Source organism: Cariama cristata, unplaced genomic scaffold (assembly GCF_000690535.1).
Source record: "Cariama cristata isolate BGI_N322 unplaced genomic scaffold, ASM69053v1 scaffold4396, whole genome shotgun sequence".
NCBI lineage: Eukaryota > Metazoa > Chordata > Aves > Cariamiformes > Cariamidae > Cariama > Cariama cristata.
In genome coordinates, this window is record NW_009623656.1 from 1 (window position 1) to 70,448 (window position 70,448).

The 70,448-nt window shown below is 44.1% G+C and overlaps 1 protein-coding gene across 1 annotated transcript; it reads right to left on the minus strand.

The window, feature by feature from the left end:
* Positions 1–334: 334 nt before the first annotated feature.
* Positions 335–56,197, minus strand: LRIG1 (leucine-rich repeats and immunoglobulin-like domains 1; the record flags this gene model as incomplete). The annotated part of the gene is made up of 18 exons (XM_009702823.1): positions 335–567; positions 766–1,074; positions 2,191–2,355; positions 2,947–3,069; positions 4,386–4,805; positions 5,370–5,651; positions 6,303–6,623; positions 8,443–8,606; positions 10,866–10,937; positions 12,243–12,314; positions 17,762–17,842; positions 21,774–21,917; positions 26,951–27,094; positions 27,943–28,086; positions 30,386–30,529; positions 31,563–31,700; positions 50,799–50,873; positions 56,126–56,197. Coding segments are annotated over 18 exons (3,103 nt in total), but the record flags the coding sequence as incomplete, so codon positions are not given.
* Between the last annotated feature and the right edge of the window lie 14,251 nt (positions 56,198–70,448).

The window sequence follows — 70,448 nt, forward strand, 5'->3', positions numbered from 1 at the left end:
TATTTATATATGAAAACTCTTATGTACAATTGTATCAAATACTTTTCTCTTTACACAATAATCCCTTGCATTTATGTGCTTCATATGCAAGTCAACTTTTGAACGCTTCATACTTCTCAGGGAAGTTTTAAACTATGTACAAACAGATGACGCTCGAACAGGAGTTTGTTCCCCATACAAGCTTGTTTCTCATACCTCAGTCGTTTGCCTTTGACAGGTCATCAGTTCAAGATTTGAGGTAGAAGTAAGTAGCCTATATACTCTGTGCAAAAAAAAATTTTAAAAAAAAAAATAATAGTGTGTTTTGTTAATTTGCACATGGCAGTCTGTCCTCTCAGTCCAGCGATCTGTTCGGTGGCTTCAGCTCATGAACGGAGTCGCACGGCTTGGGCGCGTAACCGTTGGACAGGAGCGCCTGCTTCACTTCTGCTTCGCTCTGCAAATCCAGTAGTGTTGGGGAAATTTCAGGAAGCACGTTCAGTTGCTTTAAGGACCCTCCTGCTGGTGAAGCTCTCACCAAATTAAGGTTGTTAAGCTCTGAAGGTTTTGCTACTGCTGGTGAAGAGCCTGCAAAAAACCCAAAGAACCAGCGTGGTTAGTTGATGCTCAGCCTGCCAGCGCTCCTCATAAAACCAACCCTGCCCCTATCATTCATGCCCCTGGGCCAGTTAAAAAAGCTGATGGGAGAAAACAGGGCTGTGATAGAACCCAGATGGTATTATATTGCATCTCGGGAGAAAAAGATATCCCCAAGGAGACGTGTACCGTGTTTGTCTGCAAGCAGCGGGCTGGTCGTGCTCTCAGGTCTTATTCTGTCGTGGTTGCTGGGGTAGAGGGTCCCGTCTGTTTCCATCCTCTTGCTGCTGGCAATCCCGTTGCACAGCTGAGGATGAAGAAGGCTGGTGCCTGCACCCCTCTTCCTATTTCGTTCCTTGTTGCTCAGTGCGTTTGGGTAGGTATTATCCATAGTCTTCAGGCTCTCCGAGTAGTACTCCGACTCCTTGGGGTAAATGTGGACGTTCATGCTGTCCGTGCTGCCACTGCAGTCCGTGCACACAACTGGCAGGCCGTAGCCTGTAAGGGAGGAAGGGAAAACGGCAACAAAGGAAGATTAACCAGCTGGAAATTGTCAGCACTGAAGCACACAACTTGCGGAAGGAAAAGGCGGCTCTGCTTAGTTCATCTGTCCCTTGGCAGTGTGGGAATCTCTCGCTAAATAACATGAACGTTTCTTGGTTTTATACAGAGCTAGTAAACACCTGCGTTTTTCAGAACTCTGTGTAGTTCCAAGTAATAGGTTTAGTTGGTTGGGGTCTTTTTTACTTCAAAGAAGTTGTGACTTTCTTTTAAATAAACTGTGCGTTTATTTCCTCTTCCAGACTTTCTAGTCAGGGTAGAAATAGAAAGTGGAACTTTCTTTCCTGTACCTGCTTTAAAATACCAAGTTACGTGTCTTATTTTTGTACTGCTGCTTTACAGGGATCGCTGTGAACTCATATTGTTATCTCAAGATACTTTATTACTGTTAGTGGTAATAACAGATGAGCAGAATTCAAAGAAGCAAGCAGGAAGGAGTTTCTAAATGTTGAAAGTTAATTTCCTTAGTGTACTCGACAACTTTCCATCATTAAACTTTACAGCTTCTCCTGGAGAGAAAATTTGTTTCACTGGCTGTTTCTCTGTGGATGTTACAATACAGCATGAGAACAGAAAACACATCCTAAAAACAGAAAAGTATGAGAATAACACCCAAGAAACTGGCAAAGAGCAGAGGCAGGTGTAGTGCCCAAAACAACCTTTAAATTTTGAAAATTAAAAAAATAAAAAAGCTGATCTTTGAAGTTGACAGCCCCTTTAAAGAGCATGAAAAATTTTAACACCTTCAGTTTGAAAGTGCTTTCGCATTTTAGGAATAGCTCAAATCAAAATACCTATCAGCCAGCTGCAAGGAATGGCGAACACAAGCTTTAGTCTGCCTCTTTCTGATGGTTCCTTGAATTCAAACTACCCAAGCCTGATGGAGGATCAAAGCAAGCGGAAGAAATGAAATTTACTGTGCTCACACCTGAGAATCATTCTCGGCTTTTTTTTTCTGAAGGTAACAATTTCTTGTCTTAATGCTGTCTGACTTGGAGGGCTTTCTGATCTGTACAAACACAAAATACCTTTCCAGATTAATGGGTTTTGTACCTGTCTTATCTGGAACAAGCATTCCATCAGCCATGTCTTCAGTTTTCCAAGTATCTTTATTACAGCCGATACACAGCTTTGGCTGTCTACAACCTATACTGGGAGCTTCAACATCTGGACACCTTCCAGCATCAGTCTGACACATACCTGTAAGAAACGAACCATCTGGCTAAAGATTACAACCATCTGCTCTCAGGTAAATGACTTGTTAGTCTTATTTCTATTGTAAAAGCTGCAAAAGGGAGAAAAAAAAAATACAGCAACGGAGGTAACAGATAATTTTAAGCTAACGTTTAATAGAATAAATGCTGTACAATCTCAAGAGAATCTTTGTTCAGAACGCTTATCTTTTCCTTCCTAACGTGCTGTGTTTAAATACTGTAAAATCCCAACATTTAATTTCTAAGCCTGAAGGCAGGGACAGGCAATGCTAATGTATTTTCTAGTAGAGCTTAACTATGGGTAACTCTGGTGCCAAAAAACTAATCCAAAATTAGAAAAAAAATAGTCCTTAGGGCCTGGCTGAGCAGTTTCTGAAGCAGTCTGCTTGTATGAACACTTACTACCAGGAGAGGATAGCTTTGTGAAGTGAAAGACGGATCCTTCTTCTGCCTAAACGCAGTAGCTAGAGAATTGCCTTATAGAGATCTTTCAGATACCTCATAACAAGCACAGAAGTACTTTGTACTCATTTCTACCTCCTCATATCGAGTTCAGATACAGCATTACAGAAAAAATAATTAAACCAGTCCTCACCATTGCTGTCTATGTGTCCGTTCGGCTGTGGGTTATCTACTCTGACAACTGCTTCCTGCCGGTCAGAAAGAGTCCCTTGTGAAGACAAGTAGCTTGGCACGTCAGGAGGCACAATAGTCTCATCTAGAGCAATGGGAGCAGAGAAACGTCAGTTCCTACTAAGATATAAAGGCTTCTGTTTTCAAAGGCATGTAAAATCACATTTTCAAGAGGGATTTGGGACCAGATCTGTAACTGGTATTTTCTGTAGATGCAATGGAAACTGAACTGCCTAAATACTCCATTCCCCTCGGAAGCCCTAGTCTTGAATTTTCGAAGCTTCAAGCTGTGACATACAGTGCCGGTAAAGCCGTTTCGAGTGTTTGCATTTGGCACGGTCAGTACAAGGTACGTGGAGGTGGAACTGTCACTTCAAAACAAGTAAATCCTTCCTTTTCCCCTGAAATTCAGAGTACCTCATTTGACTCAAAGTCCTCTGTCTCCCAAAGTCATGAGTAAAAGAATTCTGGAGAACGGGGTCTTTGATTCAGTTAAGCTGGCAAGTAAATCTAAGCCCCTTAGCTATCCTTGGCTTTCTCCATTTTATATCAGGTAATTTCAGTTTCTCTTGTCACACAAAAACAAGTGAAACTCAATCATGCTAGGCATGAAGCCCGAGATTTTCAGGACTGAAAAAAAAGAGGAGGGGGGGCAGAATCCCACTGACACATCACACTGGTCATATGGTATCCAAAACTTCCTACCTAGCCTGTGTCTTTAAAATCCTACGTCGCATTACATCTAAAGCTAAGCATAATATAGGAAGGCTGCAAATCCCAGCAGGGTGGGGAAGCCTTAGGCTGGTTCTTCCAGAGACTTCTGTTCAAAGACTGCATAACATTGAAGGCAGGACAGTTTATTATCACTGCAACACTTCAGCACCAAAGTACCCCTTTTGGATACCAAGAGGAGGCAATAAACACTACTTCTTCCTCTAAAAAGAGAGGGATACCCCTCATCAGCAGGGCTACAACAGCTCTCACAGGCAACTTGAAAAAGGGATTCCAGCATGAATTTTTCAAGTTTTGAATACAAAGTCTTTGCAAGTACAGATTCCCAAGAAGTAAGACAGGTTCCCAGCATCATGGACATAATCCAGGCTGTCTCAAGAGTTATCATTTATGGTCATGGAAAATCAAAGTAGCAAAGCAACCTCTGAAACTACTGCCAAGTGGAAAAGACCTTTCTGAAGAGCAAGCCAAGAGGGGAAATGCAGCTCTGAACATGCTTCAACAGCACATGAAAGCTGGTTCCAGCTTTGTGAGCCAAAAGAACCACTGAGATAAGCCAACTGCTTTTCCAGTGTGATTGTGTGGCTACCTGACATGCGGATGCAGCCTCAGTGGGAAGTCCAACAGCACAAAAGGTTAGAGGAAGCCTTAGCAGGAGTTCAGAGCTACCTGTGTTAGTGACGCTGTATTCTTCACTCTTTTTCCTGGTTTGGTAGATGATGCAGACCCAGACCAGAGACGTCAGCACGATGCTACACACCACGGCAATGGTGATGATCCCCACAGTGGTACGGTCCTTCCTACAGCTGAGAGACTGTAAGATGCTCACATGGCTGTGGGCGCGCTCCGTCCCCAGAGTGTTGGACATCTCACAAGTATATTTCCCAGCATCCTCCAAGACAACGTTCCTAACGATCAGCAGCTGGTTGCCAGAGGTAAAGTGATGCCTTTCTGTCACAATGAGGGGCTGGTCACCTTTCAGCCAGGTAATGCGGGGAGATGGGCTCCCTGTGGCTTTGCACTGAAGAGCCACAGTCTCACCTACAGACACTACGTGGTCTTCCAGTGGATGAATCAAAGACGGTGTCTCTGCAGAAGAATAAACACAGAAATTAATTCCTGGGGACAATGTAACAACAGATTTCTTTTAACAGTATTGAATGTAACTGATGTTCCTGCAAACAAATACACAGCAACGCACTACACAGCCATGTGCCCAGGAGCATATGGCAGCTGCGAACCACAACAGATCTACCAATCACAACCAAGGCCTTCACATAACCAGTTGGCTTTAGTCTTCCCAACAAAGAAACCCCCGAGGACAAGGGGCAACGGCTGACACTCATGAATTATTTTGTAGGGCAAGAGAGATGGAGTCCAATTCCCTTTTGAAGTAATTTTCCCAGACAGCAAACAGGTGGTTGGAGGGGCTTCCTTGGCACAAGAGGAAGTGAGACTTACAGCGCCTTCTCTCAATTAGCAGGGTATTTGTCATTAGTTAACTACAGTGTAAAAGAATGAAACAAGACTAATGCAGAGCACTGCCTCTTTGTCCGTTTTCTGTATCTGCAACTGCTGAACAGCCTGAACAGCAATCCCTTCCAGTTCCCACTTCCAGACCACTTGGTCTCTTGAGGCACTAACGCATCTTACCCAGGACAGTCAGTGTGGCATTTGCAAGCACAGACCCTGCAGAGTTCTGTGCCGTGCAGCTGTAGACACCCATGTCTTCTATCTTCACGTCCGTAATGAAGAAGACATCATCGTCAGGCATGACATGCATGCGGCGTTCTCGGGCCGCAGGGAAGTCCGTGCCCCCATCCTTCTGCCAGGCAATTTGTGGGGTGGGGTGTCCTTCAGCTGCACAGTCCAGCCGTGCCGTTGTCCCTGTCCGGCTGGTGACGTTGTGGGGAGTTTTGATAAATGAGGGCAACACTGATAAAGAAAAACAAGAAAAAACGATGAGCAATTCCATGGGGAAAACACCATCTTCTGGGCAGTTCTGTTTTCCTTCCTAGGCAGGAGATTAATATGGTAATTACCCATAGGCAAAAGGATGGCAATCCGCTTTCGTAGGACGTATCTAAACTGCTGTGGACTCACCCTGTGTTTCTACGGCACATACCTGTCTGCAGTATCCAAGACCCCCCTCCACTCAGCATCATTAGAGCTGGGATTAAAGCTAATTTTCTTCTGCAATTAACCTGGAAAGAAACCCCATTATCTCTCCTACAGAGAACTTTCAATCACTACAGTCCCTCTTCTTTGTATCCTTTTGTATTTTCATTGTCATTTGCCCATTTCATTGGGCAAAGAATCTACCGGAACAGCCAAAGAGAGGCAGCTAAAGCCGTTAAGAACATGCTGACGTGCTTGGCTGGACGGCAGCCAGCACAAGCCTGGCTTGTGCTCCTCACAAGGCACTTCTCAGCATCCACTGAGATGCAAGCAGCTGGCGTGAAGAGATTAAGAGCTCCTCCCTATCAGGAATGGACACTCAGGAGTCACTGCCTGCCAAAAGTGGGTTCCAGAGAATAGTACCAGCTAAGGCTGAGGAAAGGAATGAGAAAGCAGCTTCCTACTCACCATTAACAGTGAGCCGGGCCTTGTTGGAGTAGGTAGAGCCAAAGTGGTTGGTGATGATACACTGGTAACGCCCTTCGTGGGCAAAGGTGACATGCCGGAGGTGCAGAATGGTGGTGTACTCCATCACCTCACCATCCTTTGCCCGCACATGGGCAAAGTTCTTGATCTCGGCATTGTGCAGCATCTCGTTGTCTTTCTTCCATGCAAACATCATGGGGGAGCTGCTACTGCTAGCGGCCGAGCAAGTGAAACGGATATCCTTCCCAAGGACAGCCACTGTTGTCTCGGGCTGGATGATGATCTGCGGCTTGGGGAAATCATCTAAGAGAAAACAGCAGGCATAGTTAGTTCTGGACTATGAGGAAAGACTGGAGCAAGCAAAGAGATGCAATGAGAAATGAGTAGTGAAAGATTATTGCATCCACCGTTGTCTACACCAGGAAAGCAACTTGCTCTTGCAAAGAACTCCACCATCGAGACTGGCTCTGCAGTGCAGACGTGCCATACCCAACTCCACTGAGTGGGTGCTCTACACTAGGACTCTCATTCCTCTGGTTCCTTCTGTTATCAGTGGACTGAGGTGGTCGCTTAGTGACCTCAAACACCTACAAGATGCCTAGCTCTCTTCACCAATGTAGCTGAACCTCAGAAAGATACTATGGTCCAAAGAAAATGTCCTTCCTTGTACAACCCATGCATGAAGAGCAGTACTGTACTTAAAACTTCACCTCCAGGTCTGCATTAGCATGAAGCAAGAGGACACTTAAAAGGGCTGCAAATGCCACCTCTAGGGATAAATGCTCACGGTCAAGGTGACTGCAGCACGCACTGTCAAAGCAGCAGCAGCTGGATTTCTGTATTTGCCTGTCACCTGTCTGGGGTGGAAAGCCTTGCACGCTCTCTCTCTCTGCCCTAAAGATTGTTGGTTTTAGCAAGGTTCCAAGCAGATTCATTTATTAGATTTCTGCAAATGGTGTAATTTAATATTTGACTACACTTTAATTAAACAACCAGGCCTCTGGAACCAGGAGTATTAGTGCCTGGAGGACTTGGCAGGCACCAGAGAAGCAAAGCTGTCTTCGCTTCGTGATGTTGCTGTGGGGATGGAGTCTTCATGATCTCTCCTTCCAGATGAACGCAGCAAGCCTCCCAGACTCGCTCAGAGGCCACCTACGCAGAGCCCTACCACTCTGGGATGAAGAGGGACATGGGACAGCAGCTGGACGGAAGCTTTTGCTCCGTGTTGAATGCAAGTCATGCATTCAACTTAGTTAAATAGTGTTTTCAAAAGCTCATTTTTCCTTCATCAAACAGCCATGTGCAGCTCCACCCAGGACCCACACTGGCTGGCTCCACAGCACAGGGTTTGGCTCACCAAGCCAGGCCTTTATTTTGCTCAAAGGCTGGATGCACGAGCAGCATCACTTTGGCCTCCTCCGATCATTTACATTTCTCTTCTTTACGAGAGAGGTAGTAGATGTTTGTGTATGCTGGGTATTAAGTAAAGCTGCTTTGCAACCACAGCTCGGGTGCAGTCAACTGCAGTGTTTGGGTGGAAGAACAGCAGTAGATGCTGTTTAGCAGAAAAAACAACCGTAAGAGAAAAAAAGATGATAATGCAACTGTTAGCTGTCGAATGGTTCATGTGTAATGCCTTACTGGCCCAAAAAGAGGAGCTGTGATGGAGAGATTCTCCTCTGCTTTTTTTTTTTAACCCTTTGTTATCTCCAAGAGAGAGAAAAGATGAGTGAAGAACACAAAGCCACAGAAGAAGCTCAGAACACTGCAGTGTGAAAAAAATTATAGCTGCAGTCTTGGTAGTATCAAACCGCGAGGACTAGGGAAGTCTCTGTGCAGCCCCATCTGGAACTGGAACGAGCCTTAGTCCCGTTTGATTTAATACTTGGGGAGCCCTGTAAGGAATACACTAGATGCAAGCAATGCGCTATGTGGTTTTGGTGGGAAATAAATTGTAGCCAATGACAAATTTTTAAAATGCAGGCTTGGGCTGCCTTTGATCCCATTGAATAACAAAACAAAACAGAAACCCTCTCATAATAACATGCTAGTAGTCAAAGAAAATGTTTCCCAAGTGAGTCCTCCCCTTCATACAACCTCAAAACACACAGGCAAGACTTACCACACACAAAACTTTCTGGCAGGATGGCAAAAATGCTCTTGCTTTTTAGTGACTCAGGATGGGCGCAGGTGGCCACCACAAAGGATTGCAGCTCTTTCTCAACTAACCACTGGGGCAACCATTTCAGCTGGCAATCGCAGAGGAAGCTGTCGCTGTTTATGTGGCTGCAGGGAAACAAAACCAACACGAGCCTGCTGTGAGTCCTGCACAGAGAGAAGGCTGGAAAGCTCACAGCCCTTTCATGTTAGACACATTCCTACCTCCCGCCCAGCATGGGTGGAAGGAAAAAACAGGACTGCAGGGTTGTCTTCGAGGCACTAATGATGTTAAATACGTAACACATTTGAAGAGCATTTCATCTCCACATAGAGCAACCCACTGCTGTACTCCAATGACACTTCCTAGTGCCTTATATTTATTAACCAGCTTCCAGAGCGATCCCCAGGAACAGATGAGCAATGCCATCCCTGGCTTAAGTGAGAGAAACTGAGGCAGATCATCTACAAAGGAGACACACAGTGGAGGCACAAGTCAAGAGGACAGCCCATCCTGCTCCCATTTCTCGTATCTAATTACCGCACATGCTCCTTCTCTGCCTCTGTGGTCTGAGCATCTTTGGTGCGGACTGAATTCAGGACTTAATTACTGAACAGTGAGAGGATGCCAAGTTCCCACTGTAAGACCTTTAGTCCCCTCAGTGGCCAACACCAGAGGAGTAAGTGGAGGAGTAAGGTACATGTTCACACACCAGCATCACCAGGGATAAGAGGTGTAGCTGATGTTGTGTTTACTGATTAACAGAAGCAGTGGAAAAGAAATTACTGAAGATGTTTGTGTAAACCCAATACAAACAGTGACTAGTTTGGAAAGCAAAACACAGAATCATTTCTCAGCATCCTTAACAGGAACTTAGCACCTTCTGTTAAGAAAAGAGCTGTGAAAAAGGGGCAAATAAAAGGGAAGCCTCAGGATTATTTTTTTAAAATATTCTGGGCCAAACTGCAGCTCAGCATATCTCTGAGACCAGTGAAGAACTGCAAGTTTACACCAGGGAATTCAGACTTTGGTCTGGTTTGGTCCAAGATCCTAGGAAAACCCAGTCTGAGCCCTCAAATCGAATGTGAGGATGCCTCAGAGACTGGGAAAACGGCCCCAGACAGGGGTGTCCTGTCCTGCAATATTGCAAGTTCTCCAAGAGCAGGATATCAAGCGCACAGCAGAATCCCAACTGCAGCACTGTGTGGTAGGAAGATGTGAAACTCCTCCACTTTTTCTACCTGATAACCTCGGGAAATCCTGAAGTCTGAAACTAGCCAGGAAAGGGGAAAAGAGAGAAATGGACTGGAGGGGGAGGGAATGAGGGAACATAGGGATCTGATTTTCCAAAGTTGTCCACTTTGCTGTACTAGAAAGATGCGTAGCCCCTGATACACACGATGGCATAAACACTGCTGGCTAGCTGGGCCAGGTCACAGACACCCTTAGTATTTAAGACTTCAGTACAATGCATTCTGCAGGTCTATGTCCCCTATCTGAAAGCCACTTTCTCTATGGTATAAAGGTTCCTTCACAATATCTGGGATCCCACAAGCTCTTCTCTAATAAGATCAATCTTTTGTCTTGATTTTGTTTCAAGAACAAGTGCAAAACATAAGGTGGTTAAATGAACAATGGACATGCAATGTCTATCTTATTCATTCCCCAGTCACTGGTATTAAATGTCATTGCTAACAGTGACCATCTGATTCCCATTTCCAACATCAGGAAGAAGAATCTAAACATGCCCAAATACCAACTAAGTGATTTCTTGTTCCATAGACATTGCACTACTCCAGAAAGTAGCAATGCACTGACAGTAGATTAAATATTTATGGAGGAGAGAAAAGGAAACCAGGCAAGACTGGAAACAGTGTCTGATAACAGTACAGAGCCCCAGCCTGGAGCACAGGCAGCAGCTCTGATAACACATCTGTATTTTTACACCAGAAGGCTGGATGATGACAAGTGGATCCAGTTCAAATGGTGCTTATCACTGAAATGTCAGTACTGTATGCAAACCCTAAACATAGGTACAGCAAAGGAGCAGATGGGCCATGGGGAATTAAATCAGTGGCAGTGTGAGAAGGAGAGACGGCTAACAGGACCAAGGCTGGACTTCCTGAGCGGAGATGAATAATTGCACAGATGCGAACCTGCTGGAAGAACCTGTTCCGATGATCTAATTTCACTCACTATTAAATGCAAGATGTTCCCGTGACATCTACTCGTGTGTAAAAATACCCTACAGAGGAGGACAGAGGGTAGGAGGAAATAAATGAGTGGTAATGCAGATAACACCCCGTTGGAAACAACGTGCTAATTCTCACGTCCAAGGCAAGAAGGATCCCTGCCTCCATAATGGTGTGTACAGTCCAATTACTTACAGCTGCCGCAGGCTCTTCATCTTAGCAAAAGCATCTGCTTGAATCGAGCGGATGGCGTTATCCCCAAGGTTCCTGCAGAACACAACCAAAGGCAATGTGAACAAAAGAGATGCTATGGCTGTGACAAAGTCTCGCCCACATTTAAGCAATAACTCCAGTTGCAGCTGATTTGGTAACTCCTTGTTAAGGCCATAGGCACTTGCAGCTCATAGAAATGGTTTTCCACAAAATGCTTTAATATTGAATAAGTATTGCCAAATAATAGTCAACCAACAAAAATTATGGGACCAAATCACTAAGTCATTCCATATGGCATCTTCTCACTGCACTTCCACAATCTCGGCTACCTCCATCATCCATAGCTTAGAAATTCCTCAGCCCCCTCAATAACCAAAGATAGTCAGGAATGTCGTATCCCAGGCCAGACCTTCAGCAAACATAAAGAAAGCAAATACTTGCACTAAACGGCATCTGAGAAGTTATTTGAAAGTCACTTTGAGAGGATACATTGTTTGAAAAACAATGCAATGTTTCCAAAAGAAGGTATTCTTAAAAGCTTCCCTCACAACTATTGCCAAATAAAAAATTCACTTGTCCTCTGAAAAAGGATAGTGTCAGATTTAGGGCTTAAGTTTACTAAGTGAAGTGTGGACTGAGAAGCACTGCTTGCAGAGGAAAAATCTCAGCAGAGCATTAATAAGGGAATCTTTATCTGGGAAAGTACCCCCCGAGTCAGGCAGCCCTAACCCTTCAGTATGCTCTCAATGGTCGTAACACTTCGTACAATCAACAGTCAATAAAACATCTAGAGCAAAATCACATATACTTAATTCAGAAAGGAAGTTATTCATGAATCACTGCTGGAGTCATCAGCCTTGGGACACAAAAAAAAAAAAAATAATTACATAGCGGCAGCCAAAACTTCCTTCTTGCAAATCGCTCTAAGGCAGTTGTGCTGAATGGGGATGTTTGGTGCCTGCATCGTAAGCAGTCGTCTGCAACGTGTGTCACTGCCAGAGCTGAGATTTAGGAGGAAGTTGGGGCAAGGGAGGAGGAGAGAGCGCTACATCTGAAATAGCATATTTTCATTGCTAACAGCTTACAAAGAAGCAATATGCAAGTCAAGGCGATATTTATCCAAGAACAAATAAAAAAATTAAGAGCATGCAGATTTGCCATATGTTCTATAACTTTGTTCCTGGCACAAAAAAAGGCCAAAGTTGAGGCGGACTTATAATGAGAAGGAAGCAGGTGGCCCCCACAAATGGACTGGCTTCTCAGTTTACAAAGACACTATTAAATTGCTAGCAGATCTCTCAAGCAGCTACTTTTGGCAGACCCCCCTTCCCAAACTCTGAGGCATGGTGGGTTACTCACAGGTGCTCCAGGGCCTCCAACCCTGAGAACGCTTTCTTGGCCACCGACTTGATCTTGTTTCCAAATAGAGTTCTGCAGTTTCCAAACATCCAGTGCCAGATAAACAGAAAGAAAATGGGGAGAGGGGAGCAGAAAAAGAAGGAACAATTAGCGTGGCTTTATCTGATATACCCGCTCAGTGTAAGTCCCAGGAAATCTGAACTACACAGAGAGTAAGAGGGCTGAAGTATACTTGCTTTCCTGCCCCGAAATTAAATCCTTTTATCTGTATTCAAATTTAACAGTGCTGACAGCACAAAAGGGAATGTACCATATCACATAAAAAGGCAGGTTTGCTCCAGTGCTTAGAAACCAGCTTGCTGAGTAATAGAAGGTCCCCTCTATTCTTTGCAGGCTGGCTGTGGACAGGAGTAAGTGCAATGACAGTTTAACAAGATTTTGGTCTCTCCCTGCAGCACTTTTCATTTCTGACTTCTTCCCAGATAGTAAAAGAGAGGTAATTTGTTCACTGCTGCTTGGCCTGAACGGACATCCAAACACAAGGGCTGAGGGCTGTCTCTTGGCTGCACGTTTACACAGCCACTAACTGAAGTGACTGCTCACTTCCTTCCTTGGCTTATTATAAATACAACAGCAAAGAATATAATGCAATAAATAATAGCTGAGTGGTAATTTCAAGGGGCGAAAGGAGGAAGAAAAAAGGTAATGTGCAGAGCTGAGGAGCATGCTTGCTTGCATCTGTGACCAGAGAGCACTCCTCCGAAGCAGCAGACAGTACTACACAGTGGCAAGAAGGGGACTATCAGCAGGCAACAGCCAGCTGGAGCGATCACAGCCCAGCTGCTATCTGCAAAGTAACAGTTCTCTATAAATATTGACCAGTGGTGATCAGTCAGGGGCAGGGTTCAGGCAAAATGGATAGTCTCCTCACCTGTCTTAATAAAACATCAAACAATGTCATTAATTAGGAAATGCTTTCCTTCCCCAGGTTCTCTCTGTCTAAGGTTTATCTTCCAGGTGCATCTTTCATCACCACCTGCTTCACATGGTGTCCAATGCGAGTCGTCACTAACACCTCAGGTAAACTGGCACATCTGGTGCTGCATTTGATTGAGTTTTCCTTCAAGATTTTTCCTTCAATATAGGGCGCAATCTATACCTGCACCCTAAAAGGCTCTAAAACTATGATGGTCCCACTGCTTGCTACTGGCTCGGGAAAGGAGGCTGGAGTAGAAGATGAAGTATGTGCAGCCATTACATGAGCAAATACATTTGCAGGAGCTTGTTAGGGCTTTCCGCAAAGCACCCTTCAAATGTCAGGATAATTTGGTGTCTCAACACTGGCACCCAGAGAGCCCAGTTTCTGTGTGGATGAAGCAGTGGATGCCACAACAGGTGGAAAGGAAAATTGTGGCTCATCACGCTGTTATGACAGTGAGGACTGAGACTGTATCACAGTCTGTCCTTGCAGCCTGTTGTCTTTGGAGGAAAACTGGGTGCTGGCCACTGGGCAACACTATGACCCCGAGTAGGTCCTCACAAAATCAATCACCCTGATGGTGGTATTGCCGGATAAGCCACCACTCTAAGCCTTGAGTAGATAGGAAAGGCCATTTACTCCTAGCTCCATACAAAAGGTCTGTGGCCTCAGAATCACAAATCTTACCATTCTAGAGCAAAACACAACCAAAAGCTTCAGTTTCAGGCAAAGCCACCTCTCATCCTCCACAGTGAGACACAAGCTTGAAGCCCTTTCTTATGCACAGAGTTAACTTGGTACAAAACCATAGCTGAATCTTCAGAGCAGTGTCCCTTTGTTAATTATTTGAAGCGAGAATAAAGAGAGCTATCATAGGCATGCTGGTAGCAGATTAAAAGCTCCAGATAGCTGCAACCTGCTTTATCAACATTATCATTCTAAATATCTACAGCCAGCTTTAGTGGCTTGTTACAGCACCAAAACCAGGGTACCAGAGGTGCTATTTATTGCCTGAGTGTGTGTGGCTTTTTGCTCTGGGTGAAATCCCCCAAGCACCAAAGGATGTGTGCAATCAAGCGTACCATCATTTGGTAAAAGGGATGTTGTATTAATGAAGGCTTTGAAAAAAACATTAGAACGATTAATATAGTAAATAATTTACTATATGCAAACTCTGGTCATATGGCTGCACCCATACACACTAATTTCTGGAGCCGTACTCCTAAATGAGGGTGTTGTGCTAAGCTTGGGTTTGATAACTGGAGATTTCTATTTATCGTTCATAGTGAATCTTGGACTTTGAAAATTGGAGATACTGATTACATCTGTTTACTTATCTGTGCAGAGATAAGCAGTATGTCTGGGGATGTGAATACACAACGTATACACCACTTGGCTCACACAAGTTTACGGCTATATACATGAGAAATACATAGCACACTGGTAATAAAGCCATGCCCCAGCAAACTCATTAAAATCTTTCTGCTTTTCAAATTTCAGCTAACCACTTCTCCAATTCTGAAATGGTTTGAACCCAGCGGCCCCCTTCAAAGGGCTGTGGCATGCTGGAATGCAAACGCGGCGGTATGCAGCTCCACAATTAGCCTGCCTGCTGCAGTCCACAAACGCTCCTCCACTGTCGGCAGAGCTAGGCGCAAGCGTGCTCTCCTGGTGATTGCATAAGTGTAATTACACGCTAGGCACGCAATTCATTAGAAAGCAGCATTTTCTCCTCCAGCCAGTTTTGCACCTGCAGGAAGATCTCACTCACTGAGTGAGCCATCAAAAAACCGGTTACATTTAGCAGCTTGAATAATTAGGAAACTCCTTGCTCCCCAGCGATTCCACTGATGCTTTTTATGCTTCGGTGCTTCTCAAGTCCCTCTTTCTTGAAGCAACATTTTAATTTAGGCCTCTGCTCTCCATCCTGGAGAGCTTCATATATAATTCACAGAAGGCTAAAGTGACTGGCCTCCCCACCTCTCAGTTTAACACCTTCATTTCAGTGAACAACCCGCTCTGTGCTAAATCCTTTCAGAGGCTAATCTTTGCCAGATCAAAGGGATTGCTTTTAAGGCAATCTCCACAGAGCTGAGGTGATTATTAATTCATTGGAAGGTCTCCTCTGAAGTGCCCATTTATTTTTTGTATGCTAATGCAGTTAAAGCTGGTTGACGGTTTAAACACAGGCCCTAAATCATGCAGTGAAATGTTTGCTGTAAAGGCTGATATTTTATTTACAAAAAAATCCTGCCAGCAAGAATGATACTCAATTCATCCTTAGACAAAACTGCAAGTTTGGGATTTACGTGCTGATGAGCTAAAACAAACCTGAGCAGATCTCTTTAAAAGTGACCACTCCCAAGTGTCCCCAAAATACTTCAGGAAATATAATGAAATAATCTCATATTTTGAGGGGTTTTCTAGCCTTACTCTCTGGCTGACAATGAATGACCCCAGCAACCTGTCTGTGTCACAGCAGGTTTGCTGTTTGGTAATCAAACCACTCCTGTCTGCCTGGGACCAACCTGATCCACATGCTCTTCCAGGCTATGGAATTTGCTGCAATCCCCCGCCCCAAACCACAGGCACATCCCCATCCTTGTGTTCAACAGGACTCAGAACTGGCCCGAGCCCGTGTGCAATGAAAGACAGAGGTCCACAATGTGAAAAAAGATGCAAACCCAGGTTCTTTAGCCTTGCACAAACCCTTCCCGCATCCTCTGCTACTGGCAGACAAAACTGGTCATCGTTTGAAGCCCTTCCTTGTGCTGGATGATAAATATCAGATCGGGCCATGGCTATTTCACAGCTCTCTGAGCTGCTCTGCCCAAAGCTCCAAACACACAACCCTGCAGGCTGCCTCTGCTCCCTTCCTTCCTCCTCCCGCTCCTTGCCGTACCTCCTGGCCTCTGCCTGACCCCCACAACTCAGCAGCGCTCATTTCTCTTGGTTGCTGAGTCAATTCTTTTACTGAACTCTTCCCCTCAATGCTGTCTCCTCTGGCTTTTCACCTCCCTCCGGTTATCTTTACCCAGCATTTCTAACATATCCAAATCACTTGGGATCACCACTTTTGCTCCTATGCCAGTGGCCATGTTGGAAGGATGCCCTACGGTGGATGTCGCACCAGGACAGCTCTCTCTCTCTCTCTGCTCCTTTCCTCGTCCTTCTCTCCCTTGTCAAAGCAGCACTACAGACTCACAATCCCGCAGCCTGCAAATCCCTCTGGAGAAAGCCTCTGCTCCCGCTACCCTTCTAGCCGCTCACATGGTTTCACTGGTTTCTTCAGACAAACCAAAAACTTCAGCAACAGCAGCGAAGGACTCTCTTACCCACCATATCTGCTCCTCTGCCTTTTTTCTAGCAACTCGTGGGAAGATTCCCTGACTCCATGTGCACAGCAATTCCTACTGACCTCTCTCTCTCCCACACTTCTTCTACCTCCCTGCCTGACTCTCCTGGTCCTTAAGTCCTTCTCTGCCTTCTGCCTCACTTCACTCACAGCTACAACTTCGTTCCCCTCTCCTTGGATCCAGTGACTCCCCTCAACAATGATCAAATGCCATCTATGTCTGTGACTTCAAATTTTTCTTCTCTAAGCATTACATCCGCGCAAATCCTGCCATGGCTCTTCCCACTCCCCCAGGAGTCTCTAATGAGAGCACGACAATATACCGCCTGCCAGGATTCATTCTAGCCATCTGCTATCCATCGAGGTACTTTTACTGCACCTCTGGCTGTGTCATCTCGGCATCAGAGAGAGCGTGATGGGGGGGTGCTGAGAACTTAAACAAAGGCAAGAGGTAATGATTAGAAAGACTCTTGATTTGTCACAAGCCATCAGAGACTTCTCTGACAGGGTTGATTTATAGAGCCGATTTCAAATGGAATACGAACAAGTACAGAGCAATGTGAAAATACTTGCAAGGGCCAAGCAAGCTATAAACATTTGCAAGGCGCATGCTTGCCTTAGGTTTCTTTTTATCTCTTTAAGAGCCTATGCCCCATGGTGCCTTTTATTGTCGCTGCACATGGAAGCAAGCCCAAAAGATCACTCTCAGACAGAGTATCCCACAGAAACGAATCCTGTTTCAATCCTCTGTTGTAACAGGAAATAGGGTGATTTTTCTCTTCTGTTTATTGTTATTTGCTGCCTCAATCAGTGCTTCGCTGAAGACTGCAAGGGGTCTTTTTTGTTGCTGTTTGCTTTTAGAAGCGAGGAACAGTTGTGCTGAATCTTATAGATGAACACAACTGAAGTTTTCTCTCTCCTGTGTCTCTGAACTACAGTATGTGGCACCATCTGTTAATTGCTTTAAAAGGACTATAATCGCCTCATATCTGCTTAGTAGCACAAGTGCTTGAGAACCACATCTGCACTCTTGCAGTGAGCCTGCAAAACTACTATGTCTCAGATTTTCTGTTGATTTTTATCTCACTCCAAAGGGAGGAAGGCTGTGTTGCAGGGGAGAGACCAAGCCCCACACAGGCACAGAACACAACTGTTTTGCAGAACTTCAAACCCAGGGATACTCACAGCTTGCTTAGGTTTTCTAGGCCTGTAAAGGCTCCGTTGGTATCTTCTATTGTGCCCGAGATGTCGTTGTGGTCCAGTTCCCTGGGGAGAGGACAAGAAAGAGCTCATAACCAGTGTCTTAGTCCTAGGCTCATCGTTAAAAACAAATGGAAGAAAGTTTGAGAATCCCACACAAAGATCCTCCCATTTTCTCTTGACAGTTATCAGAAAAAGCAGAGTCCTGCAGCAAAGCAGCACTAATCACTTTTCCTGCACTGACCTATGCTGAGACGGTGCATTCCAAAAACAGCCCTGGCTTTTTCCTAGCTGAAACCCTCTGTTTCTGAGACAGCAGCATGAGCAGATAGCTACTTTTTAACAAGTAGGTTTCAGTCCTTTTCTAATTCTATGCATCCAAAAAGGAGGAAGAAAATAAAGTCCCAAAACTAAACTGAAAGAAACAGCTGTCCTTAAATGCTACTATCATGAATTAAGATAACTTTGGTTATTCCAACCTATACATGTATTTGTCTATAGCTGTATCTTAGGAAGATGATGCGGTGTATTTTCTATGAAGCTGCATTTTTTTCTGGCAATGAACTTGAAAGCTCAACAAAGGAAAGCACCGTGATCCCTACACAAGCCTAACTCTCTGTATAACCACTTCTTTTAAAAAATAAAGACTAAGAATTCCTTTTTCAGAGTTAGCTTCTTTTGGCTTTCAAATTGACCATCAATTACAAGAGTCAAAGAGGTCTGAAGAAAAACAAGCACACAGAACAAACACAGAGATCCACAAAAGCTGTTTAAACAAACTGTTTAAAAATCCTTCCCTCCTAGCTTTAATTCCAGCTAGCAATGAATACCCAGCAACACAGACACAAATTTATCATTTCTAATGTTAAGTAAAAAGAAAGAAAAAATACATAGACTTTGTTGGTTTTGTTACATCAATCTAATTTAAAATCTAGCAGAACCCAACAACAAAGTAAACTTAGCCATCCAGATAACACCCCGGAACTCACAGGTACTTCTTTCACACCTGTTGAAGATTATTATCAGAACATTTCCAGTTTAAAAATATGAAGACCAAAAAAAGAAAAAAAACCAAAGTCTTCTGCATTTTGCAACATTCCAGACACAGGCATCATAGTGTAGCTTCTGGGCTATGCAGCACAAATACATAATAACCCATAAGAAGAGAACAGAAATTTAAAAAATCCCACAGTTTCAATATTGGCATGGTTTTCCTCAGCCGAGATGGAGCTGAGACTTTTGCTCTCAGTACCTAAGCTGGCTGCAGTCTTTGCTTGTTTCTTGGCTTTGGCATGTGTACTAAACGTGTGAAGGGAGATGGCCAAAAGCCACAATTCCTGCTTCTCAGCTGGCTTCAGCGTGAGACCTGAATCTCATGTCCCTGGGGAACCCTGGCCTTAGCCGGCATCATTGTGGATGTCAGGGTGATCTGTGGGTTGGTCTGTGCCAAAGGGATGGATAAAAACTCAACATCCCCGCGGGGTGTGGGCACACATAATGCTGTGGTGGTATAAGAGACAAGTCCAGGAGAGACAATTTGACGTGCTGGCATTTTCACCACTATCTAAGCGGGGTAGGAGCAAATATGTCCTCCTGGAGCTAAGTTTCTGCATTTCCCCTATGGTTGCCAAGCCAATGCCTGTTGTTCTGTTTGTTTAAGGGCAAATCCCTTCTCAGACGTTTCTCCTCTTCAGTTCTACCATAGGCTACTGGTCTTTGGACCAGCAAACCCTTTCCCATGGCAGAGACAGACAAGTGGGAACAGCCTGTAGGAGCTTTGACACACACTTTTATTAATTGACTGCCACACATTGTGTTTTCTTGAAAAAGGAAAAGAAAATGGTATTGCTTGTTCATCCAGAGGCAACTCAAAGGTTTAGTGTTAGAAAGGAGGAATAAAAACCTTTTTAACAAATGAGTGAAAACAGAGAGAGAGAAAAAAAAAAGAGTGGGGTATTTTGGCCTAGCTCTCTTTGTATTCAAACTCCTCTCCCAGCCCCTGTTGCCAATTTCCTATTCTTTCTGGCTGGCTGAGCTTGAATGCTCGCAGCCTTGTTAATCATTGTGCTCTGAGGTCTCTGGGCCTGACCTCTATTTGAATAGCTCCACATTTCAGCAGTTTCACACCCACCAAAGGCTCCCCAACAATAGGCCATAATTAAAGCATGCTCGGGTCTTTTTCACCAGGTGCAGGACCCAATAGGCCTTTCTCTTTATTAAATTAGAGCTCACTCACACACTCCCTCTCCGCCTCCCCCCTCTGCCCTAGACATAAAAGAGGCTCCACATTCACTGCAAGGCAAAGAGAACTACCAGCTCCCCTTCCCCTCCATTTTTCTTTGGAAACCTTTAGTTCCGGTCTTGACAGCTGCCTCAGAGAGGTCCCCTTCTGAATGCCCAGTGGCTGAAAGGCTTTGGCTTAAGTTTTAAAAAAGGAGAAAAAAAGCAAACAAAACCCAAACTCACTTTCCAGTCACTTCCTTCACTGTGAACTTCAATAAAGGAAAGAGTAAGATGCAAAAAGTACTGTAAAGAGGGGAGATCTCTCCGTTCCCATTTCCTTTTAATTACTCGGGCTACAATGAGCTTCTGAAGAGGAATAAAAGTATCAAAGTGTGTTTTTTTTCTTTTGAAGGAAGAATTAAATCGGTCTGCTGAACTCAACCAGCCTGGGAGCAGGACAGTGCTGTAACACAGACTGTGGGAACTTTGTGGTGTCCCAGATGAAGGTGCTGAGCCCGCAGCCTCTGGAGAGATGAGGAGAGAGAGGAGGAGAGCAGCCAGCAGCTCAGCAGGTACAAATCAGGGAGAACAGAGGCAACACAGCTGCAGGAATGGACAATTATGAGAACTGGATTCCCCATCTTTCGACGTTTCTAAGGCAAGCCCAGATGTACTTCAATCTCACGTAGCTCTTGGGTTTAACAGTGCATAATAGCACAATTGTACAGCTGGATTCCCAGAGGAGGTCAGATTGATCTGTCTAATGGTCTCCACTAGCCCTAAAACCTTAGAAGCTGGTATACAGACTAGTAAGCTCATTTCCAGCGCCACTTTTCCAGGATTCATGTTGTGTCAGTGACTTTAAAATAAAAGTCTTTGGTAAATGGCCATAGGCACTACTGGATCATTTTGCAATTTAGTATTAGGGCACATAAAGTTGTCTCTTGATAGCATGGCAACTTTTATGTTGTTCAGGGGTTATCATGAAAATCACAGCAACAGAACATTTCATGACCCAAGTGAGCCCAGTTCTGCATTAAAGAGAAAGACTTCTGGTTACTCTCATGGCACCCGCAGCAGCTTCTTGCTCCCATAGTTGGACCCAAGACTGGGTGAAGCTTCATGTGCTGTTACACTTCTGGTATAAACATATCCCAAGCCCAACCTCTAAATTTCTTGGTTTTGCCATTGTTTTTTTCTTCTTAACACTATCTTAACCCAGAATTTTAAATCTATTATTCAATTAAAAAAAAAAAAAAGTAATAGCATGCAAAAATGCTCAATAGCACATTTAAGAGGATATTTGAATTTCCAGTGTTGTCAGTGGGAGGAAACATTCCCTACTCGTCCTGAGTGCAGAATGAAACTGTCCTTTCCTAAGAATTTCAACCGAAGTCAATATGATAGCAAGAGAAATTCTGCTATTAGCTGAAGGACCGAAACCTCAGGGATTTTTGCTCAGCTGGGCTAGATTCAGGATCCTGTCCTACATTCCTATAATTTTACTCCGGAGCCCTCTACTCGGAAAGCACCCTACCCCACTGAGCAGTCCAACCGCAGTTCTCCTAACTACTCTTAATTAAAAAACACAAGTTCTCTGAAGTTGAGTAACAGGGTAAATGCAGCAGCTGCTGAAGACAACAAAGCAGCACGCAGAGGAATTTGATGCTGAGGTCACAGGCACCCAAAGCAACTGCAAAGCAGAACAGTTTGGCAGAACACAAAATGTGGAGGGAAGATGGGTGCTAGCTGACAAAAGCTGTGAGCAACTTACAGGACACGTAGGTTTTTGAGTCCCTTGAAAGCACCTTCTGCAATATGATTGATGGAATTGTGGCTCAGTCGTAGTACATGCAGTTCCCCAAGGTCTGCCAAGCTTCCTTCATCCAGCCTGGTTAGGTTGTTGTAAGAGAGTATTCTGAGGAGAAAAGAAACAAACACAACAGCCCTTGTCAATCCAACCAGTATTTTCCAAACTCCTCTGTGCCAACCACTGCCTGCCCCCTACAACCACCTTACAAGAGGTGATGTGTACTGGGTGGATATATTAACAGCTTGATTAGGAAAGAAGACTGCAGTCTGCAAATATTCCCACAAGATACCCATGGGGCAGCCTGGATGACCATAAAGGAGGAGGAGGTACCCAGCTCTAGGGAAGTCTTGTGTACAGGCAACAGAGAAGCGCTCCCTCCAGAAGTGAATGAGAGCAATAACTTAAATATGCATGCTGTCAGTTATGGCAGGGATGAGCTACTCTTTCTCCTGTACGGCTAGATTAGGGTCTGGGAGCACCACCCCTCCTCAGTCCCCAGATGTATAGGTAACACTTAGATATCAGTCCTGGTTGTGTTCAATCCTCACTCCCATTTGGACTCCCTCCGAGGCTTACAGGAAAACGCAGGCCCCTCCTTCCCCACGCCCTGTGAGGTGGAGAGTGACGTCAAACAGATGGATTTTGAAGTTCACACACGCTCTTGGCAGAGTTCAGACTTCTGTATTCAGGAGGTGTCTTATCATTCTGCACTTGTGCACAGCAAGCCCCAGGTGTCTGGGTGTGGGTGTCTCCACAGCCTGTTCCACCACAGTTGAGAGCCAAAAGCATTTCACCACAAGGCAATTGAATGTTTCCTTTCATGCGCAGGAAGGAGGTATCTGTTGTAAACCAGCCGCCCTCCCTCCCGCTCCCCTTTGTCAAGGAGTGTACAGCCTGCCTGAAATCTTCTCCACTCACAAGTGACTAATATTGGAGGGTTGTTTTTTTTCCTAGTTTTCCATCCTGTTCTTCCCCTTGCCTGTATTATCTCTGGTTTTGCAGATTTATTTTTTTTTTTAAAGTGCTACTCCTGTTGCAGTTTGGAAGCTGGTAGGAAGAAAGCCGTTTTTCTCTCCCAGCCAGGGAGCAGATGAAGCTTCTGAGATTTGATACTGACAGTAGGCCATGGGAAGCTACAAGCCACTGTGGACACTTCACACACTATGCAACCACCTTCTATGCAAGCAGTAAAGCCACAGCGTTGCTGACGCTGAAGGCCAGCTTGGTTTGTCAAATGAGGGACCTCCTGGGGTAGCAAGAGGCAGAGTCACTCGTCAGTGACCCTCAGCCTGAAACATTCACCCACAGCTCCCTGCTGCGAGTATATTCCTCCTGATCTGTGGAAGTCACTGCAGCTGGGTAAGCCCTGCAGGGCTACTGGCAGGTGAGTGCGGCCAGCAATAGCCTCAGTTTTAAGTTGCCTGCACGCTGACATGTTGGGTATAAAAAGTGGCATTCAGCTACATGCTGCTACTCACATTTTCTCAAGCTTATCTCTTTACAAAGGGCAGTTGTGTAGGATTTTCAAAAATACCATAGTGACCTGGGAGCACAAGTCACTTCAAAAGATGTGAGGCTTTGGACTGCTAAACTTTTCAAAAAGTGGAGTCACGCAGCTTTGAACAAGCACTGAAATCCTTCATTGTACAGACAACAAGGTAAAAAAAAAAAAAATCTCACTAAGTTCCAAAACTCCAAATTCCTCTTCTAGTACTGCCTGTTAATGAGTCTGCTTAAAAATGTGTCTAGGGCTTGCATGAAAGCCACTGCAAAGCCAAAACCTAAGTCAAAACAGACACATACTCTGAAGCACTGAGAGTGTCATTTACTTGGCAAACAAGCTATATTTTAGTTGTGTGAGTGGGCAGAGGGCAAGCTTTGGAAAAAATTCAGCAAAGATTAATGAGTTTGAAGAAGGTATAGGACAACATATTTTCATTCCTAAAGAAGTTGTAGTGTTAGTTATGAAGAACTGGCATCCGGTCAAAATTATGTCCTCACCTGCGATTAAAGAATTTGGCTTTAAAAAAAAAAAAAAGTGTTCAAAAGTAATCCTAAACCTCGCTGAGAAAAAAAATAGTTCCTTTTGATTCTACACAGAAGAGTTCCTGCCACAACTGGTGAAGGCATGTTCCCCTCTGTTCGTTCTGACATCACCTCAAGATGGACAGACAGCAGCAGTATTTAGAGGACTCTCAATGGCCGCAACCAGATGGAAGGTTTCAGGAACTAACGTACCTGGCAGCAGTTTTTGTCAACATGTAAGGGCTCTGCTTCCTGCCAATGGGACAGGCCAATTTGCAAAACAGTATGTTTTCCTCCTCAACAGTTTGGATGAGAAGTTAGCAGGTCTCTGCTGGTTCCCCTACCTTGTCATCTCTCTACCAGTGAGAAATCACTGGAACAAACAAGTGGAAATGTTTGTCTACACAGCCCTTTTGGCCTGGCAAGGAAGTGGGAGAGCAGCACACAGAGCAGCACGCCAGAAGTGACACGTAAAGGGGTTAACCAGAAACATGTTGTGCAGCTGGGGCTCCTGCTGCCAGCCAGTTCTGGACCAGGTACATCTAATGCATTTCATTCCCATCGACCAAACTATAGGTAAAAAGCGAAAAGAAAGACCCAGCAGCCAAGTCACCATTTACCTCTGATGAAATCCTATGCTCCCACTGTGGATTTTTCCATGATGTTGATGCCCTAGCACCTGACTAGTGAATACAATCAGCCCTTTCTCATGCCTATAACAAGTCAAGAGCTCTCTTTGTTAACTTTTCCTTGTTAGCTTTTTCATCAGATCAGCGCCTTGGGGTCACATTTTCTCCCAACAGCTGAAGGAGAGACAACTCATCCTTCAGATTACCACCTCCTTCCCTAGCACAGATAAGCAGGGGTCTGGCCACCTCTCTTTCCTGGGTCAAGGACTTTGACATTCATTCCCTGTACAACCACAGACAGTGTTTTCTGATAAATGAAACCCAGTAGATTTAGCAATAGCGGAGGTGAGGAAAGATCTTTTAATAAGGAATGAAACATATCCATTCAAAGAAGTGCACAGAGGCAGTCTAGATGTATCTAGTGTCTCCTTTCCTCACCCTTCACTTTCAGAGCAGACCTCTCCTACAAGTACTCTTTAGCTGTGGGAGTTTCAGTTAGGACTATCTGATGACTCCTGCGGCAGCCTTACCCTAAAGGCAACACCTGCAAGAGCTTGTAAAATTTTGCAGAGATGTGTGCTAACACCCACATAATCACCTTTCGAATCTCAGCTAACGTCGTCTCTGGCCTGACACTCCAGCACAATCCTGTTTGTCAGGCTGAGCACGCCCCAGTGGCTCCTACCACCTCACACCACCAGGCATTTTCCAAGTCTACCCCATTCTGCACCAGGGCAAGTGAGCCCTGCACTGGGTTTCTGCAGTTACTGCAGAGGATGGCCTCTAAGCCAGGACAGGTCATCATTAGCACTAACTTGCTGGCGAGAGATCCCAATCCATACCTGACAAATAAAGGACTCAGCATGAAGTGCAATCTCCGAGCTAAACCATGAGGGTTTGCAAAGACAGTGTCAGGTAGAAAAGACAAGCATAGTTCTCCCTAAAAGACTTCTTACGTTAGCTCTGCAAGATGCAGATGGGGCTTACCCATCCCATCTGAATGCAGGCTGAAATAAAGCTTCAACACAGGCACCACATATTGCGTCCCTGAGAGCAGAAAGCGCACGGAGCTGTGCTGCTAACACAGTGCACTGATCTGAATTTGGCTATTTCACGGATCCAACTGAGTGCCTTAGGAAGGCAGACTCCCCTGTTTTTGATGCTTCAGATTTAAGCAGACCACATGCAAAGCACAGTGCCAATTCTGATCTGCTACCTTGAGGATTTCTCCATTGACACTGCCTTAACCTAGCAAAATATCACTTGAGGATCTGCATGTGAAGAAACTGCAGCTGTCTGCAGTACTGTGCCAAGAAAAGGAGCCCTTTAGGCATGGGCAGTTTCACAGCAATTTGAAAAATTAGGTAATTAAACAATCACATATGTATTTAACTAAAACAAAAAATAAAATATTTCCTTGTGCCCCCCAAAAATAATTCACATCTGAATGAATAATTTGGGTTCAACAGAAGATCACAGCTGGTCCCTGGGCTAACACATTAATTCCACAGCTTCTAAACTTAAAGGAATGACATGTGTCATGTCCACCTATCTCTGAATCCACATTCCAGAAGACTAGGGACTCACAGCTGGGTAAGCAGATACTGACCTTTAGTCTGAATCCAGAGTGAGGCCTCTGAAAGCAAGAAGCTGCTTTACCATACTGCTTTTTGGTGGATAGGAGAATCTCTGACAATGTTTAACAAGAGATTTCTGAGCATCAAGCAGAATGAATTACAGTTCCGCTAACCACATGTGTGAAGTTCCCCAAAGAAAAAAGTGAATCTTTCCACAGTCCCACCGAGGGGATGACAGCTACTTCTGTAAATACTGCAAGCATCCATGTGTGTCTCTTCAAAAAGGCATTAAGCAGTGCCACAGACCCAAAAGACACCCTTGTGGGGCTGTCCTCAGCAGCAAGGCTTTCTTTCATTTATCAAAGAGAGTGTATTCACAGCTGGAAATCTCAGGAGAGCAAAGTTAATGTATTTACTTTTCAACAACTGAGCCCTACAGGAAGGGTAAAGTGTAAACAGGAGAAACAAGGAGCACTGCCTTTAAAGGGCGAAATCTCTGCTGGTTAAAAATATGATTGTTCTTTGTAAATACAGAGGATAAAGCAAAGCTTCCTTCAGGCTGTACAGTCATTATATGACAAGTTGTGCATGTCTGGTAACTAGCTAGCTAAAAAGCACTGGCAAGCCGCAGATCACAAACTCTCCAGGTCTTTTAGCACTGTACACTTTTAGTGGGTTCTAGTCTTTGTTTCTGGTGCAAACCTATTTCAATCAGATGCTCCGAAGGTTGTAACATCACGAATAACAAGGGCATCACTTCAGAGATTGCAGTTCCTGCATTTCTACAGGTTGATAAAGCAGGAGCTGTAAGCCAAGCGATTGGGAAAAAAATCCTTACTCCCCTTTCCTGCCAACGTTACATTAGCATCAAACCCTGCCCAACCAACCACAGTAGAAACCAACTTACAGCTCATGCAGCTTCTGACAGAAGCTCCAGCCATCTGGATTGATGCGGGATATGGAGTTGTTACTGAGGTGAAGCTGGTGCAGAGATGAAAGGCCATATAGAGAGCCACTATTTACTTCTGTCAGGCTGTTATACTCCAGGTGGCTGTGGAGAAAAATCAGAAGGAATTGACAGATAAGTAGCACTGGTCAAACGCTGAAGAATTTCCAACAAGGATGGGATTCTAACCGTTCCTACACACCTTTCTACATACTCATATGGATATGTGCATGTGTGGGTATTTCTTGTGCAAGCGAAGGACAGAAATTCAAGGGCAACACAAAGGAAATGTGTTGTGAATGAGCTGTGACTGCAGAGGTATGCTCCACTGCAAGTAAACTGGGCTTAAAGCAGCCCATTCAGTTCGCATTTGCAGAGTCTCAGTCGTGTGACAGCAGCGTCCAAAAACGTGCTGCCTTGATCACTTGTAACCCTGCAAATACACTTGAAAGCTAGCCATGTTGGAAGTTTCAAGCATTTCTCTGCAATGACTATCTGTTCTCTCTTATGGAAAGAACACTTCACTGAGATAGGCCAGCTTGGTTTCTAGGTATCCCAAGAGGCAGAATAATAAGGTTTGCAACACAGAGTTTCCATGTATCAGTCAAAACAAATTTGCAGAAGCCAGATGAGCTTTTAAAGACCAATTGAGATCTTATTGAATGTTCAAATCATCAAACTTTCAAAGGAATACCGCCACAGCTTGAAAAACAGGAGTTTTTTATTGAACACCTGGTAAAGCAATGAGCTTTAGTAAACCGTGGGTCAACTCAACAGAAGCTGCTGTAGCATGGCAGAGCTCTGTGCCTGCAGGACATAGAAAGAAGCACGAGGACTGACATAGATGCCCACAGGTCTCTGATGGGAATCCTTGCTAAAAAATGTAGAGAAGGACACGATAGTAGGTGAAGTCTAGGCTGTTTAAGGGAAAAGAGCCCATCTCTCCAACTTACAGAACTTGCATCTTGGCTAGACCCCAGAAAGCCCCATCAGTCAATTTGCTTATGTTGTTGCGCTGGAGTTTCAGGACTTCCAAGCTGTCCAGTCCCTGGAACGTCAGGCCTTCAATCAGGCAGATGCGATTCCGGTTCAGCTCCCTAAAATCACCAAGGCCATACAAGTTTATTAAATCCCAGTCCTTTCTCATGAAATCATCTGTGCAGCATACAATGGGGACAGCAATGCCAACAACTCCTCTGTCAACGGTTCCCAGGAGACAGCAGAAGCACACCGGAAACTTTCAATCCCAGAGCTAGCCAGGGAAGTCAGCTGGGTGTGATCGCTTAAATAAACTCACCCTAGGACAGACTTTCACTATAGAGAAATAACAGAGACAGTGCAGCCATTCCTCTTCATCCCTCCTCTCTCTGCATTTCTTTTAAGCCATTTATCCTTTTCACCAATTTTCACACTTCATCTTCTCGCAAGCAGAGACACCATTTAAACCAATACAGTTAAACATCAGCATTATTTCCCTTACAACCCATTGTTTTTACAGGACTTGTAATTGCCCAGTAAAAATGTGGTCTGAAATAAGCGGGTGCCATAAGAACTGTGAGCCCAAGAGGAAATTTTATGGCTAAGTTTGAAAGGAAAGCTTTCAGTTCCCCTGACAAATTTCACATTTTTTCTTATTATAAGAAACTAATAAAAAGTGAAACAAGTTGTTTCCAATAACAAGGCAGTCTTAGTATTTTCTGTATACAAAGATCTCCAACTTGGTTCATTAAATTTCTTTTTCTCTTTTTGTTTTCCTTCCCTTGGGTGGGGAGGGACTCCTAAATTTTGAGAATACCTTTTTTCTGAATAGGAATATGAACATCATCACAGCATGCTTTACCAACCCATATTAAACAGTCTTATGGATTGCTAGACCCAGACATACCAGGTGAAAACCCAGTTCCATAAAGTCAGTGGAAAACTTCATCAATACAATGCACTAAAGCTGAAGATAGAGCTTTTTAAAATGGATACCCTTCTGCACATACAAGACTAACTAGGGTAGTTCCCTACTCAGGGTTTGTGTTGAAGAAAATGGTGGAGGTTACAACATCAAAACTTGTTTTGGAAAAGATGAGGAAGCCGCAGAAACTTTAAGCTTACTTTTTAACTGCCTAAAAAACCACTGTTGAACTTGCACTCAAGTTGAGTGTAATTAAAGTCAAGTAAGCAATTAAAAAGTTTGCAGCCCTAAAGACTCTTGCCTTACTGCACTTCCTAGGCTATCAGTGAACTACGCTTTGCCAGAAAAAGAACTGTACACAAATTCTACAACACATCAAGTCTGTATAACTTGCAATTCATGCATGTTTATCTATAGGGTTAAACAACCAGCTGTGAGCCTCTCTTTAAGAGTACCAATTACTCCAACTTTCAGTGAAAACTGTGTTCCTGAACAGATTGAGTTAATCCTCATTTTTATTACAGTTATGCACATGATGCAGATGAACACAGTGGATTACAAGCTCTCAGTCTATGGACAGCAACTTCCAGCTGAGGAAACAGACTTTTAAGATGCATATGCTATTTTGTCATACTGTTCAATCCCAAATCGGCTATAGATCCTACATGTATGCAAGCACAAATGCACACGCACTCATTCCTTAGACACAACTTGGCTTAAGAATTTGTCTCTCAATCAAGAGGTTGACATTTAGAGGCAGGAGTTCCAACAGCTTTTGTGGACTTTATGTTAACAGACAGAGGTTGACCTTTTGCCTATCAAATTTGATGGAAAGACTGCAACAGGCCTCAGGCTGGGTCCATTTCTCCAACAGCAGCAGAAGGGAAAAGCCAAACCATTAGTGCTACTATTTTACACATAAAGTATATTTATAGCTGCAGATGTCTACGTGTCCCCATGCAGCTCCTGCCATATGGACCGCAGGCAGGACAACAATGATGTCTGTGTTAACTCATTTAGAATACCATTGTCTCTGCCCAAATATCACTGCATAGTTTAACAACCTTCCGTCACTGCTTTTTTATTGCCACATAACGATACCTGTGTGGTCTCGAAAAACTAACGTGGTAGCTGAGCTCTGTCACTCGCAATAGAAACATCTTCCAAACCTCTCTTGTGCCACAGACACCAGCAGTTTTCAAGGGAATGGATTTGTTTTACACTGTCAATTGCACAAGATGCTAATGTCTGCTGCAGCATCCCTTCCTTCCCACCTGATCAGAAGAACGGCCTCAAAAGCCAATAGTTACAAGACAAAAAGGACTCCCTCCCAATGTGTCTTACTAGGTGCTGGCAGAGGACTACTACATGGTGTATTCTAAGTTTTATAGATAGCGGGTGAGGAAGGGTGACATTTGGTGCATACATCCTCAGCGACATTTTGTCTCCATAAAGCGTGGCTGAGCTTAATTAAAGTGCACATTTCTACTCACAGTTGTATTAGCCTGGGTAGCCTGAACGCCTTGACAGGAAGCTGAGTGATCCTGTTTTTACTCAGACGAAGTGTTAGCAGGGACCGTGACAGACTATCAAAAGCACCAGGCTCCAAGGTGCTGATTCTGTTGCTCCCCAGGTAGCTGCAATAAATCACAGCAGAAAAATGAACAGAAATCAGCATTTAGTTGGTGTCCAGACAGGCTGGCGAAATTACAGAGGTGGTTTCAAATCAGTTGGATTTCTGGCTGCACAAAGAGCACAGTGTCTTTCCCAGAACCACATGATGAACATTGAGAAGTGCTGCGCACTTCCCAAGAGCTTCTTGATACCCTCCTACTTCAGCAAGGCCATTGGGAGTGGAAATAACAAAGTGGAGAATATTCCAGTGCAGCATGACTCTATTCATTCCCCATTCTTCCCTCAGCATCTGTCCCAGGGCTCTTTCTTACTCGGACCCTAGTCTTAGTCACAGAGGCCATTTTTACAGAACAGGCAAACATCAGTCACACCAACACTCTCATATCCTATTACAACCAGGGGCAGAAACTCAGGTGCAAACTTTAATGCAAGCAGATTATCTGCACCTCTTCCAAGGTACCTAAACCACAGATTATTTTATGTCTCCCTGAACAGGCAAACATCTCTATTGGGAGGGTGTTACTCTGCTTAACCCCTGGTTTTCTTCAAATAACCAATGACATATTTCTGTTCTTAACATTCAGTAGCCTCTTTAATGATGAAATAGTCATTCTCCCTTCCCTCTTCCAGATGCCCATGGGCTGATCTTGGAAACAGCATATACACTTCCCACTGGGGAAGAGACACAGGTCTGCTGCAGACAGTTCTCCAGGCTTCTAAGTTTCCAGCTGTAAAGACACCCACACCTGAAGGACACAGGATACCTGTTCTCTGTGGCAACATTCCCATGCAACACAATGAATAATAATCTGCATTCTTTATAGATACATCAGAAAGCAAAAAGACACAGCTCAAAAAATAACCTGACAGCAGAGACAATGTGCTGCATTTTAATTCTCCTTTGTGCCTAAAATCCTGACGAATTACTCCATACTTTGTATGTTCATTCCCTCTCCTGTTTTTTAAAGAAGGTTTGAGGCCCTTTTCTCCACTGTGGTAACTCAACAAAAGCTGTTCCCAACAAAAAAAACTCACAGCTCCTTTATGTGAAGTCCCTGCGGAAAGCAGCCGTTTCGGATTTCCGTGATGTCATTAAAACTCAGGTCCAATGTTTCCAGGGTAACATAGGGCTTCAGCTGACTTGCTTCAATGCTGCGGATCTTGTTGTGATGCCTGAAACAGTCAGGAGGAGAAACGGAGACAATTCAGTTCTCTTAGAAAAACAGAAAGATATCTGAGGCCACAGCAGGCCCACAGGCTGGCCCCTGTGTTCATACACTCAGACTTGCGGTGCTTCTTCAACAGCTGTCCCAGGAGAAACCCACCCCAGAGAGACCTTCCCTAATCCCCATACTGTTGCTATGGCTAGAGAGACTAGCTCACAGATATTTGCAAGCTTCCAGACACTTTTTCTGGTATAGTATAAGACTTTTCCCTCCTACAGAACTACTGACTCCATTTATCAGTTTTCCTTACAGTAATTTGGGCTTAGTCTCCCACTAGCTTGCGCTTCCAGAATGGATTTGTTACATGCAGGGACTGCAGGGCTGGATTTTAATTCTGCAGGCAAGGAGCGCTGATCAAAGGTTTAAGCAACCTGCCGCTGTTTTACACTGAGGATGGGTTTTCCAGAGCAGGAAACAGATAAGTAAATACGAATTGAGCAAAAGTTACAAAACATCGTTTCCTTCTGAAAACTCCCAGCTTTGGACTATGTTACAATGATTTGTAATGCACAGCAATACTGTCAGAGGACTTGCAAACATTCTTGCAAACATTTCCTCATCTTCTGCTACCTTTGTCCCACAGTACAATTAGGACAACTCTGCAGTGCCAGTGCTCTGTCCAAGCACCAGCTGCAGGATTAGACCCTATAACAATTACCTGCATCTTCTGCCTTACCAGTACCAGCCTGAAGAAGCATTCAACCTAATTTTTTTCTTTAGAGAAAGTACTACAAGTTGTCCTCAGGGTTTCTGCAGCCATCGAACAGTTAAATACCTCTAGACCTCATCTGTACTCAACAAGGTCTAACTAAAAATCCCCCAAGTCCTTTCCTCTGACTCCTTTCTGACCTGAATCAGTAGAGAGAACAGCAATCAATTAAAAAAATACATTGTGCATTAGTCACAAGAAGCAGAGCACATGCCTGATGTGAATTTAGACCAGTCACTGATATTACTGGCAAGGCTGAGAGTGAGGCACTCCAAACAGAGACGCTCACCAGACACTTGAGAACTTGCTGAATAATAAAGAGATAGTAGAGAGGGTTCAGACAAGTACTGTGCCTTAATCCGGCTGGCTACCTACTGAGTAACCAGAAGAGGAGACAGCAGCCAGTGAAAGCACTCTTGAATGCAAACCAGGATGTCCCAGCTCTCCCGACAAAGCATCGGCTCTTTGAAACAAAAAACTGATGGATGAGCCGACCACAGCCTTCCAGGCACTGAAGCCGATGGGTGTCTAGGAGCCCGTCTTCTCCAGTCTCACCCCCACTTCAGGCTCTCCCAGGGGTTCAAGACAAGCCCCTTTCAAAGAAAACCTCTCCCCCTAAAAGAAAATACCAATAGCACACGGCAAGGGAACTGCTCCCCGCACTGTGATCTGCTCCTTTACCCTCCCTGTTATTAAAACCAGATTGTTTCACCACTACATTTGCTGGTGTCTGTAACGGGAAGAGGGTGAAAACTGCATCCCCAGCACAATTTCCTTTCTGGAGACTCACCATTTAAACAGCCAGCACATGATCCTCGCTTATACCAGGGAAACATTTCCAGAAATGCCACTTTAACTAAAGAGTTTAAATACTACTTAATTAAGTCAGTGCGGGATCACAAAACATTAAGGACAAATTTTACACCACTATAGCATTGTGCTGCTAATGCGATGCAAAAAGGTGTCAAGAAAATCAAAGAGAAGTCGTAACTTATGCCCCTGAACTGGCTATTCCATGGGTTACAGGCACACAGGTCTCTACAACCACAAATTGTATAAAAGGCAACAATATGGCTACTATCCAAATAACCAATATTCACTTACAGCTAGGAATAAAGACTGAATTTTCATATCCGTGCACATAGTAGAACAGAAGTCCAGTGAATTTATACTATAGTGAGACTAAAATACAGGAAAATTCACCACACCCAGAATTTTGTGACCTCCATAAATTGACCACAGGGGCGAGGAGTATTTCTTTTCCCCAATGACTAGTTTCTTCTGCAATTAATTCGATTAGTAGAATTCAAAAACTTCAATCTTTTTTCCTCCTCGAAAGAAGAGAGTCCGTTAAACATGTGCACGACCCCAATTCAGGAAAGCACCTCAACAGAGACATAAGCAAAAGCAAACCCCGAGCATGTTTTCTGGAGCTCTCCTGAAGCAGGGGCCGTGAGTTCAACTCTGATCTCATCTCGGCTGTGATGGCTGAGATGAATCTGGCCGTAAATTAACAGGAAATGAAGGCTTGTACGAATGAATGTGGAGAATCTATAAATTACCTGACAATCCCTGTGCAGGGCAGCTAAGTCTGCAAGGGACTGAGAGCACAGACTCAGTTTGGACATGAAGTCCTCTTCAGAAGCCAATGTTATTTTTTTTGAGTATTAATATTTCTGCGCTTTAGTTGCTCAACATATATCCAATCTGCCCGCCTGCCAGATCTCCCAGCCCGTCCCAGAAGACAGACTTTAAGGAGGGAAGAAAAGAACAGGAAAGAACTATTTTGTTTGAGCCATGTTTGCAGTTTCCAGGTGACTTCTGTCCGTTTGGCTCTTGCTTTTCATGTGCTACAGCTAGCAGATTAGATGGATGCATTACTTCACACAGGAAAAAAACAGGCTCCTTTCCCTCCCTCTCTCGGTCTCCTTCAAACATGGGCTGACTCTAAATGTAACTCTCAGCTCCAAACACCATTCCTGGCCAGTCCCAGCTGGGGAATGTCAGACAGTTTGCTGCAAAGCACTGCACCCTCTCAAAGCACTGCACTTCAAACAAAACCAGCCCGGCTGACTTTTCCTATACACAGCATGTGATATGAATGCAACATCGTCCAAACCTTTTACTAGCTTGATTACATTTTATTTTTCATTCTTTCAGTAAGAGTTGAAATGCGATTTAACCCTTCTTGTTATTACTTGGATCCTTTCAGCTTGCCTGCCTTTGTTTCCAATCTCATCGCAAGAGTGTTTCACAGAAAAAAAGACCAGCAACACTATGACTTTGCCTCTCCCCTTTCACAGTGACTGGAAAAGGGCTGGATTTTTCCCAACTAGCTCCTTAGTTTATACTCCATTGGCTTCAAAGGCGACAGATCAGGTTTTAGTACCAACTGCAGAAACCAGGCTTTAAAGCACAAATTATCGGTCCTTCCACAACCAATTTGCCTCCAGGAGTCTTTTCCTCTCCCTGCTCCTTAGGTATCACAGCCTAGAAACAGCTTTCCCTGTCTCACTTCAGCCAGCGTTACCTCAGGAGTACACCACGACAGGGCTTCAATGTGAGATTGTGCAATTACAGCCTGGAGTGGGAGCCAAGTCTCTTTATTTTCTATTCCCAGCTCTGGCACTGACTCATCTGTCTTGGGCAAGTTTCTTAACCCCTCTCTACCTCTGCTTTATCAATGTGTATGGGAACGTATTACTGGACTAGGATGATGCAGGACTGCCTTCACTGAGGACTAAGAATTTGAAGTGAAAGCAGCTCAAGTGGAAAAAAAAAAAAAAAAAAAAATCATAGGAACTAAGGAGCCCATCCAAGTCCATTTGGGTTTGCTCATGAATACAGGAGGATCTGGCTAAAACAGTTGAACTTCCCAGTTCATACCCAACCTCATTCCCAGAGACACCTCATTTGCAGCTAATGCAGATCTTGAACTGTAACATCTTAGTGCCAAACTAAGGTAACTCAAAGTCAGCAACGGATTACTTTCACATTCTGAGCCGCATACATATGGCACTTGTTCAGGAACCGCTCCGCCCTTAGGTCAGCACCAGCTACAGCTGCAAAGGGAGAGAGGAGAGCTGAGGGAAGCCATCCCTCCAGCCACCACTGCTTAACCTGCTCACAAACCCCCTGACCCCCAGTTCAACACCCCAAGGTAGCACAGCCTCTTAGCCCTTGCACTTTGCACTGTTCTTGAATAGACCCCTCAGGATTACAGGAGATTTGGATTAACATCAACCAGCTCTTTGCTGAACCAAGACCGTGAGGACCATGTCGGGAAGCAAACGCACGCTCTGGGCTCCTCTGGGCTGCTGCAAGACAGAAAAACAAGCAAAATGTTCCAGCAAAGCCAAAGCATGTTTGGGTTTGCTTTAAGTCAGGAGGGAGCCGAAGAGGGTGGCAGGAAAACAACAGGTGGCCAAAAGTCAAAAGCTTGCAGCATTTCCAGGAATCTCAGCTTGTATTTTAGAGGTAAAGTTACACTTTAATCCCGGTGGGTTTCCTCATTCGAAGCGTCTTTGTGAATATTTATTTGATAACCAGGTTGTGAAGCATTTTCTACTAGACCTAACAGGAGAAGAATTCACCTTCCTCTTTGCAGCAAGCCTGTCCTTTGGAGAACAGTAATCAGTTTAATTTAGACCGTGGCTTCAAACTACTTGTGTGAAATCGATGCAGAGAGCAGCGCAAACACGCTCCTTTGTTGTTCAAGCCACATTCACTTCCCCTCGGCAGCTGCCCATTAGAAAGCTGACAGCGGAAAATCAAAGCAAGCAGACCCTCAGATGGGAATGTACGAGGGGCTTTGGTTGGACTGATTTAAATAGAATCAGCAGAAAACCTCCTGGTTTACACAAAGCTTGAATTAAGGCTGCCTTGGCTGCTGGGAGTCTGCAGCACAAATGTTTGGTGCGAAGCAAGGCTGAAGGCAGGGAGAAGTCACACGCTTGGCCTTCATGTAGTGTCAGCTTACAGATCTGGCTGGGCTTACAAAAAAAAAAAGCAAGCTGTAATACAGCAAACCTATTAAACCAACACCTGTTATAGGCATCAAAAATAAAATCAAGCTTCAAAAGAGAGGCTCTGCACCTCGGGTAGGGTTCTATTAATATACCAGTGCATTTTCAAAATTAGCATATGAGGGAGATCACAAGACTAGAAGCACAGAGATTAGGAAGTTCAGGGTTTGGTTAATATTTCCATACTGGGAAAGTATCGAAGAAACTAAATGCTGGAGCCAGAAAGAGTTATGGGGTTTGCTACTGAAGGACAGGCAAGGTTTGGTGTCAGATGTGCCATGCAAAGAGGGCAAGATCAAAGGCATTGTAAGAGGAGAGGGATCGCATACACTGTGACTAACCCATGCCTGGAACTACCTGCCCTCCTCCTCCTATGGAGGTCTAATACTGATCCTCCTAGAAACACTAAAGAAGATTGAAGACATGGGTTCCTAAACTCTTACCTTAAATGATCTACCATCTGATTTTAGCCTATCACTCACTGCACACAAATTAAAAAAAAAAAAAAAGAAGAAAAAAGTCATAGTTTCAGAGTAGAATGCAATGCATGAGAAATTTTCCTGACAAGGATGAAGGGGAACTGATAAACTGGAAGATGAGTTTGGGTTTACAACAGCAGCAACAGAAATGTTTGTTTGTTCTGGACACCTTATTACAATCAATAACTGAAGATGTCTCAAGTGATTCCTATTAACGTAGAGAAAGAAGGAAAGATGCGAATGTTTTTGGGATCTGGACATCAGCTTTGACTCAAAGTTTGTGCAGTTTATCAATGCAGAACTTCTTACATGATTTTAACATTTTACTTGTGAAATTTTTTTTGCTGCCAAAGACTTTTATTCCAGAAAAAATTTCTCTTCTGTACTGTAACTTGTGAAAGATCTGCCTTGGAGTAGTGAAACTATCTCTGCAGCAGAAGATGAAGTAAACACGCAGGTAGCATGCAGGAAATCTGTAGCACACCATCCTCTAGTTCTTCGTGCAAGACCTTCCCTGAAAGACTGAACTGCCCAAAGTGCATAAGCCCTCATGCTTCCCAACTGCTCCAGGAAAGTCCCAACAGCTCTCTGACAATTCACAGTGTCATATCAGCCTTGCCAGGATAATCCATGAGGCGCAAGATTTTGTACCATTACGAGAATGTACATTTTTATCCAATACAACATGCGCTTTATTTGCTTATGAGAACAGCCCCGCTGTCCTTTCAGAGTAAGGCTGCATGGGTTATTGTCCTGGCAGGAAGCAAGGATGCATGGAAGCAGCCCCCACTTTTCTCAGATCTCTGAAAAAAAAAAACGGGCGACGCCCCGGCCTGCCACAGATACAGCTCTGTTTGTTCAGGTGCTGGCTGCACGCACAACAAGAGCAGAGCAGCGGCAGGCCAAGCAGCCACCGCATTTTAGGGTCAGCCACAAAAAAAGCCCCAACCAAACAACACACCAGCAAAAAATACCCTTGCATAATTTTTACAGGTATCCTAACTTTCCCTTAAAGGTTTACATACTCTGCCTGACACCTGTAAGTCAGGATCTTCCCTTTCCCTAGCACTCCTTCAAAAAAAGGTCTTTCTAAAATGCAGCGAACAAAATCTGTGATCACTTTACACTGTTTTTCACTTAAAACCATCACGTATAAGCATAAAGCAAGAACAGGCTGACAGAGCTATTCCAACTATCTCAAACTATAGCAGAAAGTCTGAAGACATTTCTCCATCTGCTGTAGATCAGCTTCAAAACAGATATATTTCAGGGGGCTTTCATTCACCAGGTTATGTTCTTGCCCTGTGCTGGTGGTTTAGGATGGACAAGCATGAAGCATGAACTACCCACAGCTATATGCAGGCTGGTACAGACTGAGTGTTAAAAAAATAAAGCTGTTTTTTGCCTTGTTTTTGGAAGGAGGTGGGAGCAGAAAAAAATGCAACTTTTCATGGTGAAGTGTTCCAGGTCACGGATGTTTAAGAAAGTCGTCTGGGAGACAAGATTTGCTAATTCATCCCTTTGGACCTGGGTGCAGCAGCCACCTGCAAGTCAAGTCAGTGACACTGCAGAAGGGCTCTGTTACGAAGTCCTTACTCCCACAAGCAAACTATTACTCACACAAATAGTTCCACTGCAGTCAACAGGGCTATTCATGCGAGACCAGTGTGACTCAAGTGCTATGTTTTCCCTATCTATTAAAGGTTACTTCGTGGCCCCCCACCCAAACTCATCTGCCTTTCACATTGATGGACTGCAACTGTTGACCCCGGTGCAGGCCAAGCGTGGCCTCGGAGCATCCTTGGGCCCTGGGTACCTAATCACAGGCAGATGTTATCCTCCTGCCAGGCATGTTCTCATAGCTCTTTCATAAGGCAGCCACATGGATAAGAGTTAGGCAGAGATCAAGCATATTCTTTAGAAGCTGACTTTCAGAGTAGCTGGACATAAGCAAGGGCCTGGATTTGATGAACGTTCATTAAGGGCTTTTGTTGGGTTCAGTATGAATGCACGATGGAAAGCCTTTCTTCTAACATAATGAAAAACGCCACATCCAGTGAGATACATATTCTCTTAGGATATTTCCGCACTAGCAATGTTTATGTAAACTTTCTGACTTGTTAGATGACCTTATGCTGTGTGTTAGATCCACTGAGGCAACTGATGTAATTTTTAAAAGCTCTTTCTCTCACTTTGATCTGCATTTACTCTCACTAGACTTTTTTGACTTGCCACCGTATCATTTTGGATATTTTTTGCAATACACAACTTCCTAAGCCTTCAGCATTTAATTCCATTAACAGAGCAAAATGTGTGGGACAGGCAAGATTAAAAGCTAGTTATCTAAAACAGAGTCCGTCTTATCTCCTCAGCAGATTACACAACTTGTTAGGACATCAAAGTAAATTAAGATTCCTGAAGACAAACCAGTCTGTTATAGGCACAGTCCCCCCCATCAGCAACAAGGCAGTTCCAAGAGGACCAGAGTTTCTGCTCTCTTCTGGTTACACTGGATGTTTCATGAAGACTGTACTCCACAGAGACTTTTTAAGCAATGTATTCACAAAGGGCACAGATCCATTAAAAAGGCTGTGCAAAGCATCTTTCATCATCTGTCACAGTTTCTCCATAAGAAGCTTTCCTGAACTTTTAGGAAGTCAATGCCAGAGCACAACCTCATCTCCCTGTGTGCAGCTCTACCTCAAAACATCTCAGTTATTATCTTCAGAGTCATTGTGTGCATCCCTTAATGGGATGATGCACCTGCTAGGGTTGGGGCCAGGGATCTTCAGCAGGGATCTGCCCAACTTGCAATGCAGTTTGGCCAGTTCTCTGGCACAAGAGAGGGAGAGGATCTCTAAGTCGCTGAAAATCAACACTGGTTTTGAAACAGCCAGTCTGTGAACACTCATAGCTGTGCTAGTCTTCCACTCCCTTCTCCTCCAGTTCTCAGTCCAAAGCACTGCTCTCGTCACTCTCCATCTTCTCACATTCCCTGACCTCAGTCTGGAGCAAGCACTGAGAAAGGCTGCAAAGCAGAGGAGAGGTCTGGCCCTGCTGAGCACTGAACTCTACTAAGAAGGACGAGAATTGTCCTGTGGGAATAGAAGGAAGGGAGTCATATAAGGTAAATGGCAGTTTTCATACAAGAACGCAGGAAACCACATGGCTCTGCACCAGCTGTCTGAATGGGGTCGTGGGGCTCAGCAGAGCCTCTCTGAAGGAAGGGTTGCATCAGTATTTGAAAGGGGTCATTCAGTTGCTGGCAGATGACAGTCAAGTCAGTGTTTCTATGTTCTGTATCTTATGTCTTCAGTCTGCTGCTCTCTTACTCTGCCACTGGCTTTTCCTCTTGCACTTTTACCTTAAGGGCTTTCTTCTGCTGCTGATACAGGCCAGTCAAACTCAATTTTCTATCACAAATTAAATGCATAAGCCAGTCCTTGAAGCCAAGAAAGAGCTCAGCTTCATTCTCACTGGTTTGCTGCTCTGATGAGTTCCTGCTTTCCACAGCCACACACTTGCACAGCCCCCAGCACAAGGAGCTACTCCATGTCAGAGCTGCTGCCCAGCTGCCCCCCACCCCCCCAATCCTTATCACTGGCCTCAAAGATGAGTCAGGTTTGTGATGAGGAAGAATAGACTCTAAGAATCAGATCCAGCCCAGATGTCAATTTAACTAGGCTAGAGCAGAGGCTAGGGCAGCTATCCCGCTCCACTCCCAAGTGGAGACAGCAGCCTCTTTTCATTTTCATCGCAGGCAAGTTTTGTGCTTCTAATCAACAAGGGTAGCATTTTCATTTGAAAGCCAATAGGATCCAGGATCACAGGGCATGTAGGCACTTTTATCCTTAAAGCCTGATGCTGATTTTAGTTTCTCTTTGTGTAATAAATGATCAAAGTGAAGAAGATCCACCACAGCCTTGTGAGTGCATGTGTTTTGTGGGTGGCTTTGTTTTGCTTTTGTCTCTCCACAGGAGCGAGGAGGGGAAAATACACAAGCAGAGATGCAATTTAAGTGCAAACCAAATGTAATGACTCTGCCTGTGATGCTGTGACATTAATCCAAACCATAACTGCAAGCAGACTTCTTGATAGCGTGCAGTTTGTGCTGAAAGCCATGATGTGACACAGGGGCTTTTCCCACCTTTGACAGGAGCACAGTGAAAACAGGTGGATTTAACTGCCCAAGAGCTCTGTGACCCTGATGCTAAGGCAGGTAAATAAAGGACAACACACTTGAATATGTCTACTCTCCAGACCATCAAACTCTAAGTCTCATGGAACTTGTAGCAGAAGTTGCTAAAAGACTTGCCCCTTGAAGGAGGCAGCAGTTGGAGAAATACGTTTTTGACTGTCCAGTCAAACTCCTGTTAACACTTCAGAGATGTAGATAGGCTGGCTGGTTAGTCTGTTCCAACATGACACACACTTGTGCTCTGTTGAAAGGGCTTATCTGTCTTGTCAGCAAGGTCACCAGAACAGGGACAGCCTCTGAGCAGACTTCACTGTGCTCTGCTGAGACTGTTCAGCCTGTAAGAAGGAATAGCTCCTATGTAAAAAAGCAATGGTCAAGTTAGTTAAGAAGAGCTATTTTCTTTGCAAGTCTAGGCACCCTGTTATTAATAAATAAAGCATGTTAACTAGGAAGGATGGCTCCAGAAAACTGCAGAACAAGCTGTCAAAAGAACCAAGGAATAGAAAATTTGAGCTCTGAATTACAACTGGTATTGTGCTAAGCCAGGCTGATGTAAAACACTATCTATTCACGCTGCCCTAGAGTGTATCTTGTAAAATCAGCGGTAAGCATTTACCACCACTTAGCCAGTAAGTTCTTCAAGCTTCTTTAAGAAGACCATTTACTTCTTCAGTTTCTCTTACTTTGAAAAAGATAACAGCTGTCTCAAGAACATCACTGGCGGGGGGTGGCAGGAGAGGTAATGTCTTCAATAATACCACCAAAAGGTCTTCCTTTTCCAGGGCACCCGAAAAATTACAGAAAATCTAATCCCCTTCCCTGGTGGTTTACGCTAATCGTCCCTCTGTTCAGCAACTGCTTCCACACAGCATGTGATCTGCAGTATATAGACTGGACATGAGAAGATATTTTAAGTCTAAAAGCAGTGAGCCATTTATAGATGCTTTCTTTTGCTATCAACTCTTAATTCTTGTCCTCTTCTCAACTTATTTTTCTCTGCTCAGATCTGACCACTAACAGAGTTGTCTTTTCACTCGTACGCCCCTGCACCCCTGTTTCATTTTCCAGCTGCCTTTGCTATTTTCCCTGACATGCAACTGAACATTAAATGGTTTGACAGGCAGAACATGTATGTACTCACCCAACCACTTACTCCCAATCAATGTTCAGGTGGAATTCCTGTTAACAAGCAAGAGTTATGCACACACTTGGAAGGGAGGGTGGCCTCTTAAGTGATCACTTCATCTAAAGGTATGACTGGTGACTTTTTCATCTACCTTAACCAGCAATCAGATTTTTCCACCCCACATAACACTTGCAAAAAGAGCCCTGCTTGGGGGTAAGATCGTAACTTTTGACGTGATCTCTATTGTTCATCTCTGCAATTAATCGGTGAATTTAATATGGGTTAAAAATAACAAAAAATTCAGCGCATAGCCAGTTTTTATTCAGTTAAAAAGGAGCTTTATAGAGTTTTTTTTTTTTTGCTAGTCTTTTCCAACCTAGGCATGGTAGGATCACATTTTAGTGAACACTGTTTACACCAGTGTTTCTTTACCCTGAATTACACACTATTCCTAGTGGTGCCAGTGGAAGCAATGATGGAAGTGCTAAGCATCACACAGAGCAGAAGGTAAATGGCAAAACTGATGTTTTACCCACTGAGCTTTGAACCACATGAGCAGGATTCATTTTTTAACACCTCTGCTGAAACACTTTTAGCCTTGTTATATGCAGAGGAACTAAAAGACACTGCCTGTTCTCAAGCCTTCCAGGCTGCTTGAAAGTAAACAAAATAGAGAGATTTTGAAAATGCTTTATGGCACCACACTTTAAAAAAAAATATAAAACCCACAATTCTACCCCCACCCCTGTTCTTACTCCTTGCTAGGCATCTATTTGATGCTTTAAGCAAGCACCACTGGTCTAACAACCAAGATAAACTGATGACTGATAATGAGGACTAACTGGGCGATATCAGCAGGGAACAAAACACAAACAGTAACACATACTGGTAATATTCTGATTTGTGCAATTTTGTTACAAAACTCAATCAGTCAAGCTTTCTGAGAGAAAAATGGGTAGAGAATTCTACCCAGAAATAATTTAACTTGCTTTTATTGCAGCTGCAACTCTGCTTTTACTCACCCCTGAGCAAACTAAATTGCCATTACTAGCAGTTTTTAGGCAGGAAACTCCAATATGCTAAAAAAAACTTCCAACTCAGCAAGTTATTTATGTTTGAAATCTGCTCAGCCTGTGAAGACTAACAAAGGAATTGCTTTTGTAGACATGTGCTTTATTTGCCATATGCCATTAAGTGAGACTGTCAATCTACCATAGATATTAATAGTAGCAAGTTCAGGCTATTCTAAGGCTCAAATATGAGGCTATTTTTCATATTGACCTTAACAAAAGATCATGGTTGCAAATGACCCTAACAACTAATCTAGGCTTGATCTGCAGAGGGACAGAACTCGGAAACAATCTTGTGCATTGTACATGACATGCACCTGCCCTCGGACAACGCACCAGAAGATGCTTTACATTCACACGTTACATCTGCCCTGGTGCAATACCTTGCTCTTCAGCTCAGAGGAAGCAGGTCTACCCAAACAGGAATTTAGTTGGTCTTGGGGTGTAAACAAGTATGCGACACACACAAAAGATACTGTTCCAGTATTCCAACTCCTAATCTTGTGGCTCCATCCCACAAAACCACTTGAATCCTCTCCTTCCTCCAGAACAAATACTAACCTAGCACAGCCTGCTAAGCAGCACACGGATGTCAAAGCAGACCTAGCCCAGCTCAAATCAATTCTCTACTCACAGAAGAAGCTGTCACAGATGCACAAAATAGTTATCCTCACTAGTAAATACATAATAAAGTAGCCTCAAGGGGTAACTGGTATTCCATGAGCTGCCATCAACTTTCACTATCTTTTTCCTCTGGTCAATTTTTATACTGCTCTATATGTGCCCAGACTGCTTTCTGATGCTCTTTTGTTGAGTCTGAGGACTATGTGCTTTACTGCTGTTGCTTTTCTAGAAGAAAAGATTACTCATTTCCCTGGAACAGCCTCAGATCCTTTGCCATTTCCATGCTCTCACTTTATATCTGAAAGCTTGAAGAGGACATGCAAATGATTAGAACAGTTCCAACAGCCCAAAAGAGAAGTCAAAACAGCATCTCTTCTGGTGCTTGCGAGCACATGATTAATGAGAATTTCCTCCACTGGGAAAGGCTCTTGCAGTCTTTGGCCTCAAAAACTAGCAGGCTTTATGCACCAGAGCCTTACTATGAACTCTAAGCAAAACAAACAGGAGAGGTGGGTTTCGGAATATCTTATGCCTGTACATCGCTTGCATACTGAACAGCTCAACTGCCAGCATTCTCTCTATTCACCTTTCCACATCAATATATTCACATTCAAAAATAGAAGCTGAGTAGTGTAGCCTGTAGCATGGACCAAATCCTCGGAAAGCAACTCTCTCTCCAGCCTCTGAAGGGAATTGCCTGAGTAAACATTGGAGGATTGGTCCATGTAGACATTACACCATGTGAACTGATGCAAGCAGGGGCTGGAGGTGAATCTGCTCCCAGTGGCGGATCTACGCCTGTATATATCACTTTGTCTTACTTACCAGAGAAAGTTTTCTTTGTGCAAGTAATTATGCAGCATGGCAGGCAGCATGGTTTTCTGAGCACCTCCAAGACACGTCCTGCACACAAGCAGTGCCTGCTGACTTCAACCGGACCCCGCACACAGCTGCATCTGAGTCATCTGGATTTTGTGCTTATGAGTACAAAACCTCTTGCTGTGACCCAGATAGAATTAACAGAATATTCTCCTTATTTCTAATTGTTAGATCATCCTTTTTTAACTCCAGCAAAGATGACTTGCAGACTAAGTCTCTTGGGGGTCAAGGCAGTTGTTTTGTTTGTACAGCAATTAGCACAGCAGGATCCCAGGCCACAAATGGCCTCCAAGGCTACATCTATACTATCATGTTAGCTCAAACCTCAATTCTTCATTTAAGCCCAAACTTCTCAACTATCAACACCGCCTACACAGAGGTTTATACTCTGGCCTAGTCAGGAACACGAAGTGAGCTCACACCTCATGTAGAGAACAGCTCAGGCTTGACCTGTGCTCTATAAACAGCACAGATGCAGCAGTTTTGAGCTCTTTCCTCTAAGAGGGGTCACCCAGAGAGGCTGCCACATGCAGGAACTGAAGCTGCACTTCTGACACTCAGTTGAGTCTTCACCATCTTAACTTGAAAAGCAAAGACGAACTGGAGTCACGCATCTCAACATCACCACCTCAGCTCTTGTGAAAAGCTTGTGGAAATGAAGGCATACTTGCTAGATCACACTGGAATCAGCAGAGTACAGTGACTGCTAGTATTGTTTCAGCTAACGTAGCAAGACCTATTTGTCTCGGGTGAAAGCAAACCAGCAGCTCCAAGAATCGAATGGACCACATGGGTCTTCAGAAGGAGGCTCTGCAAATCCAATTTGACACCACTAGTGAAGGTGTGCTAACAGCACTAAAATAACAGTTGCTTTCCCAAGCCTTCACTAGGAAAGCTGGAGGCAACAGCTCCAGGACGAGGATCAATATTATAATCCCAATTCTGCAACATTGGGGATCTCCAAAACCTTTGTACTGGATTAGAGTTGACTGGTCTAATGAGATACAATGAAAATTAAAGCCAAAGTTAGACAAGAAACAAGGGTCACATTACTACCAACGTTACTAATTTAACCAGATTTATAATGAAATCCCCAACACTTAGAGGAAAAGCCCTCCAACAAACCATACAATTCAAATGGAAACATTACTCCCGATGCAGAAATTACCGGCTACAGTCTTTGACCTGTCTTACCCCCAACATCCAGATGGAATACCACAGAGTACCGTCCCTTTCATGAGGACTATGCTGCCCTAAGCAGCATCTGAGCTCACTAGTCCTTTCAAGCAGACCTAGCATGTTCCTTGCCGCTCCCAGTTTCCAATTCTCCATGTATTTAGTTTTCAAATTTTACATGATATATTTTGCCTGTGGCACAGTAGATCACTTACCCTTCTCCTATTAGCCCTCTCTGTTTAATTACAGTTTAATGTGAATTGATCTTTACATTAATGAGCCTGTAAAGAAGATTGATTTTCTTCAAGAGACTTTTATGCTCAGTTTGGCAGCAGAGTAGTCCTATTGATTTTGCTTTCTCAGTAAATATGCTGCAGGGTGTCACTGCATCCTCTGTGAATCAGCTAATCCTATTTCACACTCTTTTGCTCCAAAAATCCCTATTCTGACTTCCTTGTTATCTGTGCTTATTCAGAGCAAGATCGTGGGGCCAAAGCATCTCAAACAGCTTTGACTGCTGCTAACATACAACTGACTGCCGTGGGTCACCGTCCCCTTTGTTCCTAAATGGCTGGGGGCTTAAAAAGACTTGCAGCAAAAGAAATGAAAGTTATTTTTAAGTGTTTAATCTGTTAACTTCCTTAATTCCTGCCCAGCTAAGGATGTGGCACAGAGTGTGTTCTGTTTACCACGCTTGCTTCTGATGTCTGGTTACCAGGCTCTCCACTGAGCTCTACAGCTGTGTAACAGCCTGTGCTGGCACGCCTGCATCAGTGGATGCTGACTGAATCAGGCTGGCCACTTTGGAGCCAGGGTAGAGGACAAGGATCCACCTCCATCATCCTGTGTGGACATCCCAAGGGCCCTCCAGGATACATTTACCCACATGTAGGTAGATGAAGCAGTGGTAGACAGACCCCAGAGTAAGGGCTGAGCTTGTGCCTGCAGCAGGGTTTGTGGGGAAACCCACAGTAACAGACCAACGCACAGCCGGTGGCAGCTCAGGTCCTCCTCTTACCTGGCATGCTAGCAAGGCTAAGAGACTCTCCACACAAGTTAGTGAGAAAGCTGGATATAAACAGACTCAGTTTTGCTGCAAATAAATATTTTTTCCCATTCTCCCCTTTCTCACCAGATCAGGTAACAGAGTCTTCTTGAGAGCCTACAGAGTTAACACACTGGAGTTACGGCAGAATATTGGGAAGGGAAATTCTCAGCCAAGAGTATGTCAGTGAAAACATCCTGCCATCAACTCCCAAACGTCCAAGTCTAGGAACTGTAGCTAAATTACAAATGCTGTGGGAATTTCAGGCAAGATTCTCCTCTCAGTTACTTCGATGTAATTTCGGAATGAATCCAGACTCAGTCTCTCCCCCTCCCAGTTGAATTTCCTGGCTTTTGTTTGCACTAACAGATGTTTGCATTTAATGTCTGTCTTTATTTGGTAACCCGTACATAAGATTATTTTTCCCTTCTGTTCTATTAAAAGCCTTATCAAGTCCCTTATGTCTTCTCTTGTTGAGATGAATGACTTTGGCAGTATTTTCAACGTGCAAGGCAAACAGACTGACTCTTCAAGGAATAATTAAACTGAACTAAACTTCATGGCAGTATATTAGGGTATAACATCTTTGATACACGTTATGTCTGCATCCATCTGCAGCCTGAAACATCCAAAGATCTGCAGAAAGCCTTGAGAATTCTCTCTCCAACAGATTCCCACATGCTTTTATATATATACATATATATAACTGGCCCATGGCCCACACACACGGAGTCAAGCAAGTTTTGGGTAACAGAGACAGGTAGGAGAAACCCAAAAACAAGGAATGCAAAGCGATCAAGCTCCTTAAAAAAAACCCACACATGGAAAATTTGAGTTTGGTAGCATGGCAGACTTCCTTTTCCCAGCACCAAAAGGAGAAAAAGTCTCTTCCCCAGTTTAGGAAGAGTAGGAGATGAAGTAACTCGTTCAAAATGGCTGTTTTGAGTGACAAATATACAACCCTTGCTTTTATAATACATTCACAGCCCTTTGGAAATACTTAACCACATGCAGTATACAAAACCTACTTCAGAGGTTTGTGAGGTAAACACACTTCACATTTCTAAACACTAAAAAAAAAAAAGGAAATGTATTTATTTTTCTTTAGCAGTAAGAATACACTGTAACACTATATACTTAAACATAAATCAGTTTCTCAGTACACAGTCTTCATTATGAGTACTCACCCTTAGTTTGGTTTGGTTTGGCAGTCTCCCCAATTATTACTTCACAGATTTGAAGGCCAGAAGAAACCCGTATGACCGTATAATCCAATTCCTTACATCACACAAGGCTAAAGAACTTTACCGAACAATTTGCGTATCAAGCCCATTAACCTAGAGTTGAACTAAAGGACCATTTTTAGGAAGCCATCCAATTGATTTAAAGACTCCCAAGGATGGAGAAAGCTTCACTTCCTCTGCAAATCATTCCAATGTGAGTTAGTCAGCAATATCGATTAATGCAGGTACTTTAAAACAGCTTTCACATTATTTTTACCTCTGATAAAAATTAAAAGGAAATGCAAGGAGGAAAAGAGTGGCATTCTCTGAAACAAGCTAAACAAAGAGATCCTTCTTGCAGAGGTATGACAGCAGCATTACAAATCCCACTATCAGAGTTATTTATGTGTAGCAGCTGAGGAAAGCAATACAGATTTCTGGAAAGTGATACTAAGCAGGTCTGTTTAGAATACCGTCCTTTTATCATTTGGCTTTGTACCTTCCCCTTCCTTCTGCACCACTCTGAAATTTCAGAGGAGCTGTAAATCTACTGCCTTCCACCAGTCATTATTCCTCCTTTCCAAACTGCTTATTACATTTCAAGAATTAAAAAACCCCAAAGCTCTAGCAATTTGGTCTTTTGCCAACAGCTAAATTAATAGCAAAAATAACAACAGGGGCTTGTGAAACTGGGATCATTTATAGACTTCGTGAGAAAGAAAAGCCGATTTGGGGGGCCTAAAACTATATCCTGGATGGTAAAATGTATGCAAGCTTTCCACCCATAAATCAGATTTCTGGAGTTTTTTTGAATACCAATGCATAACACACTGGGTTATGCGGCAGCCTGGTAAGCTCAGTTCAAGTGGCAGGCAGATGGCCTCTCATGTCAGGGGATCATGCCTTAAACAAGGGACCCTGCTCGGAGGGAGTTACCACCCTGCTCTGCAGCCAGCAGCCCCCAGATCACGCATCCAGACTTCACATGTGGTCATGTAAGCAGGGAGAGGCTACGGCAGGAGGCAGAAATCAAACAAGACCATTTCACACCAACTGCATGTGACACATTTGACAGGTCTGGTAACTGCTGAGACACACAAGCCACCCCTCCACCCAGGAGGTGAAGTGGTTACTTATGCATTTAACAGAGACACTTGCTAGATCCAGCACTAATGATAGCAGAGGAGCACTTTGGCTCTTCGTAAGCTCTGCAGCAACACTGTATACCCAAGAACCAGATCAAAGGCACCGTATATCTCAAACAAAAGCTAAACTCACTTCACGCCAAGAGTGAGATAGGGACACCAATTCTTCAAGATTCTAAGATTCTTCAACTGAATTAAGACAGCAAGGAAGTTGTTCTGCTTTGCATATATTAACACTGCCTAATGGCAAAGCAGGAACAGTGCCAGTTCTTTCACTCAATTCTGTCCTTGATTTAAATAATAGGAATGTACTTTTAGTCAACAGATCAAGGTTGTCTCAGAGTAAGTCACAGCCTCTCGAGCATGAGAGGTCAATCACCTGGTAGTATGGACACTGGCATTTTCCACTACAAGGAGAAGGAAATCCACGGCAAATATGGACACCTGCATGCAGGTGTATGCTGCAAGGCCATACACACTGGAAGCCATTGCTTGAACTGCTCAAGAGCTTTGCTGGAGTCCTTATTAGCTATAACCACTTCCCTTCCCAGGAACTTGGGAGGTATCATGCACACCTCAGCAAAATTCCTTCTCGGTGTACATTACAAGCAGACACATGCAAAAATAATTTTAGAAATCCACACTCTTAAGGTACTAAGTAGTTTGATACTATTATATCTATTCCTTTCAGCAGCCTCCTCAACCCGAGATCCTCGGTGGCAGATACACAAGGGCTCTCAGGTGTCTAACACTTCTGCAGGCACCTAAACCTCCAAAGTTAGGAACTTCAAAGCTTCTGCAGATCTAGCCTTACAATCACTAATCTCTATCGGAGGGAAAGGGGGAAGGAAAGAAAAAAGAAGTTGAAAGAGATCATAAAAACAGATCTGGATCTGGAATGAGTTCCCTGCAAGATTAAGATGTGAGTAGTCTCTGGCTTTAAGAGACAAGAAGAAATGATCAGAACAGGGCTGGGGAGGCGGGGGGAAGAACAATAAAGAACAGGTGAAATTATATACTCCTTTAATAGCACAAATATGACATAATGGTTGAAACCCAAAGGCAGATGAGGGAAAAAAAGTAATTTTACTCAATATGCAACTAACTTGTGGATTTCACTGACATAAGTTACCACTAACCATAAGCACAACATTAATCGAGCACAACCTTGTGCAAATCACACAATTCCATATGTTTCTGAATTAGAGTGCCACCAAGCCTGATTACGAAAGCTGAGGAGTCAGCAGAAGTGGGTATGACACACATGAAACTCTCAGTCAGTAGCAGCTAAACCCACGCCACAAACAGTCCAAAGTCAAAAGCCAAAAGAGGCAGCAGTAACTTACAGGTGAAGGGAGCGGACGCTGGAAGCAGTGGGTCCCAGGGAGGGAATGGCAGTCAGGTCATTATTGTTCAGTCGCCTGCAATAAACAGAAATTAATAGTTGAACCAAGCAGCCTACAACCAAGCATGCAGGAGCAGAGGGGATAGCCATGGCACTTGCTTATCCATCCTCCCTGACCCTCCAGGAACACTGACATTTTGGCAGAACCCTCCATCTCAAGGGGTTTGTCTGGGTCTCTCTGACAGTCCCACCTTACCCTCCCAATCCAACCCAACACTTTAGTAAACGAGAGCCACCATAACTGGTCCCACAGTAACTTCTCTATAAAAGCAAGGCTTTTTTTCCCCTTCCACACACTCTCTTCAGTGAAGTTAAGTGCCACAGCCCTCCATCAGCCTGACTTTCCACAGTCATCAGAGCTGAGCCTGAGATAGGAGACTGTTCGCACCCACCGCCAGGCCCCACTGCCTCAGGACAATACGTTTAACTCCCTCCCCAAGCACCAGCCCCAACTCACCCCTCCAGGCCAAGCCAGGCCATGGAGGCCCAGCAGGGTGCCATGGTGGTGGCATGGCCTCCTCTCCACACCAGGCCAAGCTCTGGAAATCCCGCAGGGGCAGCCCCATGAAGTCAGCAACACGCACACAAAAAACTGGCACTGAACACAGTAATGCCACCAAAAAGAGGTCACCTGCTCCAGCCAGCCAGCTGGGGAACACCATGCAGGCCCCCAAGGCTAATGACAATTGCAGATGGGCCCCGCTCCTGGAAACACCAGTACAAAAATGTCCCCTTCAATGGCCTAATGTTTGAAGTGTTTTTCTGACTGAAAACAGATCCTTGCCATGTGACCGGCTCTTCCTTGCTTTAAAGAGCCCTTGTTTGTATGGTGAATTAGTCAATTAATTACTGTAACAGTCGCTTGTCTGGATGCTTGAAAATTACCTAATTTCTTAGCCATCTTGCCCACTCCCCCACCCCCCGCCACCGCATGCTGAAGCAATTAAAGCCGAGCCCCTGCCAGGCCAAGCGGGGCAGCACATGGTGGCTCCCCAGGACCCCTTGCCACCTCCAGTCGGCCATCGCTCGAGGCAGAGCCTCGCTGGGTCTCTTACCACTGCCTGCCTTTAAACTCTTCCCCCTTTTGCAGGGGCTCTGCAAGAGGACCTCGAAAAACACCACAATTCAGGTGTGAGAAGCAGAGCATCCCATAGCAGGCAAGAGAGCACGGCGCAGCTGAGGTGTGCTAAGCCATGGGGATGAATCGGGGCAATCCTAAATTATGTTGTGGGTTTGTTGGGGTTTCTTTTTTTTTTTGTCTGTTTTGTTTTTGTTTGGTGTTTTTTGGTGTGTTGGTTTTTTTTTGTTTGTTCGGTTTTTTTTTTTTTGGTTCCCCCCCTCCCCTTTCTTTCCTTTAAAACTATTTTTGGCAGGTGGGAGAGGGCAGCAGTACATCCATCCCAGAACCTACTTCTGACTCCTCTGAGAGCAGGCAAGATATTTGATTTCATGAGGAGTTCCAGGCACTGTTGGGATAAAAGCTTTCCTCAGCTCTGCCTCTGACATTACATCCGTACCTTAAAATGTAAGGGGGGAAAAAAGCCAGATGCATTGCAATTCAGCAAGTAGCTCCACTTTGCAACTAAAAGCTCATTGTTGATCATACTATAGCAAGGTCTAAAGCTTTCAAAGGTACAAAGCAAGCTGGAAAGAGCATTAAATGCTTATATTTGTGGCATGTTTTCGTTAATATTCAACTGCGCATCTTTTGGAAAGGCACAAGTGAAGAAAGATAATTAGGCCCACCCCCCCGTAGCCTGGGTCAGCTCTGGTTAAGCAGCTCTGACACCGACCAGCATCTAACAAAATGGTCAAACCCTCCTCTGACTTAAGTGTGATTTTCACATATCAGCCTCCTGTCAGGTCAAAAGACAGTCAGAAGTGGTTCTCCCACCTCATCTTCTCTCTTGGTTCACAGGCAACAGCTGCTGATGCACAAGAGACAGCTAACCTTGGTATTTGCCTGGGATTTCCCTCTCATCTTCCCCTTCTTCTTCTAAAGGTAGAAAAAAAAAGGCTCAACAAATTTAAACTTTCAGTCTCCTTTCTCCTCCCCAGCCTTCCCCTTTGACAACACAGCATCCAGAGGCAGCAGGTTTAAGGCAGAGGAGGAGGGGGGCCACCCATATAAAATATTTACAGTCCAGTTGCCAGGCTGGTGTCAAGCTGAAATAGAGCCTGCTCACAGAACAGCCAGGCTCAACAAATTTAAACTTTCAGTCTCCTTTCTCCTCCCCAGTCTTCCCCCCGTTTGACAACACAAACCTGCTGCCTCTGGATGCTAAGGCAGAGGAGGAGGGGGGCCACCCATACCTTCCCCTTTGACAACACAGCATCCAGAGGCAGCAGGTTTAAGGCAGAGGAGGAGGGGGGCCACCCATATAAAATATTTACAGTCCAGTTGCCAGGCTGGTGTCAAGCTGAAATAGAGCCTGCTCAAAAATAGCACTGCTCTCCAGAGCTTTCAGTGAAAGACACTTTAGAAAATAAGAGGAGAGTTGTTTGGAGAGGAATTTTAGCACAGTTACTACTTCTTTGTTATAAATGAGCTTGGAAAACCCAAAAGCCATGCAACCATCCCTTTCATGGATCCCATGATCCATATGACCCGAGGAAACCCCAGAAAGGACCACAGGGCCTGCCCGACAGCAGCACCTTCCATCCCACTTTTTCAACCAAGGTACAAGAATGGAGGGACCCAAGGGAGGTGTCATTAGAAGGAGCCACCAAAGTGGATGAAAGAAAGCGTAGGTATCCTGAAGGAAAGCAATGTCCCGCTCCAGCCCCTGCCACCCGAGGCTCCATCAGCACACAGCTACTTATTTCAGAGCATGTGTGATCATAGGGTTTCGTATCACCTTGCACCACTAAATTTCATCCGACACAGACTTAAACCTTTAAGGAAAAAAAGCTTCTCAAACAAAAAAAACCACACACACACATACAAACAACTGCCTAAACCCAGGGAAAGGGAGTAGGGTAAATACAGCTATTACTTTATTACAATCTCAGTAAAGCAAAACAGAGCATCCAAGATAAGCTATGAAGTTTAAATATTTTGGTTTGCAGATATTTTCTCAAAATCAAAGGAAAACAAAACTTTTTCAAAATATATCGCACTAATTATTGACAGAGACACACACAGAGTTTTGAGCCTCATCTGTAATGCTCAGGAACCACAGGCACCATGTTTGAAGCATCATGGGAGGTTTCAGGTCTTATCAATGCATCTATTATTTGGGGCAATGTCTTTCCCTGAGGGTGACTTGGTTTGCCCAGCACAGCACGCACGGCAAAACACTGACTTGCTCTCAAGACATGCCACAGCATGATGCTTATTTCATGAATGTTTGTAAAGTGCTTTAAAAAACCAACACACACACACACAAAACTCAGAAAGGAGAACCTCTGGCAGTACAGATGTGGTTCTCTTTGTGAAATGCAGTTTATTTCAGTGGTCTGTGGTTTAGCTGTTATTCAAAAGCAACGAAGATTGGTAGATAGGGTTTTTAATAGAGCTTCTCCCTCACACTTTCCAGAGCCTGCCTTCCAGGCTCTGCTCCAGACTTCTGCCTCCCTTCCAGTCTCCCATTTCTGACTGCCCCCTCACCCCCCTAATCACTCCTCTGTTTTCTGCCTTTTCCCTAACCCTTCTTTTCTGACACAGTAAGCAGCTCTTATCTGCACTATTACTTTGCGGGCTGCATTACTTACCTCCCCCGAACCCTGACATCTTTTTTTAGCAGCTGATTTTCAGTGCAAGGCTTGTCCTGCTCTCCACACTTTGCACAAGGGAGTTCCCTACCTAAGGAATCAGAAGCCATACCCATTTCCCAGCCCTGCACTCCCTGAAATCACACGCCTTCAGGCACTTCCACAAATAAAAGCTATTGCTAAGCCACAATCATGTTAGGATAATTCTCAAATCTCATGGGATCAGGGCTGCAATTTTCTTCTTTAAGCACAGAGTAATTTAAGGCTTTCCGCAGTTTAAAGAAAAGTTGAGAAAACAGATCCTATAGGGAGTGTTCTGTTGACCTGCATCACTTTCTCTCCCCTCCCTGACTGATCTAGGATGATCACAAACTGCTTTCAGAGCGCTGCAGTCACTCCTGATGCATATTGCTCACTGAATCATGATCCCTAGCAAGTCCCTACTACTAGTGTAAGCAGGGGAGCCAGGAGCAATCAGGCCAGGGGAGAGATGCTACATTAATTCCCATGGTCCAATCCTACAGGCATCAGTCAGGCAGAACTCCAAACCCTAAACAGGATCTGCCCCCTACAGGAGCCTCAGAGACAACACTTAATGAAAACAGACAGAGGATGAGAGAAAACGCACAATATACACAGAGCACAGTATTGTTTCTGAAAGGAAATGTTGTTTCAGTTTCCCATGAGGCATCAGTAGCTCTTCAAACAGAGCCCAAACCTCAAGTATGCCAGCGATTCAGCATTCAAACACGAACTCATTACCTCAACCCACCGCTTGCAATTTTAATCACTTTCGTTTTTCAAAACCCAAAATCAGAGCTCCAGGAATCACTGCGAATAGCTGACAAGCACAGCTCCTCGGCAAGTGTGACTGCTGAGCATTTATACAGATCAGGAGCTAGGAAATCCTGCAATTCCCCAAACAAGGTTTCTTTTACCAGCAAGGCAGGGGGGTCTGGCACCACTCAGACCTTCACCAGCTCCTTCTCTTCCCCCACCAAAGCAGAAGACAGCTCTGCTGTTTTAGCCTCTCCTAGCAGACTTCAAACAGAATTTGTTCTGCTTCCAAAAGGAGCACAATGTCTGAGAGAGGAGGAGACACAGTTAAGTGCTTTGTTATCCACTACACTACACCTTTGTTTCCTGGGAGATCTGGGCTAGGTTGGCATCAGGTATCATGATGCAGGCTGTTCTGCCTTGCTTCAGGGTTATCCTTTCAGCAAGGAGCTTTGTGTGTATGTTCAGATGTGTTAGCTGAACTGCTCCCTCAGAGCATTGCACAAGACTGAGGGAGGCAAACTCCAATGATTTCCAATAACAGCTATGCCGTTTTAATTGGGATGTTGTGTTCTGCTAATTGATTAGTTTAAAAAAAAAAAACCAACACAGCACAGGTACAATCTGGAAGAAAAAAAAAGCCCTCCACACCAAGTCAGATCTGCTCATTCAAGTTAGCTAAAGGATGGTACTGTCTTATGAAACTATATACAATTTCCTCCTGGCCCACAAGCCACCCTAGCAAAATACAACTAAAACCTTTCAAAGAATACTTACACTTCCTGCAGGTTCGACAGCCCTTCAAAGGCAGAAGGATCAATCTCTGTCAACTTGTTGTAGCTCAGGTTTCTGTTAAAATAAAAGACAGTGGGATCAGCATACTGTAGTTACCGTGCTCAGCAAAACACAGTCATCTTAATTATTCTGGACTGCACAGAAAGGGTGGTTGGTTGTTTATTTTTTAACAAGAGCACTTAAACATGGCAGAGCAGCACTTTTCTGCTGAATACATGAGTGAGTGAGCTCAGTTCCAAGATCAAAATATTATCTAGCTCTCCCTAAGCTTTTTCCTCTTTTGCATTAGTGTGGTTTTAATTTGTCTTCATATTACACAATTACATTTATTATTCTTCTATTGGTTATTCACAACCGCAAAACTAATCACAGATGAATAGGATATTTCCTGACAAATTAAAGTCTGAACTGAAACAATCAACAAACCTTCTGCTAAACATTTTATAGCTATATTCACACAGAGTATTTTTATATACCACTGCGTGCTACATGCAAAATATACACACAGGTATGTACACTTACTATGTGTAAACATAAAATACATTCTACGTTTTCTAATGAGATGGTATTATTAGTATATCACTAAATGGTTGTTTTGGGGTTTTCTTCCAGCAGCAATTCCAGCTTTCAGCCAGTCACGTAGTAGTACATGCTTTGGCCCTCAACAACCCCAACAAATGCTTTACAGCTACCTGACAGCCCAGATCTAGATCATATTATAGCACTTCACTGACGGATGGCAAATAGGTTGCGCTGTATGATCTGATAACAGCCTGGTGGGAGAGCAGACCTGCCTCGCAGGACATCCCTGTTTGGAAATACAGCCAGAGCTCAATGCACTTCTGGAAAGAATGGACTGTGAGGATTGCTGGGGACAGCAAACCGACAAAATAATGCAAATAAAGTACCGACTCCGAAAACCATAAGCAAAAGCTTTGCCATGCTCTGCTGCAGCATCATACAGCGCGACAGCAAAGTCTCCCAAAAAAAACCAAGATATGCACTATCAGCACACTACACACGACAGGTGAAACCTGCATCTAGGGGCTTACTGGGAGAGCACAGATCAATTAAGACCAAGTGACTAATGATGCGGAAATTAAATAGCCTAATTAACATGATGTATGCAGTGTTGGCATGTTCCTGTGAGTGTGTAATCTAAAGAGGGAGGAGGCAAATTGATGGGTGGTAGCAGAAAAGCAACCACAATAAGTAGTAAGGAAATTGTGAGGGGGACCTACTTTAATTTTACCCTGTTCCACACCCTGCTCTAGCATATTATCCTGGGTAAAATTCAACCCTCCTGTCTCCTCTGCAGGGAGGTTACACCCTCTTACTGCACCTCTGAACATGACCCAAAAGATTCACGGCCTGATTTTTAGATAAGCCCTCAAACATTCAGCTACTTATTCAAACCACTAAGCCAGTCTGACTAGAAAACTCAATCTTCCTTGGTTTGTATATTTTCTTTGATTTAAAGCTGTGCCCACAGAACCCAAGCAGGTCTGGAGCCCAAACAGGTAAACAGGACCTAAGTCACTGAGGCACCTACTGAACTTTTACCCATGCTACATGACCCGAGAGCTGAGGGTCACAAAAAAAAAAAAAGGGTAGCTGCCAGAAAAGCATAGATGGAGACCTCCTCTTTGAATTGCTCATGCTAACCCACTGCACTTCGTGGTAATGCAAAGAGAAATTTAGGCTGATAGCAACCTTACAAACACCAAGACTTGAAAGATTACAAAGCTTACCAATTTTGTGTGACTAGCAGGAAGCGATAGACACCTTTTTTGAGCTAAAAAGCAGTTATTGATCACCTGCCCTCCTTTAATGCATTTACGGGAAGTCCTTAAAGTGTTCCCCTGCACATGGGAACCATTTGATAGTTCTCACACACATGCTGCTCCCCATCATTTCAGAGCAGCCAGCTCTGAAGACAGCTCCTTGCATCTTGCCCGAAATGTTCAATTTTTTGCCAATACCTGCTGTGAAAGAAGCTCCACAAATCAACTACACAGGCTGGCTCTTAACAGAACCTAGACCTGAAGCTATATAGGAGTGTAAAACCTAACCAAGCATCTAGTTTTAAAATATGCTGTCCTGTAAGCCCCTACTGTCTTTTAAAACACTCAAGAGACTTTTAAATCAATACCAGCCTACAGCAGATATCCATTTCACTATGAACTCAAAGGCATTTATCTAAATAAAAGTCAAACTGCAGTTTAAACTCAGAGTGCGTTTGAAAGCCAAGTCCATATTCATAGCACAATTATGAATTAAAGTGCAATTTGCCCACAGATTACATTACTACTTTTTTTTTTTTGAACCACACAGCAAGATCAGGTTGGAGCTTGACCCTGCCTGATGTACAGGCAAAAAGAGAAAATACAACAGGTAATGTCCTGTAGGGTCAACACAATAAAGATAAAGCTGACACTGAAATAGTAGTGACAAACTGTAGGGGGAAAATACAACCATGGTCATGACCGTGCATGAATCCGTCTGTTTTCATGTATTCCTATGCCTTCCATTGCTGCAAATCCTTGCATTTCTTAAGGTAATATATTTATCCTCAAAACATTCCTCTGCAATAGGTTAAGAGGCTATTTTATGAATTAAGCACTGAGAATCACAGGCACCAAACTGATCATCCCTATGCTTGTCAAAGGGACCAGATCCCTGGTTTAGCCAGCGCTAAAGCACTGAGTGATGCTGACATGAACCTTAGAAGTTCACAAGTGAAAAAAAAGCCTTTGTAAATTAAAGGATTTCATGGTCACATTTTAACATCATCCAAAGTACTTTCTGATTATTGTTGCTGCCATTCAAGAAGTCTGAACATCGAAGTCATTGCACAAGTAGCCAGCTCTTCAGATAGCACAGCTGTATTTTGCCTACTCCAGCAAAAGAAAGTCTCTCTGATGGTTGCTGCAGAAATACAGGTGAACTCCACCTCCTTCTATGCCAAAGTCCTCAGTTCTCCCCATGCTACCCACTCCGACTGCCAACTATCCTCACAAAACATTCAATACACTGTTCAAAAATCAGCGGGGAAATGAAAGCCAGAACTAGGGAGTCAGTGCAAAATAAACAGGAGACTTGAAATTAAATAGATACACCAAAATAAACAGTTTACTCAATTTCTGAGACTAGCTGTATTTTAACTTACTTTAAAATGCCCAAGAATTTCTAGCCTGAAGCATTAGCAATCAAAGGATGTGTTTCCCAGAACTCAGATCCCCTCACTAGACAGTATTTGGCATGCTAGTCACAGCATCCAAATGGGAGAGAGAATTAACGTGCTCTAATAGATAGATCATTGGGACTGGGAGTCAGGAAACCTCCGTCTATTCCTGGCTCTCTTAATCTCCCGCTGGGTGACCGGGTCATGTCACATCACCTCTCCAGAGCTTTTGTTTCCACAGCCACCCTTTGTCTGTCTTGCCTATTTAAACTGTAAATAAAATTGAGGTAGGTATTGTCTCAGTTTGCCCGATGATGATGAAATGAGGCCTCGATCTTGGTTTTGCTCCAGTAATGCAAATAAAGAAGGGAACTCAAAGCTTGAGGTCACGGGTGCCTATGATGCTCCCTCACCATAAAGCACGGGACCCAAACATACAGCAGTGCACAAAGCGCTGCAAGGACTGTAACAACCCCATCAGCTCAGCCTCTCCAAGCTGAGTAGACCAGCAATGCAGGCCGGAGATGCCAAGCTTGGGGGCACAGCAGTCCCATCACTGAAAACTGTCACATTTCTGCTCTCCCATAGCGCAGAACACGTTCCCTCTCAAGGAGTCCCTTGGTCTGATGCCATACAGTAGTGCAATGGATCTCTGAGAAAATCTCTCTGCCATCAGCATTCTAAAATGTCTGCTTCAAAGAAAAAGAGCCCTCAAAACCCAAAACCAAAACCCTGTCCTTTCCCAAATCAGCACTCCCCTAAACCATCTGTGCTATCTCAGGTGCTGGGCATCTCTTCAAAGTGGCAGTTTATAAAGCATCATCTACAGTGTTTTATGCTGGTCCCAAGACACCACGTCTTCGGTAGGTGTTCAGTCCTTTTCCTGGCACCTGCATCTGCACACAGGGTTAGCCGAGCCCCAGTGTGGGCATACCCATGCAGAAAGTAGACTGCCCAGTGTCCTGCCTGCTTCCCTGCACAGGCACAGGTTTCTGTGGAATTACTCACAGGAGGGTATTTTGATCCCTCCAAGGCAACTGTGGAAAGAAAACAGAATTCAGACAATCAGCATAAACCCTGGACAACAGTCTGGGCTGTAAGTTCAGGGAAGCATCCTACGAAGGCCAGACGCTTCTAGAGATGGCAGAGAAGACAGAGCAGAGTCACCAACTTGAGTGGCCCTTAATGTTCAGATTGGTTTTCTCCCCTCCTGTTGAATAGAAGCTGATCTGAAGTTTGTGAGGTGGTTTTTTTTTTCATTTTATTTTGACTTAATGGCATGAGAAATGCTCTGCACACTATTTATCCATTACATACTTCAAGTCTTCCTTGTATTGGCTAATCCTACAAGTGTAGGGTTTTTCCCCCTCCTGTCACTAGGATGCCCATGATCGGGAACTGAGAGCCTGTTAAATCAATATGGGAAGGGTCCTGTTCTGTCTGTTCATCCATTTCAGTCTCTAAATAAGAAAGCAGTGCTCGCCTTCAGGTAGCACTGTAGATCACTGAACATTGCAGAGACTGAAAAGGAAAGCCTTGTTAAATAACCAGGTACATAGCCTGCCTGAAATCACCTCCCAAAAGTAATACTGCCATCACAGAGAGTCCTGCTTGCCAGCAAGGAGGGATCAGTCAGCTCTTTGAACCATGAGATGCCAACCCTGCCTCCTTGGGCAAGGCATGGAGTAGACTGGGAGTTCACATAGAAGTTTTGTCTCTGCTTTGGGAACTTGACCAGTGCGGAGAAAAGCCATCTCTCTTTTGAGAAGAGAGGTGCCTGGCTAGCTCACCAGAAAAAGCAGTAGAGATATAGGTGGCTCCTAGTCTCTGCTCACCATGATGATGGCTGAATTCTGTTCAGTGAGGCGAAGGTTTCTGACCTTTATATCAAAATCATTTATCTATCAGTGCAGAAGATTATGTCAAAAGCGTTTCTGCACCTTTTGATGACAGGCATTGGAGAAAAGGAGGATGGCTCAAAGTTCGGCCACTGCCAACTGTGGCTTTCATTAAACACTTTGTCAACCATTATCATAACACAACTTTTCATTGCTCCTGCACAAAAGGGAGCTGAGGGCCCAGAACAATTGAGCCTTGCAATAGAAATTCCTCTGGCTAATCTGTCGAAAGATAGCTGCCTAGTCTGCAGCTTACTGAATAGGCACTATCCTCTTCCCACATGTTTGTAGATGGCTTTATAGCACTGGAATGGAGGCCCCATGCACACTTGATTGGGTATGAAAAGCATGGCTGCAGCTGAATTAGCTTGGGGATGGGGGCCAGGGGAACAAGAGAGGGAACACATTGCCCATGCTAAAAATATACAGCTGTGCAGGGAAGAAAGCACACTCAAATTTCTCTTTTAAACAAGCTTGTGAGCTCCCAGAGAGGTGGCAGAGTCCTTGTAAGCAGTGACATGTGAGGCTTAATACTGAAGCACAAAGCGTTCAAAGAGACTGCAAGGATTCAGGTCATTGTATGGACTGCAAGGACAGAAAGAAGCAGCGTTAGTCCATTTTTTATTCTTGCGCACAGGACAAGTCCAAAATCCATTCCCATGAGGCAAGAGCAGCCAAAGAGCTACTGCAGGCTAGTGCCAGCTACCCACACCTTCCCTTAAATGGGATTTCTTCAGCTCCCCCTAAAACAAATGGCCACTCGATGGAGTTGCACAAGCCACCACAGTGATGAGAGGCAGAAGGAGCTTTCACATACTAGATATGCAGTCCTTAATCACCTTCTGGAGGATTTCTTGCAGATTACTTTCAAGGGGCTGATGGAGTGCCAAAAGCCGAAGCCTAGACTTGGGGAAATCACTCACACTCCACCACAGTCGTTCCTGGGTTTCCTTTGAATCTGCCTGCTAAACTGATAGAAAACCACAGAATCTTACACCCCTCAGCTCCCTCATCACCCTCACCTCTATTCCACTACTCCCAAACTCAGCATAACAGGTCAGGAAGGACAAAGAACAGAAATTCATCTTTGCTGAAGGATGCACTGAAGGACTCTGCACCCACGCTACGTCATGTGGTTCAGCCAGCCTCAAGCATGAGCTCCTACGCTGCTGAGCAATCCTTGGACTGACTGGACTGCGTAGCCTCTGGGATGTTCACGTTTCTGGGACACCCATGGTTGTGATAAGCCAAGCTCCTCCTGATTTCTTTTACAGTGCACCCTGGGGAGCAATACCTGCCTGTGCAAAGCACACAGCTTACAAGAGAAGAGACGCTGCTGGGGCACAGAAATGTCCCACAGCAAGCATCAGCAAGAGTTACCTCCTAAAAGGAGGGAAAAGCAACAAAACACAGGGCATCAGAGAGCCGAATACCCCAGCCTTTTGCTGTAAATGCCTTGGTGAGAAGAAGGGGGCTCTGCAGGACATGGGAAGGACAAGCAGCACCCACGTGGGTGAAGCTGTGCCCCATCACTGAGAGGTCCTGTTAGCACCTAAGCAAATGTGCTCACTCAGGCTTTACTTATGCCCTAGCTCAAATTAGCAGCATCATCATATTAGCTTGGGTTAACAGCCTGCTCATATAAGGGGCTTTATGTACAGAAGGGAGTCAACTAAAGGGCAACCCTCAAGCCATAATATGAGCTAATTTGACAGTGAAGACAAACTCTGAGAGGTCATCCAGACACCAAGAAAACCGCACCATGAATCACCACTCTCTGTCATGACCAACAATACTGTCTAAAGGAAATTCCTGTAGCATGATCACCAAAGAATCAATACCACGCCGATTCCAGCAGATGTATGTAGTCATTAATGCAAAGAATACTAATTAAAACCACATTACTGAAGCATTGTGCCGGACTATAATTTAATTTAGCATGTGGTTGATATGGTTCAAGGAATTAGGGAATTATCTTCAAGTAACTCAGGGACACATTTTGAGCCCTGGCCCTTCCTCCTGCTCCGCCAGTCTGTGCTCACAAGAGCTTCCACGCACAAGTGTGCGGAGACCATACATCTGGCATGTAAAGATGCCTGCGCGTACAAGCCTGGTAAGCGACTGCCAAAGTTGATCTGCCCACACAAGGTGACAAATGTAAATATCTCTACCATTGTCAGCTCCCTGGCTCCAACAGGCAGCACGGGAGAGCAACCACATGCCCAGGGGCTGAGGGCAGAGAAATCCTTTGCAGGAGCACTGGGTAACACTATGCCACTGCTGGGGCTTCTACATCTCCTACAACAAGGAACTCTTACAGGCTTATTAGTCTCTTTCAACACAGCAGTGTCAGGTTATTTTAGGCCCTGTTCGGTTTACCCAAACGCATTTTGACAAAACCTAGGATCCCATTTCCTCCTATTTTAATAACCTTAGCAAAACTAAAGTGGAGTTCTTTTCTCCCTTTATTTTTTTTTATTTTGCTTGCAAGACCATCTCCTCCTAACACCCCAAAATGTTGTGGTTTTTTTTTTTTTTGTTAAGAAAGATTAGGTTCAGCTTAATCTACAAAATCACACACACATGCAAGTATACCACAATATACGTGCAAAGCACTTGGGTAACTTGGATGCTTACGGACCCCTGCTATGCCTCTGCAGCATCGGGAGAGACAGGAGGATACTCATTTCACCAGGGCTCAATCCTGGTCTACTCAACAAGAGTTTTCTCAGTATTTCAACTGCTCCATGCTCAAAAAAAAAAAAAAGTAAAGTGAGATTTCAAGAAGCAATTTGAAAGTAATCCAATAGCCGAGGGACGACCATGAGCCCTTGTCTCCGCAGTATGCCCCACCAGCCCCAGCAGTGCTCGTGGCTGGGGACACGTATGGATTTTCCCTCTCCTGGGGACACATACGGACTTTCCCAGCAGCCAGCAGGAACTCGAACCAACAGAAGATGGCAGGACAAAGCAAGCACGAGTGACAAGGTATTCAATAGCACCTTCTCTGCTTCTGAAAAAAAGTATTAGCAGCAGCCACATAGCCCACAGTTACGGAGGCTACAAACCCTCCCATTAGGATGGCAGATTCTCTGCTCCTAATAAGACAGCCCAGTCAAAGGTAGTATTGTACACAGGGAATAGGGGATGCTGCAAGGGTTAGAGCAAGCAGTATTTAATTGTAGCAATTTTTTCAATTTATTTGCTGCTTCTATTAAGCTGCACTGCCTGAAGGAGACTGATCCTCTTCAAAACACAGTGGGCCATCAGCTGCAAGGATTGCCTCAAAGCAAAAAACACATTTCTAAGGGAGCACGGACATCTAAGTAACAAATAATTGTACTTAATTTAACATAAAGCAATCCTGTCTTGCGACCTGTGACAGGTAAGAAGTTGGAAGGAAAAGCAGGATGCGGAAAGTTGGTTATTTTAACCCATAAATAAAACTCCACCCTTCATCTGCCCAGACATCCATAGAGTTTGTTCTGGGTTTATTGTTTTTATTTAAGTGTTATCTACTGTCATGAGAAAGACATATGGTAAAACCAAAACCCTGCAAAGTTGTTTGCTCCACTGCATCAGAGCAAACTCACCTTTTTCTAATCTGATGGCAAATTTCTTTCTCAGCAATTTTGCCACCACAAGGCAAAGCACACTGTGTCCTAAACCGCTGAAACGAGGGCTGGAGGCCTAGCTCATAAACAAAATACTCATGAAACAAATTGCTCCTGCTTCCATCACCACTGTGTTTCTTCAGTAAATCAATAAAGGCCATGACTTCTCTACTAACATTTTCAATTAAGGTTCCCCACTGTGTATTCAACATACTAAACCAATTTATTGAGGATTAACAACTATGTAATTTACTATACATGTCCACCTTAGAACAACTGCTAAGCCTCCATTAACTGATAACAAGAGCTACATTGATAAATCAGCATTAAGTGCTATTTACAGTTTCAAAAATTGCTACTTCTGCAAAGCAAATATTTTCATCTGAAAGTTGTGCAATTTTTCACAAGTACTCACAGTAGATAAACCATGTTAAATCTTTGGCTTTTTCAGATGCTTGGGAAGACCCACAGCAACACATTCAAATGCTGGCAACCGAACCCTCCCATCATATGACTTTGCAAAATCCAGCTGTGGGTTACAAGTTCAGATGGAAAAGAGATAATTCAGAAACTCCCTGAACATTGTTCAGAAATTTCCACAATTTAAGAAAACATCCGAGGTCAACAATCATTCAATAATATCCAATAAATCATATTTTAAGATATGTTTTATCCTAAAACACAGAATTGTAACATGCTCTGCTCTCTCTGGGGGTGCAAGTGGCTTCAATCATGTCCACAAGCCTTTCTGCTAACCTCAGAGTGCTCAACTAGCCGAGAAGACATTTTTCCACCGCTCCAACACCACAGTTTATCAGATATCTTAATTCAGCAAACAAATCACCAGGCACAGTTCTCACGGTGCCACTAACCAGCAGCACCGTGTTCACATACGCCACATGCCAGGAAGGGAGAGCACCAAACCCTGATGCTGAAGTTTCAGCACGCATCCGGCATCGCCCCTTTGCAGAGCCCGTGGCAAGCAGGGCTCAGCCGTGCCGGGTCCAGTGCCAGCGCAGGGCACAGCATCACCCAGCCACGCCGGAGCAAGGCCTGGTCAATCATTAATGGTGGTGAAAGGGCAAGCAACCCGCTCCTGCGGTGTTTACTCTGCGCTTCATCCTCTCCCGGTTCTTCTTATTAATAGTTAAGCAGGAAGGAGTGATGTCCCCCAAAAAACAAGCTTGCTTGGAAGTGGCACAAAGGAATGTTTATGCACTGGTTAAAACTAGTCAGTAAAGAGTCAATGGGAGGAAAAAAAAAAGTCTTAGAAAAACAGCATGCAGATTTCTCCTGCAGCTTGGGCATGGGGGCTCACCAGTTTGCTCTGACCTCTCCTGCACTTGATGCTGCTTTTTAACATCGCAGAGAAGAGCTATATCACCTCCCACCCTCGCACAGCAGAATGGTGCAAAAGCAAAGAGGCTTTTCCCCAGAAAGAACCGTTCTTCTCCTGTTCTCCATCGGCCCAGGCTGGCCGTGCTACACCACTGTTTCACTGGTGGCTGCTCCTCATCAGCCACCCAATGCATTTGCTGTGCCGTCATCTAAGAAAAGTCTCAGCAGATATATTGACTTGAAGCTCTGTCTCATTAGATGTGCTGCAAAGTTTAACAAGCTAACTGGCCAGAGCCAAAGCAGCCAACTCAGCTGTATCTGCCAGGACAGAGGCAGTGGTCATCCCTCCCATCTCTGCTCCCCTCTTCCCACCTAGTGGCAATAGCTCCGGTCTCACAAAACACCCAGACAACTCTGCAGCTTCCTACAGTGGAATTAAATCCCTTTCCGATCCTAGCAGCAGCCCGAGTGGAATTACAACATTGGACTCTTTGCTCTGCCCATCATAAACTTACTCAGTTTAAAATCCACCCAAGCAAGGACATTCCCTGCACTTTTCAATGCCATGGGCTGAAACTAAGAGACTGACCAAATCCACAGACCTTGTGCATGGAAAGGAATGACATAAAACCTCAAAGCATCAGCTAAGGGACTAGCTACCTATAGGGCAGTCAATGGCTGGCAGCACTGCATGTTGTAGGGCCAGCTCTAATCCCCCGGAGGTGTGAAAAACACTTAGCAGACAGCTCTCCATTTTCAGTTCAAAAATAGCTCTTCTTTGTAATAAAGAACAGTGTTTTAAGGGCAAAACATGCACATTTTAAGCTAAAAAAACCCCTAAGCTGGCCATTCTGGCTGGAGGTGTGTGGTTTACACAGGCATCCACCCTCTCTCCTTTCGAGTAATCAATGTCCAATCATAATGCACTTCCATTCCAAGCACTTTGGTATTGCCAATAAAGCACCAAGCAATTTAATGGATTTCTAACCCCAAATTGGAAGCTGTACTGCATCCAACTGATTCAATTTGTTCAGTCTTAGAGGAAGCCCTGGAACAAAATGCTAGAAATAAAACCACATGCACTGATAACATTACAGAAATAGATATACCAACAAGCAAGTGCCCTGTCCCTTTTATTTTATCTGACCTCCAACCTGTTTTAACTGACCTTCAAGTTGGAAAGGCTGCATTTAAAAGAAACCATTTCCACCTAGATCAAGAGAAATAAAAGCCAAGCTATATTTAATGCGTTTGCTGCAAAACAAGGCAAATAAATCTACCTTTCACTTGACAACGAAAAGCCAGAAGAGACTTTCAAGTTAATTTACTCCATATTTTAGGTCCTAAGCAAAGCTATTTTCCTCAATAAAATTCTTTCTCTACACATGGCCTGAAAACAGCAGAGATGGCTTCCTCTACCCTCACCTTTTCACAAATTACAGCACTTGATGGCTGACAGCTGTATTATCACCTTTGGCTAGCAAGAGGCTAAAGAAGCAGATCACAGAGGCAATGGTGCGATGCTGGAGTTTCCAAAAGGTGGTCCACAGTGTTCCTCCTGCCAGCAGGTCAGACAATGTAAGGAAAGCATCTACCATGTCAAACAGTGATTCTACATATAAATGATCACTGTAATTACAAGCATGACCTAGAATACGACATTCCTCCTGAAGATGCTCTTAATTTTACAATGTGCTATAGAAAACATTGAGGCAGGAACACAGCTAAGAGCAGGGTCATCTATCAGAACAAGCATTCACACTTTTTTGGCATAATTCCTGTATTGGTGTTTACTGCTGGGAGAGCAGCAGGATACCGGCATGGATTTCAAAGAAGATGAAGCTGGTGCTTGAGTCTCTGCCCAAACAATGCCACAAAGTCAACAGGGTAGTTAAATTTAGTGCTGCTTTCCATTACATGCCAGTCTTCACACTCCTTATATACAGCAGAATGTCACAAATAAGCATATATTCTTGTTTAAATAACTTGCACACGTACATGATTTTCATTATGTGCATTTACAGACACATGCATCTAAACACATAAACGTGTGCACATCTATATACGCATGAGGCAATACATCTATAGTGATGTACACAGGTAGAAAGGTTTTATCAGGAGACTTTGGGACAGCTGCAGAGCTTATAAATGAGTTGTAATAAAGATTTTTACTAGCGTTCTTCACGCTCTGCCCCAGCATTATAATGCCACATCTTTTACAGAAGCACTATTTTAAAAAAAATGTTTGATAGCTTTACAGTTTTTATTGATGCTATTTTTCAACTCCTTCCACTTACAAAGCTAGACTTCTTTACTAGTGCAACTCAAACTGCAGAAAGCCTCAGAAAGAAGAAAAGTTATAGCCAATAAAATTTTAGAAAGTTCTTCAAATGAGCTTGCTCTTTCTAAGTCCAGTATCTCAGGACTTCCCAGGATTAAAAGATAGTCCCTACTTCCAGTGGCTGAAGCTTTTTGCTCTTCAGGTCTCTTAACCTCCCAGGGGTCTTGGGCAAACAGGACTCTGGGCAGAGCAAAGGTGCAATAGCCAGCTAACGAGCCCGCACTTGCTGCTCTACTTCACACTCCTTGCTGGGGCACTTGAGCTAAGCTCAAACCCCGCATTAGCATCAGTCAGGCGCCAAAGCCGAGCACACATTTCACCTTCAGATGAGGAAGGTATTCTTTCATTTACTTCAAAGGGCTACAATGTACTTTGCTGGACGGATGCCTTGATTTATTATTCAATGAACTTCCTCAGATTTGTGCAATTTCTCAGCTAAAAGCATCACAGCTAATTTAAAGGGAGGGTAGATGCTATATTAAGGTTGAATCAAGGAACAAACTTCCTCTTCTATAGATTTTTATCCTTTCCATGCTGTAGAGGGATGGGAAGGGGAACATTTCCCTATTCTTTTGCTACAGAGAACAATTAAGAACCTGATCTCTTGCAAAACTGCAGGATTCAGAATGTATGTGGGCAAGCTCATTTCATCTTCTTTTAACTATTATTACTGGAATCATACAGCTCCTCTTGGCACTTGAGATCATATTTTTCGTTATAACTGTCTTAGTTTCTGCCCACCAGAAGGTTTGTATATGCCAGAGGAGGCTCCAGTCCCAGCTTCAAGCACAGGGAACCCCTTTCATCTGAACAAAGGCTGCATCGAACACCAAATTCTGCAGGGAGCTGTTAAAAAGGCAGACAGATCCCTCCCTCTTGTTTTGAGCCCATCTCACTCAGGCATAACCCAAAGTAGATGCCTTCTTAAAACTGCCTGATGGCCTCTGAAAAAGAAAAAAAAAGTCCCATAATGAAATTCCACATGGGTGGCCACCTGGCTGCACTGAAAATAGAAAAGCTAACACTACAATCGGGCCAAGAACAGAAATACCCTTTCGCTCCGAGTGGTCCTTGCAAGCCCAGGTGCCGTGCCAAGGAGCTCACCGTTCACTACTCACACTGCATCTCTCATGGGGCAAAAGGCACCTTGGCTTCACACCAACGCCTTGCGCTCCAAAAAGTGACTTGAAAAAACACAAAAGAAGAAGGTGCTCCCAAGGTTTGTTATGGCATGGGGAGGGCCGCAGGTGTACTCACCTCTTAAAGAATTCAAACCATGTCCTTTTGAGAGTACATTAATTTATCTCTACGAAGAGAATAAGGAGAAGAAATGTCACTATTTCAAGGTAATCAGAGAAAGAGAATCTTTAGGGCTCCTGGAAAGCATTGCTGCTTTAAGTGCAGATGGCAATAGAAAAGAAGTGCAGCACTTCATGTGCAAAAGACGAAGAAATCCTGAGATGAACCATGATGGAGAACCCAGGGAACCCCATAAGTGCATCATGGGAGAGATGAAAGGGGACAAGTCCATGGAGACCAGAGGGTAATAGCACATCACATGGCTGAAAAACCACAGAAGAGAAACATCCATGCAACTCACTACCCCATTTGTGAAGTGACAAAGACGAGATAGTTTTTTTTCCTCCAGGCAGGTTACAACTTGGGTGTTAGCCATGCAGTTTTCTCGGTCCTTCCTAAAACCAGGCATCGTCAGAAGCAGGACCTGGGGCCAGCCAGGCCATCAACTAGCCGCAGCATGGGAGCACACACTAATGTAAACTCTCTAACCCGAGCCTGGCTCAACTACAGCAACGCCACATTAAAAAACACATTTTCCTCCATTTGTCACAGCAAACGACAAGGTAAATAAAAAACTTTCCAAATCTTCCAAATACACAGGCTTCCCCCCCAAAGCCTTCTGCAAACCAAT